This window comes from Pimephales promelas, chromosome 4 (genome assembly GCF_988280905.1).
Source record: "Pimephales promelas chromosome 4, fPimPro1.hap1.1, whole genome shotgun sequence".
In the NCBI taxonomy this organism is placed as follows: domain Eukaryota; kingdom Metazoa; phylum Chordata; class Actinopteri; order Cypriniformes; family Leuciscidae; genus Pimephales; species Pimephales promelas.
Genome location: NC_142772.1, coordinates 24,305,488 through 24,377,576, shown reverse-complemented (window position 1 = coordinate 24,377,576; position 72,089 = coordinate 24,305,488). Strand labels below are relative to the sequence as shown.

General features: G+C 39.9%; 3 long non-coding RNA genes across 6 annotated transcripts; all 3 read left to right on the top strand.

Moving 5' to 3' along the window:
- The first annotated feature begins 13,002 nt into the window (after positions 1–13,002).
- On the top strand, positions 13,003–14,794 carry LOC148981702 (uncharacterized). Of its 2 annotated transcripts, none has more exons than XR_016168184.1 (4): positions 13,003–13,342; positions 13,814–13,887; positions 14,020–14,093; positions 14,175–14,794. It is a non-coding gene; the product is annotated as an uncharacterized LOC148981702 (long non-coding RNA). The 2 variants fall into 2 exon arrangements; XR_016168183.1 differs by having other exon boundaries at positions 13,006–13,342; positions 13,819–13,887.
- Positions 14,795–22,962: 8,168 nt separating this feature from the next.
- Positions 22,963–24,668, top strand: LOC148981701 (uncharacterized). Of its 2 annotated transcripts, none has more exons than XR_016168181.1 (4): positions 22,963–23,216; positions 23,693–23,761; positions 23,894–23,967; positions 24,049–24,668. It is a non-coding gene; the product is annotated as an uncharacterized LOC148981701 (long non-coding RNA). The 2 variants fall into 2 exon arrangements; XR_016168182.1 differs by having other exon boundaries at positions 23,688–23,761.
- A 5,917-nt stretch (positions 24,669–30,585) lies between these two features.
- On the top strand, positions 30,586–32,381 carry LOC148981700 (uncharacterized). Of its 2 annotated transcripts, none has more exons than XR_016168180.1 (4): positions 30,586–30,927; positions 31,401–31,474; positions 31,607–31,680; positions 31,762–32,381. It is a non-coding gene; the product is annotated as an uncharacterized LOC148981700 (long non-coding RNA). The 2 variants fall into 2 exon arrangements; XR_016168179.1 differs by having other exon boundaries at positions 30,590–30,927; positions 31,406–31,474.
- Positions 32,382–72,089: the final 39,708 nt, after the last annotated feature.

Here is a 72,089-nt window from a genome sequence, read left to right as displayed (position 1 = left end):
CTAGACCCTTCCAGAGCTGAGATATCGAAATTAAAAATTTCGACCAGAAAAAAAAAACGACAGTGTTACCCCTTACGTTTTTTTGGGGGGGGCGAAAAATTAAGTATCCCTAATCTTCTCAAAACTCTGGATTCTGATAGAGGGCCACAAGACTTAGACCTGAGTGCAACAATGGAGGCTCTAGACCCTTCCAGAGCTGAGATATCGAAAATCAAAATTTCGACCCGTAAAAAAAAACAACAGTGTTAGCCCTTACGGTTTTTTTTTTGGGGGGCGAAAAATTAAGAATCCCTAATCTTCTCAAAACTCTGGATTCTGATAGAGGGCCATGAGACTTAGACCTGAGTGCAACAATGGAGGCTCTAGACCCTTCCAGAGCTGAGATATCGAAAATCAAAATTTCGACCAGAAAAAAAAAACGACAGTGTTACCCCTTACGTTTTTTTTTTTTTTGGAACGAAAAATTAAGTATCCCCAATCTTCTTAAAACTCAGGATTCTGATAGACGGCCATTAGACATAGACCTGAGTGCAACAATGGAGGCTGTAGACCCTTCCAGAGCTGAGATATCGAAATTTAAAATTTCGACCAGAAAAAAAAAAACGACAGTGTTACCCCTTACGGGTTTTTTTTTGGGCGAAAAATTAAGTATCCCCAAATTTCTCAAAACTCTGGATTCTGATAGAGGGCCGTGAGCCTTAGACCTGAGTGCAAAAATGGAGGCTCTAGACCTTCCCAGAGCTGAGATATCGAAATTAAAAATTTAGACCAGAAAAAAAAAACGACAGTGTTACCCCTTAAGTTTTTTTTTTTTTGGGCGAAAAATTAAGTATCCCCAATCTTCTCAAAACTCTGGATTCTGATAGAAGGCCATGAGACATAGACCTGAGTGCAACAATGGAGGCTCTAGACCCTTCCAGAGCTGAGATATCAAAAATCAAAATTTCGACCAGAAAAAAAAAACGACAGTGTTACCCCTTACGTTTTTTTTTTTTTTGGGCGAAAAATTAAGTATCCCCAATCTTCTCAAAACTCTGGATTCTGATAGACGGCCATGAGACATAGACCTGAGTGCAACAATGGAGGCTCTAGACCCTTCCAGAGCTGAGATATCGAAATTCAAAATTTCGACCAGAAAAAAAAAAAACGACAGTGTTACCCCTTACGTTTTTTTTTTTTTGGGTGAAAAATTAAGTATCCCCAAACTTCTCAAAACTCTGGATTCTGATAGAGGGCCGTGAGCCTTAGACCTGAGTGCAAAAATGGAGGCTCTAGACCCTTCCAGAGCTGAGATATCGAAATTAAAAATTTCGACCAGAAAAAAAAAACGACAGTGTTACCCCTTACGTTTTTTTTTGGGGCGAAAAATTAAGTATCCCCAATCTTCTCAAAACTCTGGATTCTGATAGAGGGCCATGAGACATAGACCTGAGTGCAACAATGGAGGCTCTAGATCCTTCCAGAGCTGATATATCGAAAATCAAAATTTCGACCCGTAAAAAAAACGACAGTGTTACCCCTTACGTTTTTTTTGGGGGGGCGAAAAATTAAGTATCCCTAATCTTCTCAAAACTCTGGATTCTGATAGAGGTCCACAAGACTTAGACCTGAGTGCAACAATGGAGGCTCTAGACCCTTCCAGAGCTGAGATATCGAAAATCAAAATTTCGACCCGAAAGAAAAAACGACAGTGTTACCCCTTACGTTTTTTTTTTTTGGGCGAAAAATTAAGTATCCTCAATCTTCTCAAAACTCTGGATTCTGATAGAGGGCCATGAGACTTAGACCTGAGTGCAACAATGGAGGCTCTAAACCCTTCCAGAGCTGAGATATCGAAAATCAAAATTTCGACCCGTAAAAAAAAACGACAGTGTTACCCCTTACGTTTTTTTGGGGGGGCGAAAAAATAAGTATCCCCAATCTTCTCAAAACTCTGGATTCTGATAGAGGGCCATGAGACTTAGACCTGAGTGCAACAATGGAGGCTCTAGACCCTTCCAGAGCTGAGATATCGAAATTAAAAATTTCGACCAGAAAAAAAAAAACGACAGTGTTACCCCTTACGTTTTTTTGGGGGGGGCGAAAAATTAAGTATCCCTAATCTTCTCAAAACTCTGGATTCTGATAGAGGGCCACAAGACTTAGACCTGAGTGCAACAATGGAGGCTCTAGACCCTTCCAGAGCTGAGATATCGAAAATCAAAATTTCGACCCGTAAAAAAAAACAACAGTGTTAGCCCTTACGGTTTTTTTTTTGGGGGGCGAAAAATTAAGAATCCCTAATCTTCTCAAAACTCTGGATTCTGATAGAGGGCCATGAGACTTAGACCTGAGTTCAACAATGGAGGCTCTAGACCCTTCCAGAGCTGAGATATCGAAAATCAAAATTTCGACCAGAAAAAAAAAACGACAGTGTTACCCCTTACGTTTTTTTTTTTTTGGAACGAAAAATTAAGTATCCCCAATCTTCTTAAAACTCAGGATTCTGATAGACGGCCATTAGACATAGACCTGAGTGCAACAATGGAGGCTCTAGACCCTTCCAGAGCTGAGATATCGAAATTTAAAATTTCGACCAGAAAAAAAAAAACGACAGTGTTACCCCTTACGGGTTTTTTTTTGGGCGAAAAATTAAGTATCCCCAAATTTCTCAAAACTCTGGATTCTGATAGAGGGCCGTGAGCCTTAGACCTGAGTGCAAAAATGGAGGCTCTAGACCTTCCCAGAGCTGAGATATCGAAATTAAAAATTTAGACCAGAAAAAAAAAACGACAGTGTTACCCCTTAAGTTTTTTTTTTTTGGGCGAAAAATTAAGTATCCCCAATCTTCTCAAAACTCTGGATTCTGATAGAAGGCCATGAGACATAGACCTGAGTGCAACAATGGAGGCTCTAGACCCTTCCAGAGCTGAGATATCAAAAATCAAAATTTCGACCAGAAAAAAAAAACGACAGTGTTACCCCTTACGTTTTTTTTTTTTTTGGGCGAAAAATTAAGTATCCCCAATCTTCTCAAAACTCTGGATTCTGATAGACGGCCATGAGACATAGACCTGAGTGCAACAATGGAGGCTCTAGACCCTTCCAGAGCTGAGATATCGAAATTCAAAAAAAACGACAGTGTTACCCCTTACGTTTTTTTTTTTTTGGGTGAAAAATTAAGTATCCCCAAACTTCTCAAAACTCTGGATTCTGATAGAGGGCCGTGAGCCTTAGACCTGAGTGCAAAAATGGAGGCTCTAGACCCTTCCAGAGCTGAGATATCGAAATTAAAAATTTCGACCAGAAAAAAAAAACGACAGTGTTACCCCTTACGTTTTTTTTTGGGGCGAAAAATTAAGTATCCCCAATCTTCTCAAAACTCTGGATTCTGATAGAGGGCCATGAGACATAGACCTGAGTGCAACAATGGAGGCTCTAGATCCTTCCAGAGCTGATATATCGAAAATCAAAATTTCGACCCGTAAAAAAAATCGACAGTGTTACCCCTTACGTTTTTTTTTGGGGGGGCGAAAAATTAAGTATCCCCAATCTTCTCAAAACTCTGGATTCTGATAGAGGGCCATGAGACTTAGACCTGAGTGCAACAATGGAGGCTCTAGACCCTTCCAGAGCTGAGATATCGAAAATCAAAATTTCGACCCGAAAAAAAAACGACAGTGTTACCCCTTACATTTTTTTTTTTGGGCGAAAAATTAAGTATCCCCAATCTTCTCAAAACTCTGGATTCTGATAGACGGCCATGAGACTTAGACCTGAGTGCAACAATGGAGGCTCTAGACCCTTCCAGAGCTGAGATATCGAAAATCAAAATTTCGACCCGAAAAAAAAACGACAGTGTTACCCCTTACATTTTTTTTTTTGGGCGAAAAATTAAGTATCCCCAATCTTCTCAAAACTCTGGATTCTGATAGACGGCCATGAGACTTAGACCTGAGTGCAACAATGGAGGCTCTAGACCCTTCCAGAGCTGAGATATCGAAAATCAAAATTTCGACCAGAAAAAAAAACGACAGTGTTACCCCTTACGTTTTTTTTTTTTGGGGCGAAAAATTAAGTATCCCCAATCTTCTTAAAACTCAGGATTCTGATAGACGGCCATTAGACATAGACCTGAGTGCAACAATGGAGGCTCTAGACCCTTCCAGAGCTGAGATATCGAAATTAAAAATTTCGACCAGAAAAAAAAAAACGACAGTGTTACCCCTTACCTTTTTGTTTTGGGGCGAAAAATTAAGTATCCCCAAACTTCTCAAAACTCTGCATTCTGATAGAGGGCCATGAGACATAGACCTGAGTGCAACAATGGAGGCTCTAGATCCTTCCAGAGCTGATATATCGAAAATCAAAATTTCGACCCGTAAAAAAACCGACAGTGTTACCCCTTACATTTTTTTTGGGGGGGCAAAAAATTAAGTATCCCCAATCTTCTCAAAACTCTGGATTCTGATAGAGGGCCATGAGACTTAGACCTGAGTGCAACAATGGAGGCTCTAGACCCTTCCAGAGCTGAGATATCGAAAATCAAAATTTCGACCCGAAAAAAAAACGACAGTGTTACCCCTTACGGTTTTTTTTTTTTGGGCGAAAAATTAAGTATCCCCAATCTTCTCAAAATTCTGGATTCTGATAGAGGGCCATGAGACTTAGACCTGAGTGCAACAATGGAGGCTCTAGACCCTTCCAGAGCTGAGATACCGAAAATCAAAATTTCGACCCGAAAAAAAAACGACAGTGTTACCCCTTACGTTTTTTTTGGGGGGGCGAAAAATTAAGTATCCCCAATCTTCTCAAAACTCTGGATTCTGATAGAGGGCCATGAGACATAGACCTGAGTGCAACAATGGAGGCTCTAGACCCTTCCAGAGCTGAGATGTCGAAACTCAAAATTTCGACCCAAAAAAAAAATGACAGTGTTACCTCTTACGGTTTTTTTGGGGGCAAAAAATTAAGTATCCCCAATCTTCTCAAAACTCTGGATTCTGATAGAGGGCCACAAGACTTAGACCTGAGTGCAACAATGGAGGCTCTAGACCCTTCTAGAGCTGAGATATCGAAAATCAAAATTTCGACCCGAAAAAAAAAAACGACAGTGTTACCCCTTACGTTTTTTTTGGGGGGGGCGAAAAATTAAGTATCCTCAATCTTCTCAAAACTCTGGATTCTGATAGAGGGCCATGAGACTTAGACCTGAGTGCAACAATGGAGGCTCTAAACCCTTTCTAGAGCTGAGATATCGAAAATCAAAATTTCGACCCGTAAAAAAAAACGACAGTGTTACCCCTTACGTTTTTTTGGGGGGGGGGCGAAAAAATAAGTATCCCCAATCTTCTCAAAACTCTGGATTCTGATAGAGGGCCATGAGACTTAGACCTGAGTGCAAAAATGGAGGCTCTAGACCCTTCTAGAGCTGAGACATCGAAAATCAAAATTTCGACCAGAAAAAAAAACGACAGTGTTACCCCTTACGTTTTTTTTTTTTTGGGGCGAAAAATTAAGTATCCCCAATCTTCTCAAAACTCTGGATTCTGATAGACGGCCATGAGACATAGACCTGAGTGCAACAATGGAGGCTCTAGACCCTTCCAGAGCTGAGATATCGAAATTCAAAATTTCGACCAGAAAAAAAAGGACAGTGTTACCCCTTACGGTTTTTTTTTTTGGGCGAAAAATAAAGTATCCCCAAACTTCTCAAAACTCTGGATTCTGATAGAGGGCCATGAGCCTTCGACCTGAGTGCAAAAATGGAGGCTCTAGACCCTCCCAGAGTTGAGATATCGAAATTAAAAATTTCAACCAGAAAAAAAAAACGACAGTGTTACCCCTTACGTTTTTTTTTTTTGGGCGAAAAATTAAGTATCCCCAATCTTCTTAAAACTCAGGATTCTGATAGACGGCCATTAGACATAGACCTGAGTGCAACAATGGAGGCTCTAGACCCTTCCAGAGCTGAGATATCGAATTTCAAAATTTCGACCAGAAAAAAAAAAACGACAGTGTTACCCCTTACGGTTTTTTTTTTGGGCGAAAAATTAAGTATCCCCAAACTTCTCAAAACTCTGGATTCTGATAGAGGGCCGTGAGCCTTAGACCTAAGTGCAAAAATGGAGGCTCTAGACCCTCCCAGAGCTGAGATATCGAATATAAAAATTTCGACCAGAAAAAAAAACGACAGTGTTACCCCTTACGTTTTTTTTTTGGGCGAAAAATTAAGTATCCCCAATCTTCTCAAAAGTCTGGATTCTGATAGAAGGCCATGAGACATAGACCTGAGTGCAACAATGGAGGCTCTAGACCCTTCCAGAGCTGAGATATCGAAAATCAAAATTTCGACCAGAAAAAAAAAACGACAGTGTTACCCCTTACGTTTTTTTTTTTTTTTTGGGCGAAAAATTAAGTATCCCCAATCTTCTCAAAACTCTGGATTCTGATAGACGGCCATGAGACATAGACCTGAGTGCAACAATGGAGGCTCTAGATCCTTCCAGAGCTGATATATCGAAAATCAAAATTTCGACCCGTAAAAAAAACGACAGTGTTACCCCTTACGTTTTTTTTGGGGGGGCGAAAAATTAAGTATCCCTAATCTTCTCAAAACTCTGGATTCTGATAGAGGGCCACAAGACTTAGACCTGAGTGCAACAATGGAGGCTCTAGACCCTTCCAGAGCTGAGATATCGAAAATCAAAATTTCGACCCGAAAGAAAAAACGACAGTGTTACCCCTTACGTTTTTTTTTTTTGGGCGAAAAATTAAGTATCCTCAATCTTCTCAAAACTCTGGATTCTGATAGAGGGCCATGAGACTTAGACCTGAGTGCAACAATGGAGGCTCTAAACCCTTCCAGAGCTGAGATATCGAAAATCAAAATTTCGACCCGTAAAAAAAAACGACAGTGTTACCCCTTACGTTTTTTTGGGGGGGCGAAAAAATAAGTATCCCCAATCTTCTCAAAACTCTGGATTCTGATAGAGGGCCATGAGACTTAGACCTGAGTGCAACAATGGAGGCTCTAGACCCTTCCAGAGCTGAGATATCGAAATTAAAAATTTCGACCAGAAAAAAAAAAACGACAGTGTTACCCCTTACGTTTTTTTGGGGGGGGGCGAAAAATTAAGTATCCCTAATCTTCTCAAAACTCTGGATTCTGATAGAGGGCCACAAGACTTAGACCTGAGTGCAACAATGGAGGCTCTAGACCCTTCCAGAGCTGAGATATCGAAAATCAAAATTTCGACCCGTAAAAAAAAACAACAGTGTTAGCCCTTACGGTTTTTTTTTTGGGGGCGAAAAATTAAGAATCCCTAATCTTCTCAAAACTCTGGATTCTGATAGAGGGCCATGAGACTTAGACCTGAGTGCAACAATGGAGGCTCTAGACCCTTCCAGAGCTGAGATATCGAAAATCAAAATTTCGACCAGAAAAAAAAAACGACAGTGTTACCCCTTACGTTTTTTTTTTTTTGGAACGAAAAATTAAGTATCCCCAATCTTCTTAAAACTCAGGATTCTGATAGACGGCCATTAGACATAGACCTGAGTGCAACAATGGAGGCTCTAGACCCTTCCAGAGCTGAGATATCGAAATTTAAAATTTCGACCAGAAAAAAAAAAACGACAGTGTTACCCCTTACGGGTTTTTTTTTGGGCGAAAAATTAAGTATCCCCAAATTTCTCAAAACTCTGGATTCTGATAGAGGGCCGTGAGCCTTAGACCTGAGTGCAAAAATGGAGGCTCTAGACCTTCCCAGAGCTGAGATATCGAAATTAAAAATTTAGACCAGAAAAAAAAAACGACAGTGTTACCCCTTAAGTTTTTTTTTTGGGCGAAAAATTAAGTATCCCCAATCTTCTCAAAACTCTGGATTCTGATAGAAGGCCATGAGACATAGACCTGAGTGCAACAATGGAGGCTCTAGACCCTTCCAGAGCTGAGATATCAAAAATCAAAATTTCGACCAGAAAAAAAAAACGACAGTGTTACCCCTTACGTTTTTTTTTTTTTGGGCGAAAAATTAAGTATCCCCAATCTTCTCAAAACTCTGGATTCTGATAGACGGCCATGAGACATAGACCTGAGTGCAACAATGGAGGCTCTAGACCCTTCCAGAGCTGAGATATCGAAATTCAAAATTTCGACCAGAAAAAAAAAAACGACAGTGTTACCCCTTACGTTTTTTTTTTTTGGGTGAAAAATTAAGTATCCCCAAACTTCTCAAAACTCTGGATTCTGATAGAGGGCCGTGAGCCTTAGACCTGAGTGCAAAAATGGAGGCTCTAGACCCTTCCAGAGCTGAGATATCGAAATTAAAAATTTCGACCAGAAAAAAAAAACGACAGTGTTACCCCTTACGTTTTTTTTTGGGGCGAAAAATTAAGTATCCCCAATCTTCTCAAAACTCTGGATTCTGATAGAGGGCCATGAGACTTAGACCTGAGTGCAACAATGGAGGCTCTAAACCCTTCCAGAGCTGAGATATCGAAAATCAAAATTTCGACCCGTAAAAAAAAACGACAGTGTTACCCCTTACGTTTTTTTGGGGGGGCGAAAAAATAAGTATCCCCAATCTTCTCAAAACTCTGGATTCTGATAGAGGGCCATGAGACTTAGACCTGAGTGCAACAATGGAGGCTCTAGACCCTTCCAGAGCTGAGATATCGAAATTAAAAATTTCGACCAGAAAAAAAAAAACGACAGTGTTACCCCTTACGTTTTTTTGGGGGGGGCGAAAAATTAAGTATCCCTAATCTTCTCAAAACTCTGGATTCTGATAGAGGGCCACAAGACTTAGACCTGAGTGCAACAATGGAGGCTCTAGACCCTTCCAGAGCTGAGATATCGAAAATCAAAATTTCGACCCGTAAAAAAAAACAACAGTGTTAGCCCTTACGGTTTTTTTTTTTTGGGGGCGAAAAATTAAGAATCCCTAATCTTCTCAAAACTCTGGATTCTGATAGAGGGCCATGAGACTTAGACCTGAGTGCAACAATGGAGGCTCTAGACCCTTCCAGAGCTGAGATATCGAAAATCAAAATTTCGACCAGAAAAAAAAAACGACAGTGTTACCCCTTACGTTTTTTTTTTTTTGGAACGAAAAATTAAGTATCCCCAATCTTCTTAAAACTCAGGATTCTGATAGACGGCCATTAGACATAGACCTGAGTGCAACAATGGAGGCTCTAGACCCTTCCAGAGCTGAGATATCGAAATTTAAAATTTCGACCAGAAAAAAAAAAACGACAGTGTTACCCCTTACGGGTTTTTTTTTGGGCGAAAAATTAAGTATCCCCAAATTTCTCAAAACTCTGGATTCTGATAGAGGGCCGTGAGCCTTAGACCTGAGTGCAAAAATGGAGGCTCTAGACCTTCCCAGAGCTGAGATATCGAAATTAAAAATTTAGACCAGAAAAAAAAAACGACAGTGTTACCCCTTAAGTTTTTTTTTTGGGCGAAAAATTAAGTATCCCCAATCTTCTCAAAACTCTGGATTCTGATAGAAGGCCATGAGACATAGACCTGAGTGCAACAATGGAGGCTCTAGACCCTTCCAGAGCTGAGATATCAAAAATCAAAATTTCGACCAGAAAAAAAAAACGACAGTGTTACCCCTTACGTTTTTTTTTTTTTTGGGCGAAAAATTAAGTATCCCCAATCTTCTCAAAACTCTGGATTCTGATAGACGGCCATGAGACATAGACCTGAGTGCAACAATGGAGGCTCTAGACCCTTCCAGAGCTGAGATATCGAAATTCAAAATTTCGACCAGAAAAAAAAAAAACGACAGTGTTACCCCTTACGTTTTTTTTTTTTTGGTGAAAAATTAAGTATCCCCAAACTTCTCAAAACTCTGGATTCTGATAGAGGGCCGTGAGCCTTAGACCTGAGTGCAAAAATGGAGGCTCTAGACCCTTCCAGAGCTGAGATATCGAAATTAAAAATTTCGACCAGAAAAAAAAAACGACAGTGTTACCCCTTACGTTTTTTTTTGGGGCGAAAAATTAAGTATCCCCAATCTTCTCAAAACTCTGGATTCTGATAGAGGGCCATGAGACATAGACCTGAGTGCAACAATGGAGGCTCTAGATCCTTCCAGAGCTGATATATCGAAAATCAAAATTTCGACCCGTAAAAAAAATCGACAGTGTTACCCCTTACGTTTTTTTTTGGGGGGGCGAAAAATTAAGTATCCCCAATCTTCTCAAAACTCTGGATTCTGATAGAGGGCCATGAGACTTAGACCTGAGTGCAACAATGGAGGCTCTAGACCCTTCCAGAGCTGAGATATCGAAAATCAAAATTTCGACCCGAAAAAAAAACGACAGTGTTACCCCTTACATTTTTTTTTTGGGCGAAAAATTAAGTATCCCCAATCTTCTCAAAACTCTGGATTCTGATAGACGGCCATGAGACTTAGACCTGAGTGCAACAATGGAGGCTCTAAACCCTTCCAGAGCTGAGATATCGAAAATCAAAATTTCGACCCGAAAAAAAAACGACAGTGTTACCCCTTACGTTTTTTTTGGGGGGGGCGAAAAATTAAGTATCCCCAATCTTCTCAAAACTCTGGATTCTGATAGAGGGCCATGAGACATAGACCTGAGTGCAACAATGGAGGCTCTAGACCCTTCCAGAGCTGAGATGTCGAAACTCAAAATTTCGACCCGAAAAAAAAAATGACAGTGTTACCCCTTACGTTTTTTTTTTGGGGCAAAAAATTAAGTATCCCCAATCTTCTCAAAACTCTGGATTCTGATAGAGGGCCACAAGACTTAGACCTGAGTGCAACAATGAAGGCTCTAGACCCTTCTAGAGCTGAGATATCGAAAATCAAAATTTCGACCCGAAAAAAAAACGACAGTGTTACCCCTTACGTTTTTTTTGGGGGGGGCGAAAAATTAAGTATCCTCAATCTTCTCAAAACTCTGGATTCTGATAGAGGGCCATGAGACTTAGACCTGAGTGCAACAATGGAGGCTCTAAACCCTTTCTAGAGCTGAGATATCGAAAATCAAAATTTCGACCCGTAAAAAAAAACGACAGTGTTACCCCTTACGTTTTTTTGGGGGGGGGCGAAAAAATAAGTATCCCCAATCTTCTCAAAACTCTGGATTCTGATAGAGGGCCATAAAACTTAGACCTGAGTGCAACAATGGAGGCTCTAGACCCTTCCAGAGCTGAGATATCAAAAATCTAAATTTCGACCCGTAAAAAAAACAACAGTGTTAACCCTTACGTTTTTTTTTTTTGGGCGAAAAATTTAAGAATCTCTAATCTTCTCAAAACTCTGGATTCTGATAGAGGGCCATGAGACTTAGACCTGAGTGCAAAAATGGAGGCTCTAGACCCTTCTAGAGCTGAAACATCGAAAATCTAAATTTTGACCAGAAAAAAAAACGACAGTGTTACCCCTTACGTTTTTTTTTTTTTGGGCGAAAAATTAAGTATCCCCAATCTTCTCAAAACTCTGGATTCTGATAGACGGCCATGAGACATAGACCTGAGTGCAACAATGGAGGCTCTAGACCCTTCCAGAGCTGAGATATCGAAATTCAAAATTTCGACCAGAAAAAAAAAACGACAGTGTTACCCCTTACGTTTTTTTTTTTGGGCGAAAAATTAAGTATCCCCAAACTTCTCAAAACTCTGGATTCTGATAGAAGGCCATGAGCCTTAGACCTGAGTGCAAAAATGGAGGCTCTAGACCCTCCCAGAGTTGAGATATCGAAATTAATAATTTCAACCAGAAAAAAAAAATGACAGTGTTACCCCTTACGTTTTTTTTTTTTGGGCGAAAAATTAAGTATCCCCAATCTTCTCAAAACTCTGGATTCTGATAGAAGGCCATGAGACATAGACCTGAGTGCAACAATGGAGGCTCTAGACCCTTCCAGAGCTGAGATATCGAAAATCAAAATTTCGACCCGGAAAAAAAACGACAGTGTTACCCCTTACTTTTTTTTGGGGGGGGGGGGCGAAAAATTAAGTATCCCCAATCTTCTCAAAACTCTGGATTCTGTTAGAGGGCCATGAGACTTAGACCTAAATGCAACAATGGAGGCTCTAGACCCTTCTAGAGCTGAGACATCGAAAATCAAAATTTCGACCAGAAAAATAAACGACAGTGTTACCCCTTACGTTTTTTTTTTTTTGGGGCGAAAAATTAAGTATCCCCAATCTTCTCAAAACTCTGGATTCTGATAGACGGCCATGAGACATAGACCTGAGTGCAACAATGGAGGCTCTAGACCCTTCCAGAGCTGAGATATCGAAATTCAAAATTTCGACCAGAAAAAAAAAGGACAGTGTTACCCCTTACGTTTTTTTTTTTTTGGGGCGAAAAATAAAGTATCCCCAAACTTCTCAAAACTCTGGATTCTGATAGAGGGCCATGAGCCTTAGACCTGAGTGCAAAAATGGAGGCTCTAGACCCTCCCAGAGTTGAGATATCAAAATTAAAAATTTCAACCAGAAAAAAAAAACGACAGTGTTACCCCTTACGTTTTTTTTTTTTGGGCGAAAAATTAAGTATCCCCAATCTTCTCAAAACTCTGGATTCTGATAGAAGGCCATGAGACATAGACCTGAGTGCAACAATGGAGGCTCTAGACCCTTCCAGAGCTGAGATATCGAAAATCAAAATTTCGACCCGGAAAAAAAACGACAGTGTTACCCCTTACTTTTTTTTTTTGGGGGGGCGAAAAATTAAGTATCCCCAATCTTCTCAAAACTCTGGATTCTGTTAGAGGGCCATGAGACTTAGACCAGAGTGCAACAATGGAGGCTCTAGACCCTTCCAGAGCTGAGATATCGAAAATCAAAATTTCGACCCGTAAAAAAAACGACAGTGTTACCCCTTACGTTTTTTTTTGGGGGGGCGAAAAATTAAGTATCCCTAATCTTCTCAAAACTCTGGATTCTGATAGAGGGCCATGAGACATAGGCTGCGTCCGAAACCGCATACTTCCCTACTATATAGTAGGGAAAAGCAGTAGGCGAGCGAATAAGTATGTCCGAATCCTTAGTATCCATAAAAGAGTAGGCGAGAATTACCAGAGTGACGTACTAATTATCGCGAGATTCGGGCATACGTATACTTATAGTACGTCCGAATATTCCTACTTTCGTACTATATAGTAGGGGAAAACAGTATTTGAAAGGAGTAGTATGTCCGAAACCTCAGTACTCATAAAAGAGTAGGCGAGAAGTTCCCGGATGATCTCCTGCTTTCGCCAAGATTTTTGAGTGTTCATCCGATGGATACTCTTCTATCCCAGGAGGCCACGGGAGAGCATTCGTCATTATCAACATCGCGGAGATCAGCGAAGCAGGGGGTTTTCAAATGTGAGTAAACACGGTTCCTTGGGTTTAAATCGTATGTGTTAAATTACTATAGAGTAAACATTTTAACTGTTGAAGGTCTAAAGGACTTAGACAGTATAGTATAGTTGTGATTTTGCTTTAAACACATGTTTTATTAGTTAAACAGGGGAGCTCCAGTAAGTAGGCTACACGTAAGTTTCTAAAATGGATTTACATAACCATATAACGTTACATAAACACGCTTATTTAAAATGTCTATTTACATCTGAAATGAAAATATTGTTTAAGTATTGCAGATGAGCACATCCCAACATGAAATATACATCTGAGTGATCTATAAAGTAACTAAATATGTTATATTTAATTTGTCCCTTATTAGTGTTGAAATATTAAGGAACATTTAAGTTGGATTAAAAGTGAGTTAACACATCAACCTCAGCATGTAAATTCAGTGTTGAGCTCGTAATGTGAATCTTGTCTGTATGTTACAAGGACAGAAGAACACGCGTGTGTTTATCCGGTGGAGAGAGGCTCATGATGCTGAATGCTGTCATCAAAGGCTTTGGGTGAGTATACTACAGAAATGGATAACAAAATCTATTCAATCTTAAATTGTAGTTTATTTGAATTATTGTAAATTCAAGTAGAGAAATTACAACACTTTTCTGATTCTTGATTTCTGTGCATTTGCTGCATAGCTTTTGTGGTGGAGCAGGACCTGCAAGGAAAGATGATGGCAGCATTTGTTTTAGGGATTTTACTCAAATATAAAGTAAGGTTATTTTTAATAGATAAATCAAATGACATTGTGTTAAAATGACTGCTTTTGTATAATGTTTGTGCATTTTTGTAGGATCTGAAATGTCTGCAGACTGGTGTGAGCACTGAGGATGAGGAGCCCAGAGGTGCATCCTGGAAGTGGTGCCATGGATGAGTCCCTCCATCTCTCCACCTGCCCTTATGAGTCCCTCCATCTCTCCACCTGCCTTTACGAGACTCTCGATCTCTCCACCTGCCCTTATTGCCTCAGATTGTGAAGCGCAGCGCAGCAACAAGCTCCGGCACGAAGGCACAGTCCCCTCTGGTGAATTCATCAGAATAAAGCTGCTGAATGGGAACCGCTGTGTTGAGTCGGCATGATGTGGTGTTCAGCGGCTGTAAATACATGTTTGTAGTTTGAATAAAGCTTTGTTTCATGTGTTGTTGACTTGTATAATGCATTTGTTTATTGTGATGGTTACTTTTATTTGTTCTTTTACTCATTTATTCATTTTTATTATTGTTGTCAGTATATAAAATTTAATTATTTAAATAATGTATCCATTAATTCATCGATTGACTGATAATTGAGATGTTTCACTGCATTTATGAATATAAATGTATTCATGCATAACTGTCATATGACAAAACAAATTACATTTTGCTTGTTATATTAAATTATATTTTTAGTATATAAAAAAGTTATATAATTAAGTATTGGTCAGCATTTAATATTATTATTTTGTTTAAGTTTTGGGGTGGGCTAACAATGCAATTCATTCTGAGGTAATATTAATTTTTAAGGAGTGATACTTACATTTTTCGAGTATAAAATCAACAGTTTTCTCCAAAAGAGATCTTCGAGCAGCTGCCCGTCTCCTTTGTGCAGACATTACAAACGCAGAGGAAAACTCTTCTAGGTTGTGCTGTCGAGTCACTGATGTTATGAAGTGTTAGTACACCTGTCGCTCATATAATTTAAACTTATAAACGTATTACATACAAGATCATGGAAAGATACCATAATAGTCATAATGACAAAACATAAAGATCATTGGTTTGTTTACATCATAATACAGGAAAAAGGAACAATAACAAGGCTAAATATCTTTAAATAGTTTTTCATAATACATGAAAAATGTTTTGTTGTTGTTGTTGTTATAGGTCTGAGGGATGAAACGAGGTAAATTCATCAAGAAAAGGAGGAAAACTTAAAGGAAAAACATTTTGGGTATAAAATAAAGAAATTAACAACATATATTCAAGAGGTGACGATTTGGGGGTTTCTTAATAAAAAAAATATCGTTATAAGAATAACACTGTGATCACATTAGGCCTAGGGTTTAAAATATAACAACTTAAATCAACCTTATGTATTCACAAAATGAATGGCCAGCTGTTTCTTCAACAATACCACAACAAAATGAGCAAGTTTCATCAATGTCAAGATATTTATAGATAGAAGAATTAAACGTGTCGTTGTTCATTTCTTTTAAGTTGTTGAGCTTGTGATATGATCATAACGCGTCGTAGTAGGTCACATGATAACGTCAACATGGCAGATGTCCGGTTCTCATTCATACTCAACGAGATTTGGCTATAAAGTACCTACTCTTTTAGCGCTCGTTGAGTAAGTACTTATTAAAAATTAAGTACCTACTCATTGAGTATGCGGTTTTGGACGCAGCCATAGACCTGAGTGCAACAATGGAGGCTCTAGACCCTTCCAGAGCTGAGATATCGAAAATCAAAATTTCGACCAGAAAAAAAAAACGACAGTGTTACCCCTTACGTTTTTGTTTTGGGCGAAAAATTAAGTATCCCCAATCTTCTCAAAACTCTGGATTCTGATAGACGGCCATGAGACATAGACCTGAGTGCAACAATGGAGGCTCTAGACCCTTCCAGAGCTGAGATATCGAAATTCAAAATTTCGACCAGAAAAAAAAAAACGACAGTGTTACCCCTTACGTTTTTTTTTTTGGGCGAAAAATTAAGTATCCCCAAACTTCTCAAAACTCTGGATTCTGATAGAGGGCCATGAGACTTAGACCTGAGTGCAACAATTGAGGCTCTAGACCGTTCCAGAGCTGAGACATCGAAAATCAAAATTTCGACCCGAAAAAAAAAACGACAGTGTTACCCCTTACGTTTTTTTTTTTTGGGCGAAAAATTAAGTATCCCCAATCTTCTCAAAACTCCGGATTCTGATAGAGGGCCATGAGACTTAGACCTGAGTGCAACAATGGAGGCTCTAGACCCTTCCAGAGCTGAGATATCGAAAATCAAAATTTCGACCTGTAAAAAAAACGACAGTGTTACCCCTTACGTTTTTTTTTTTTGGTGAAAAATTAAGTATCCCCAATCTTCTCAAAACTCTGGATTCTGATAGAGGGCCATGAGACATAGTACTGAGTGCAACAATGGAGGTTCTAGACCCTTCCAGTGCTGAGATATCTAAACTCAAAATTTCGACCCGAAAAAAAAAACGACAGCGTTACCCCTTACGTTTTTTTTTTTTTTTGGGCGAAAAATTAAGTATCCCCAATCTTCTCAAAACTCCGGATTCTGATAGAGGGCCATGAGACTTAGACCTGAGTGCAACAATGGAGGCTCTAGACCCTTCCAGAGCTGAGATTTTGAAAATCAAAATTTCGACCTGTAAAAAAAACGACAGTGTTACCCCTTACGTTTTTTTTTTTTGGGCGAAAAATTAAGTATCCCCAATCTTCTCAAAACTCTGGATTCTGATAGAGGGCCATGAGACTTAGACCTGAGTGCAACAATGGAGGCTCTAGACCCTTCCAGAGCTGAGATATCGAAAATCAAAATTTCGACCCGAAAAAAAACGACAGTGTTACCCCTTACGTTTTGTTTTTTTTGGGGGCGAAAAATTAAGTATCCCTAATCTTCTCAAAACTCTGGATTCTGATAGAGGGCCATGAGACTTAGACCTGAGTGCAACAATGGAGGCTCTAGAAGCTTCTGGAGCTGAGACATCGAAAATCAAAATTTCGACCAGAAAAAAAAAACGACAGTGTTACCCCTTACGTTTTTTTTTTTTTGGCGAAAAATTAAGTATCCCCAATCTTCTCAAAACTCTGCATTCTGATAGAGGGTCATGAGACTTAGACCTGAGTGCAACAATGGAGGCTCTAGACCCTTCCAGAGCTGAGATAACGAAAATCAAAATTTCGACCAGAAAAAAAAACGACAGTGTTACCCCTTACGTTTTTTTTTTTTTTTTTTTTTGGCGAAAAATTAAGTATCCCCAATCTTCTCAAAACTCTGGATTCTGATAGAGGGCCATGAGACTTAGACCTGAGTGCAACAATGGAGGCTCTAGACCCTTCCAGAGCTGAGATAACGAAAATCAAAATTTCGACCAGAAAAAAAAACGACAGTGTTACCCCTTTACGTTTTTTGTTTTTTTTTTGGGGCGAAAAATTAAGTATCCCCAATCTTCTTAAAACTCAGGATTCTGATAGACGGCCATTAGACATAGACCTGAGTGCAACAATGGAGGCTCTAGACCCTTCCAGAGCTGAGATATCGAATTTCAAAATTTCGACCAGAAAAAAAAAACGACAGTGTTACCCCTTACGGTTTTTTTTTTGGGCGAAAAATTAAGTATCCCCAAACTTCTCAAAACTCTGGATTCTGATAGAGGGCCGTGAGCCTTAGACCTAAGTGCAAAAATGGAGGCTCTAGACCCTCCCAGAGCTGAGATATCGAAATTAAAAATTTCGACCAGAAAAAAAAACGACAGTGTTACCCCTTACGTTTTTTTTTTGGGCGAAAAATTAAGTATCCCCAATCTTCTCAAAAGTCTGGATTCTGATAGAAGGCCATGAGACATAGACCTGAGTGCAACAATGGAGGCTCTAGACCCTTCCAGAGCTGAGATATCGAAAATCAAAATTTCGACCAGAAAAAAAAACGACAGTGTTACCCCTTACGTTTTTTTTTTTGGGCGAAAAATTAAGTATCCCCAATCTTCTCAAAACTCTGGATTCTGATAGACGGCCATGAGACATAGACCTGAGTGCAACAATGGAGGCTCTAGACCCTTCCAGAGCTGAGATATCGAAATTCAAAATTTAAACCAGAAAAAAAAACGACAGTGTTACCCCTTACGTTTTTTTTTTTTGGGCGAAAAATTAAGTATGCCCAAACTTCTCAAAACTCTGGATTCTGATAGAGGGCCGTGAGCCTTAGACCTGAGTGCAAAAATGGAGGCTCTAGACCCTCCCAGAGCTGAGATATCGAAAATCAAAATTTCGACCCGTAAAAAAAACGACAGTGTTACCCCTTACGTTTTTTTTGGGGGGGGGCGAAAAATTAAGTATCCCTAATCTTCTCAAAACTCTGGATTCTGATAGAGGGCCACAAGACTTAGACCTGAGTGCAACAATGGAGGCTCTAGACCCTTCCAGAGCTGAGATATCGAAAATCAAAATTTCGACCCGAAAGAAAAAACGACAGTGTTACCCCTTACGTTTTTTTTTTTTTTGGGCGAAAAATTAAGTATCCTCAATCTTCTCAAAACTCTGGATTCTGATAGAGGGCCATGAGACTTAGACCTGAGTGCAACAATGGAGGCTCTAGACCCTTCCAGAGCTGAGATATCAAAAATCAAAATTTCGACCCGTAAAAAAAAACAACAGTGTTAGCCCTTACGGTTTTTTTTTTTGGGGGCGAAAAATTAAGAATCCCTAATCTTCTCAAAACTCTGGATTCTGATAGAGGGCCATGAGACTTAGACCTGAGTGCAACAATGGAGGCTCTAGACCCTTCCAGAGCTGAGATATCGAAAATCAAAATTTCGACCAGAAAAAAAAAAACGACAGTGTTACCCCTTACGTTTTTTTTTTTTTGGAACGAAAAATTAAGTATCCCCAATCTTCTTAAAACTCAGGATTCTGATAGACGGCCATTAGACATAGACCTGAGTGCAACAATGGAGGCTCTAGACCCTTCCAGAGCTGAGATATCGAAATTTAAAATTTCGACCAGAAAAAAAAAACGACAGTGTTACCCCTTACGGGTTTTTTTTTGGGCGAAAAATTAAGTATCCCCAAATTTCTCAAAACTCTGGATTCTGATAGAGGGCCGTGAGCCTTAGACCTGAGTGCAAAAATGGAGGCTCTAGACCTTCCCAGAGCTGAGATATCGAAATTAAAAATTTCGACCAGAAAAAAAAAACGACAGTGTTACCCCTTAAGTTTTTTTTTTTGGGCGAAAAATTAAGTATCCCCAATCTTCTCAAAACTCTGGATTCTGATAGAAGGCCATGAGACATAGACCTGAGTGCAACAATGGAGGCTCTAGACCCTTCCAGAGCTGAGATATCAAAAATCAAAATTTCGACCAGAAAAAAAAAACGACAGTGTTACTCCTTACGTTTTTTTTTTTTTTTGGGCGAAAAATTAAGTATCCCCAATCTTCTCAAAACTCTGGATTCTGATAGACGGCCATGAGACATAGACCTGAGTGCAACAATGGAGGCTCTAGACCCTTCCAGAGCTGAGATATCGAAATTCAAAATTTCGACCAGAAAAAAAAAAAACGACAGTGTTACCCCTTACGTTTTTTTTTTTTTGGGTGAAAAATTAAGTATCCCCAAACTTCTCAAAACTCTGGATTCTGATAGAGGGCCGTGAGCCTTAGACCTGAGTGCAAAAATGGAGGCTCTAGACCCTTCCAGAGCTGAGATATCGAAATTAAAAATTTCGACCAGAAAAAAAAAACGACAGTGTTACCCCTTACGTTTTTTTTTGGGGCGAAAAATTAAGTATCCCCAATCTTCTCAAAACTCTGGATTCTGATAGAGGGCCATGAGACATAGACCTGAGTGCAACAATGGAGGCTCTAGATCCTTCCAGAGCTGATATATCGAAAATCAAAATTTCGACCCGTAAAAAAAATCGACAGTGTTACCCCTTACGTTTTTTTTTGGGGGGGCGAAAAATTAAGTATCCCCAATCTTCTCAAAACTCTGGATTCTGATAGAGGGCCATGAGACTTAGACCTGAGTGCAACAATGGAGGCTCTAGACCCTTCCAGAGCTGAGATATCGAAAATCAAAATTTCGACCCGAAAAAAAAACGACAGTGTTACCCCTTACATTTTTTTTTTGGGCGAAAAATTAAGTATCCCCAATCTTCTCAAAACTCTGGATTCTGATAGACGGCCATGAGACTTAGACCTGAGTGCAACAATGGAGGCTCTAAACCCTTCCAGAGCTGAGATATCGAAAATCAAAATTTCGACCCGAAAAAAAAAACGACAGTGTTACCCCTTACGTTTTTTTTTTGGGGGGCGAAAAATTAAGTATCCCCAATCTTCTCAAAACTCTGGATTCTGATAGAGGGCCATGAGACATAGACCTGAGTGCAACAATGGAGGCTCTAGACCCTTCCAGAGCTGAGATGTCGAAACTCAAAATTTCGACCCGAAAAAAAAAATGACAGTGTTACCCCTTACGTTTTTTTTTTGGGGCAAAAAATTAAGTATCCCCAATCTTCTCAAAACTCTGGATTCTGATAGAGGGCCACAAGACTTAGACCTGAGTGCAACAATGAAGGCTCTAGACCCTTCTAGAGCTGAGATATCGAAAATCAAAATTTCGACCCGAAAAAAAAACGACAGTGTTACCCCTTACGTTTTTTTTGGGGGGGGCGAAAAATTAAGTATCCTCAATCTTCTCAAAACTCTGGATTCTGATAGAGGGCCATGAGACTTAGACCTGAGTGCAACAATGGAGGCTCTAAACCCTTTCTAGAGCTGAGATATCGAAAATCAAAATTTCGACCCGTAAAAAAAAACGACAGTGTTACCCCTTACGTTTTTTTGGGGGGGGGCGAAAAAATAAGTATCCCCAATCTTCTCAAAACTCTGGATTCTGATAGAGGGCCATGAGACTTAGACCTGAGTGCAACAATGGAGGCTCTAGACCCTTCCAGAGCTGAGATATCAAAAATCTAAATTTCGACCCGTAAAAAAAACAACAGTGTTAACCCTTACGTTTTTTTTTTTTTGGGCGAAAAATTTAAGAATCTCTAATCTTCTCAAAACTCTGGATTCTGATAGAGGGCCATGAGACTTAGACCTGAGTGCAAAAATGGAGGCTCTAGACCCTTCTAGAGCTGAAACATCGAAAATCTAAATTTTGACCAGAAAAAAAAACGACAGTGTTACCCCTTACGTTTTTTTTTTTTTGGGCGAAAAATTAAGTATCCCCAATCTTCTCAAAACTCTGGATTCTGATAGACGGCCATGAGACATAGACCTGAGTGCAACAATGGAGGCTCTAGACCCTTCCAGAGCTGAGATATCGAAATTCAAAATTTCGACCAGAAAAAAAAACGACAGTGTTACCCCTTACGTTTTTTTTTTTGGGCGAAAAATTAAGTATCCCCAAACTTCTCAAAACTCTGGATTCTGATAGAAGGCCATGAGCCTTAGACCTGAGTGCAAAAATGGAGGCTCTAGACCCTCCCAGAGTTGAGATATCGAAATTAATAATTTCAACCAGAAAAAAAAAATGACAGTGTTACCCCTTACGTTTTTTTTTTTTTGGGCGAAAAATTAAGTATCCCCAATCTTCTCAAAACTCTGGATTCTGATAGAAGGCCATGAGACATAGACCTGAGTGCAACAATGGAGGCTCTAGACCCTTCCAGAGCTGAGATATCGAAAATCAAAATTTCGACCCGGAAAAAAAACGACAGTGTTACCCCTTACTTTTTTTTTGGGGGGGGGGGGGGGCGAAAAATTAAGTATCCCCAATCTTCTCAAAACTCTGGATTCTGTTAGAGGGCCATGAGACTTAGACCTAAATGCAACAATGGAGGCTCTAGACCCTTCTAGAGCTGAGACATCGAAAATCAAAATTTCGACCAGAAAAATAAACGACAGTGTTACCCCTTACGTTTTTTTTTTTTTGGGGCGAAAAATTAAGTATCCCCAATCTTCTCAAAACTCTGGATTCTGATAGACGGCCATGAGACATAGACCTGAGTGCAACAATGGAGGCTCTAGACCCTTCCAGAGCTGAGATATCGAAATTCAAAATTTCGACCAGAAAAAAAAAGGACAGTGTTACCCCTTACGTTTTTTTTTTTTGGGCGAAAAATAAAGTATCCCCAAACTTCTCAAAACTCTGGATTCTGATAGAGGGCCATGAGCCTTAGACCTGAGTGCAAAAATGGAGGCTCTAGACCCTCCCAGAGTTGAGATATCAAAATTAAAAATTTCAACCAGAAAAAAAAAACGACAGTGTTACCCCTTACGTTTTTTTTTTTTGGGCGAAAAATTAAGTATCCCCAATCTTCTCAAAACTCTGGATTCTGATAGAAGGCCATGAGACATAGACCTGAGTGCAACAATGGAGGCTCTAGACCCTTCCAGAGCTGAGATATCGAAAATCAAAATTTCGACCCGGAAAAAAAACGACAGTGTTACCCCTTACTTTTTTTTTTGGGGGGGCGAAAAATTAAGTATCCCCAATCTTCTCAAAACTCTGGATTCTGTTAGAGGGCCATGAGACTTAGACCAGAGTGCAACAATGGAGGCTCTAGACCCTTCCAGAGCTGAGATATCGAAAATCAAAATTTCGACCCGTAAAAAAAACGACAGTGTTACCCCTTACGTTTTTTTTTGGGGGGGCGAAAAATTAAGTATCCCTAATCTTCTCAAAACTCTGGATTCTGATAGAGGGCCATGAGACATAGGCTGCGTCCGAAACCGCATACTTCCCTACTATATAGTAGGGAAAAGCAGTAGGCGAGCGAATAAGTATGTCCGAATCCTTAGTATCCATAAAAGAGTAGGCGAGAATTACCAGAGTGACGTACTAATTATCGCGAGATTCAGGCATACGTATACTTATAGTACGTCCGAATATTCCTACTTTCGTACTATATAGTAGGGGAAAACAGTATTTGAAAGGAGTAGTATGTCCGAAACCTCAGTACTCATAAAAGAGTAGGCGAGAAGTTCCCGGATGATCTCCTGCTTTCGCCAAGATTTTTGAGTGTTCATCCGATGGATACTCTTCTATCCCAGGAGGCCACGGGAGAGCATTCGTCATTATCAACATCGCGGAGATCAGCGAAGCAGGGGGTTTTCAAATGTGAGTAAACACGGTTCCTTGGGTTTAAATCGTATGTGTTAAATTACTATAGAGTAAACATTTTAACTGTTGAAGGTCTAAAGGACTTAGACAGTATAGTATAGTTGTGATTTTGCTTTAAACACATGTTTTATTAGTTAAACAGGGGAGCTCCAGTAAGTAGGCTACACGTAAGTTTCTAAAATGGATTTACATAACCATATAACGTTACATAAACACGCTTATTTAAAATGTCTATTTACATCTGAAATGAAAATATTGTTTAAGTATTGCAGATGAGCACATCCCAACATGAAATATACATCTGAGTGATCTATAAAGTAACTAAATATGTTATATTTAATTTGTCCCTTATTAGTGTTGAAATATTAAGGAACATTTAAGTTGGATTAAAAGTGAGTTAACACATCAACCTCAGCATGTAAATTCAGTGTTGAGCTCGTAATGTGAATCTTGTCTGTATGTTACAAGGACAGAAGAACACGCGTGTGTTTATCCGGTGGAGAGAGGCTCATGATGCTGAATGCTGTCATCAAAGGCTTTGGGTGAGTATACTACAGAAATGGATAACAAAATCTATTCAATCTTAAATTGTAGTTTATTTGAATTATTGTAAATTCAAGTAGAGAAATTACAACACTTTTCTGATTCTTGATTTCTGTGCATTTGCTGCATAGCTTTTGTGGTGGAGCAGGACCTGCAAGGAAAGATGATGGCAGCATTTGTTTTAGGGATTTTACTCAAATATAAAGTAAGGTTATTTTTAATAGATAAATCAAATGACATTGTGTTAAAATGACTGCTTTTGTATAATGTTTGTGCATTTTTGTAGGATCTGAAATGTCTGCAGACTGGTGTGAGCACTGAGGATGAGGAGCCCAGAGGTGCATCCTGGAAGTGGTGCCATGGATGAGTCCCTCCATCTCTCCACCTGCCCTTATGAGTCCCTCCATCTCTCCACCTGCCTTTACGAGACTCTCGATCTCTCCACCTGCCCTTATTGCCTCAGATTGTGAAGCGCAGCGCAGCAACAAGCTCCGGCACGAAGGCACAGTCCCCTCTGGTGAATTCATCAGAATAAAGCTGCTGAATGGGAACCGCTGTGTTGAGTCGGCATGATGTGGTGTTCAGCGGCTGTAAATACATGTTTGTAGTTTGAATAAAGCTTTGTTTCATGTGTTGTTGACTTGTATAATGCATTTGTTTATTGTGATGGTTACTTTTATTTGTTCTTTTACTCATTTATTCATTTTTATTATTGTTGTCAGTATATAAAATTTAATTATTTAAATAATGTATCCATTAATTCATCGATTGACTGATAATTGAGATGTTTCACTGCATTTATGAATATAAATGTATTCATGCATAACTGTCATATGACAAAACAAATTACATTTTGCTTGTTATATTAAATTATATTTTTAGTATATAAAAAAGTTATATAATTAAGTATTGGTCAGCATTTAATATTATTATTTTGTTTAAGTTTTGGGGTGGGCTAACAATGCAATTCATTCTGAGGTAATATTAATTTTTAAGGAGTGATACTTACATTTTTCGAGTATAAAATCAACAGTTTTCTCCAAAAGAGATCTTCGAGCAGCTGCCCGTCTCCTTTGTGCAGACATTACAAACGCAGAGGAAAACTCTTCTAGGTTGTGCTGTCGAGTCACTGATGTTATGAAGTGTTAGTACACCTGTCGCTCATATAATTTAAACTTATAAACGTATTACATACAAGATCATGGAAAGATACCATAATAGTCATAATGACAAAACATAAAGATCATTGGTTTGTTTACATCATAATACAGGAAAAAGGAACAATAACAAGGCTAAATATCTTTAAATAGTTTTTCATAATACATGAAAAATGTTTTGTTGTTGTTGTTGTTATAGGTCTGAGGGATGAAACGAGGTAAATTCATCAAGAAAAGGAGGAAAACTTAAAGGAAAAACATTTTGGGTATAAAATAAAGAAATTAACAACATATATTCAAGAGGTGACGATTTGGGGGTTTCTTAATAAAAAAAATATCGTTATAAGAATAACACTGTGATCACATTAGGCCTAGGGTTTAAAATATAACAACTTAAATCAACCTTATGTATTCACAAAATGAATGGCCAGCTGTTTCTTCAACAATACCACAACAAAATGAGCAAGTTTCATCAATGTCAAGATATTTATAGATAGAAGAATTAAACGTGTCGTTGTTCATTTCTTTTAAGTTGTTGAGCTTGTGATATGATCATAACGCGTCGTAGTAGGTCACATGATAACGTCAACATGGCAGATGTCCGGTTCTCATTCATACTCAACGAGATTTGGCTATAAAGTACCTACTCTTTTAGCGCTCGTTGAGTAAGTACTTATTAAAAATTAAGTACCTACTCATTGAGTATGCGGTTTTGGACGCAGCCATAGACCTGAGTGCAACAATGGAGGCTCTAGACCCTTCCAGAGCTGAGATATCGAAAATCAAAATTTCGACCAGAAAAAAAAAACGACAGTGTTACCCCTTACGTTTTTGTTTTGGGCGAAAAATTAAGTATCCCCAATCTTCTCAAAACTCTGGATTCTGATAGACGGCCATGAGACATAGACCTGAGTGCAACAATGGAGGCTCTAGACCCTTCCAGAGCTGAGATATCGAACTTCAAAATTTCGACCAGAAAAAAAAAACGACAGTGTTACCCCTTACGTTTTTTTTTTTTGGGCGAAAAATTAAGTATCCCCAAACTTCTCAAAACTCTGGATTCTGATAGAGGGCCATGAGACTTAGACCTGAGTGCAACAATTGAGGCTCTAGACCGTTCCAGAGCTGAGACATCGAAAATCAAAATTTCGACCCGAAAAAAAAACGACAGTGTTACCCCTTACGTTTTTTTTTTTTGGGCGAAAAATTAAGTATCCCCAATCTTCTCAAAACTCCGGATTCTGATAGAGGGCCATGAGACTTAGACCTGAGTGCAACAATGGAGGCTCTAGACCCTTCCAGAGCTGAGATATCGAAAATCAAAATTTCGACCTGTAAAAAAAACGACAGTGTTACCCCTTACGTTTTTTTTTTTTGGTGAAAAATTAAGTATCCCCAATCTTCTCAAAACTCTGGATTCTGATAGAGGGCCATGAGACATAGTACTGAGTGCAACAATGGAGGCTCTAGACCCTTCCAGAGCTGAGATATCGAAAATCAAAATTTCGACCAGAAAAAAAAACGACAGTGTTACCCCTTACGTTTTTTTTTTTGGGCGAAAAATTAAGTATCCCCAATCTTCTCAAAACTCTGGATTCTGATAGACGGCCATGAGACATAGACCTGAGTGCAACAATGGAGGCTCTAGACCCTTCCAGAGCTGAGATATCGAAATTCAAAATTTAAACCAGAAAAAAAAACGACAGTGTTACCCCTTACGTTTTTTTTTTTTTGGGCGAAAAATTAAGTATGCCCAAACTTCTCAAAACTCTGGATTCTGATAGAGGGCCGTGAGCCTTAGACCTGAGTGCAAAAATGGAGGCTCTAGACCCTCCCAGAGCTGAGATATCGAAAATCAAAATTTCGACCCGTAAAAAAAACGACAGTGTTACCCCTTACGTTTTTTTTGGGGGGGGGGCGAAAAATTAAGTATCCCTAATCTTCTCAAAACTCTGGATTCTGATAGAGGGCCACAAGACTTAGACCTGAGTGCAACAATGGAGGCTCTAGACCCTTCCAGAGCTGAGATATCGAAAATCAAAATTTCGACCCGAAAGAAAAAACGACAGTGTTACCCCTTACGTTTTTTTTTTTTTTGGGCGAAAAATTAAGTATCCTCAATCTTCTCAAAACTCTGGATTCTGATAGAGGGCCATGAGACTTAGACCTGAGTGCAACAATGGAGGCTCTAGACCCTTCCAGAGCTGAGATATCAAAAATCAAAATTTCGACCAGAAAAAAAAAAACGACAGTGTTACCCCTTACGTTTTTTTTTTTTGGAACGAAAAATTAAGTATCCCCAATCTTCTTAAAACTCAGGATTCTGATAGACGGCCATTAGACATAGACCTGAGTGCAACAATGGAGGCTCTAGACCCTTCCAGAGCTGAGATATCGAAATTTAAAATTTCGACCAGAAAAAAAAAACGACAGTGTTACCCCTTACGGGTTTTTTTTTGGGCGAAAAATTAAGTATCCCCAAATTTCTCAAAACTCTGGATTCTGATAGAGGGCCGTGAGCCTTAGACCTGAGTGCAAAAATGGAGGCTCTAGACCTTCCCAGAGCTGAGATATCGAAATTAAAAATTTCGACCAGAAAAAAAAAACGACAGTGTTACCCCTTAAGTTTTTTTTTTTGGGCGAAAAATTAAGTATCCCCAATCTTCTCAAAACTCTGGATTCTGATAGAAGGCCATGAGACATAGACCTGAGTGCAACAATGGAGGCTCTAGACCCTTCCAGAGCTGAGATATCAAAAATCAAAATTTCGACCAGAAAAAAAAAACGACAGTGTTACTCCTTACGTTTTTTTTTTTTTTTGGGCGAAAAATTAAGCATCCCCAATCTTCTCAAAACTCTGGATTCTGATAGACGGCCATGAGACATAGACCTGAGTGCAACAATGGAGGCTCTAGACCCTTCCAGAGCTGAGATATCGAAATTCAAAATTTCGACCAGAAAAAAAAAACGACAGTGTTACCCCTTACGTTTTTTTTTTTTTGGGTGAAAAATTAAGTATCCCCAAACTTCTCAAAACTCTGGATTCTGATAGAGGGCCGTGAGCCTTAGACCTGAGTGCAAAAATGGAGGCTCTAGACCCTTCCAGAGCTGAGATATCGAAATTAAAAATTTCGACCAGAAAAAAAAAAACGACAGTGTTACCCCTTACGTTTTTTTTTGGGGCGAAAAATTAAGTATCCCCAATCTTCTCAAAACTCTGGATTCTGATAGAGGGCCATGAGACATAGACCTGAGTGCAACAATGGAGGCTCTAGATCCTTCCAGAGCTGATATATCGAAAATCAAAATTTCGACCCGTAAAAAAAATCGACAGTGTTACCCCTTACGTTTTTTTTTTGGGGGGGCGAAAAATTAAGTATCCCCAATCTTCTCAAAACTCTGGATTCTGATAGAGGGCCATGAGACTTAGACCTGAGTGCAACAATGGAGGCTCTAGACCCTTCCAGAGCTGAGATATCGAAAATCAAAATTTCGACCCGAAAAAAAAACGACAGTGTTACCCCTTACATTTTTTTTTTTTGGGCGAAAAATTAAGTATCCCCAATCTTCTCAAAACTCTGGATTCTGATAGACGGCCATGAGACTTAGACCTGAGTGCAACAATGGAGGCTCTAAACCCTTCCAGAGCTGAGATATCGAAAATCAAAATTTCGACCCGAAAAAAAAACGACAGTGTTACCCCTTACGTTTTTTTTGGGGGGGGGGCGAAAAATTAAGTATCCTCAATCTTCTCAAAACTCTGGATTCTGATAGAGGGCCATGAGACTTAGACCTGAGTGCAACAATGGAGGCTCTAAACCCTTTCTAGAGCTGAGATATCGAAAATCAAAATTTCGACCCGTAAAAAAAAACGACAGTGTTACCCCTTACGTTTTTTGGGGGGGGGGGGGGGCGAAAAAATAAGTATCCCCAATCTTCTCAAAACTCTGGATTCTGATAGAGGGCCATGAGACTTAGACCTGAGTGCAACAATGGAGGCTCTAGACCCTTCCAGAGCTGAGATATCAAAAATCTAAATTTCGACCCGTAAAAAAAACAACAGTGTTAACCCTTACGTTTTTTTTTTTTTGGGCGAAAAATTTAAGAATCTCTAATCTTCTCAAAACTCTGGATTCTGATAGAGGGCCATGAGACTTAGACCTGAGTGCAAAAATGGAGGCTCTAGACCCTTCAAGAGCTGAAACATCGAAAATCTAAATTTTGACCAGAAAAAAAAAACGACAGTGTTACCCCTTACGTTTTTTTTTTTTTGGGCGAAAAATTAAGTATCCCCAATCTTCTCAAAACTCTGGATTCTGATAGACGGCCATGAGACATAGACCTGAGTGCAACAATGGAGGCTGTAGACCCTTCCAGAGCTGAGATATCGAAATTCAAAATTTCGACCAGAAAAAAAAACGACAGTGTTACCCCTTACGTTTTTTTTTTTTTGGGCGAAAAATTAAGTATCCCCAAACTTCTCAAAACTCTGGATTCTGATAGAAGGCCATGAGCCTTAGACCTGAGTGCAAAAATGGAGGCTCTAGACCCTCCCAGAGTTGAGATATCGAAATTAATAATTTCAACCAGAAAAAAAAAATGACAGTGTTACCCCTTACGTTTTTTTTTTTTTGGGCGAAAAATTAAGTATCCCCAATCTTCTCAAAACTCTGGATTCTGATAGAAGGCCATGAGACATAGACCTGAGTGCAACAATGGAGGCTCTAGACCCTTCCAGAGCTGAGATATCGAAAATCAAAATTTCGACCCGGAAAAAAAACGACAGTGTTACCCCTTACTTTTTTTTTTTTGGGGGGGCGAAAAATTAAGTATCCCCAATCTTCTCAAAACTCTGGATTCTGTTAGAGGGCCATGAGACTTAGACCTGAGTGCAACAATGGAGGCTCTAGACCCTTCTAGAGCTGAGCCATCGAAAATCAAAATTTCGACCAGAAAAATAAACGACAGTGTTACCCCTTACGTTTTTTTTTTTTTTGGGGCGAAAAATTAAGTATCCCCAATCTTCTCAAAACTCTGGATTCTGATAGACGGCCATGAGACATAGACCTGAGTGCAACAATGGAGGCTCTAGACCCTCCCAGAGTTGAGATATCAAAATTAAAAATTTCAACCAGAAAAAAAAAACGACAGTGTTACCCCTTACGTTTTTTTTTTTTTGGGCGAAAAATTAAGTATCCCCAATCTTCTCAAAACTCTGGATTCTGATAGAAGGCCATGAGACATAGACCTGAGTGCAACAATGGAGGCTCTAGACCCTTCCAGAGCTGAGATATCGAAAATCAAAATTTCGACCCGGAAAAAAAACGACAGTGTTACCCCTTACTTTTTTTTTTTGGGGGGGCGAAAAATTAAGTATCCCCAATCTTCTCAAAACTCTGGATTCTGTTAGAGGGCCATGAGACTTAGACCAGAGTGCAACAATGGAGGCTCTAGACCCTTCCAGAGCTGAGATATCGAAAATCAAAATTTCGACCCGTAAAAAAAACGACAGTGTTACCCCTTACGTTTTTTTTTTGGGGGGCGAAAAATTAAGTATCCCTAATCTTCTCAAAACTCTGGATTCTGATAGAGGGCCATGAGACATAGGCTGCGTCCGAAACCGCATACTTCCCTACTATATAGTAGGGAAAAGCAGTAGGCGAGCGAATAAGTATGTCCGAATCCTTAGTATCCATAAAAGAGTAGGCGAGAATTACCAGAGTGACGTACTAATTATCGCGAGATTCGGGCATACGTATACTTATAGTACGTCCGAATATTCCTACTTTCGTACTATATAGTAGGGGAAAACAGTATTTGAAAGGAGTAGTATGTCCGAAACCTCAGTACTCATAAAAGAGTAGGCGAGAAGTTCCCGGATGATCTCCTGCTTTCGCCAAGATTTTTGAGTGTTCATCCGATGGATACTCTTCTATCCCAGGAGGCCACGGGAGAGCATTCGTCATTATCAACATCGCGGAGATCAGCGAAGCAGGGGGTTTTCAAATGTGAGTAAACACGGTTCCTTGTGTTTAAATCGTATGTGTTAAATTACTATAGAGTAAACATTTTAACTGTTGAAGGTCTAAAGGACTTAGACAGTATAGTATAGTTGTGATTTTGCTGTAAACACGTTTTATTAGTTAGTTAAACAGGGGAGCTCCAGTAAGTAGGCTACACGTAAGTTTCTAAAATGGATTTACATAACCATATAACGTTACATAAACACGCTTATTTAAAATGTCTATTTACATCTGAAATGAAAATATTGTTTAAGTATTGCAGATGAGCACATCCCAACATGAAATATACATCTGAGTGATCTATAAAGTAACTAAATATGTTATATTTAATTTGTCCCTTATTAGTGTTGAAATATTAAGGAACATTTAAGTTGGATTAAAAGTGAGTTAACACATCAACCTCAGCATGTAAATTCCGTGTTGAGCTCGTAATGTGAATCTTGTCTGTATGTTACAAGGACAGAAGAACACGCGTGTGTTTATCCGGTGGAGAGAGGCTCATGATGCTGAATGCTGTCATCAAAGGCTTTGGGTGAGTATACTACAGAAATGGATAACAAAATCTATTCAATCTTAAATTGTAGTTTATTTGAATTATTGTAAATTCAAGTAGAGAAATTACAACACTTTTCTGATTCTTGATTTCTGTGCATTTGCTGCATAGCTTTTGTGGTGGAGCAGGACCTGCAAGGAAAGATGATGGCAGCATTTGTTTTAGGGATTTTACTCAAATATAAAGTAAGGTTATTTTTAATAGATAAATCAAATGACATTGTGTTAAAATGACTGCTTTTGTATAATGTTTGTGCATTTTTGTAGGATCTGAAATGTCTGCAGACTGGTGTGAGCACTGAGGATGAGGAGCCCAGAGGTGCATCCTGGAAGTGGTGCCATGGATGAGTCCCTCCATCTCTCCACCTGCCCTTATGAGTCCCTCCATCTCTCCACCTGCCTTTACGAGACTCTCGATCTCTCCACCTGCCCTTATTGCCTCAGATTGTGAAGCGCAGCGCAGCAACAAGCTCCGGCACGAAGGCACAGTCCCCTCTGGTGAATTCATCAGAATAAAGCTGCTGAATGGGAACCGCTGTGTTGAGTCGGCATGATGTGGTGTTCAGCGGCTGTAAATACATGTTTGTAGTTTGAATAAAGCTTTGTTTCATGTGTTGTTGACTTGTATAATGCATTTGTTTATTGTGATGGTTACTTTTATTTGTTCTTTTACTCATTTATTCATTTTTATTATTGTTGTCAGTATATAAAATTTAATTATTTAAATAATGTATCCATTAATTCATCGATTGACTGATAATTGAGATGTTTCACTGCATTTATGAATATAAATGTATTCATGCATAACTGTCATATGACAAAACAAATTACATTTTGCTTGTTATATTAAATTATATTTTTAGTATATAAAAAAGTTATATAATTAAGTATTGGTCAGCATTTAATATTATTATTTTGTTTAAGTTTTGGGGTGGGCTAACAATGCAATTCATTCTGAGGTAATATTAATTTTTAAGGAGTGATACTTACATTTTTCGAGTATAAAATCAACAGTTTTCTCCAAAAGAGATCTTCGAGCAGCTGCCCGTCTCCTTTGTGCAGACATTACAAACGCAGAGGAAAACTCTTCTAGGTTGTGCTGTCGAGTCACTGATGTTATGAAGTGTTAGTACACCTGTCGCTCATATAATTTAAACTTATAAACGTATTACATACAAGATCATGGAAAGATACCATAATAGTCATAATGACAAAACATAAAGATCATTGGTTTGTTTACATCATAATACAGGAAAAAGGAACAATAACAAGGCTAAATATCTTTAAATAGTTTTTCATAATACATGAAAAATGTTTTGTTGTTGTTGTTGTTATAGGTCTGAGGGATGAAACGAGGTAAATTCATCAAGAAAAGGAGGAAAACTTAAAGGAAAAACATTTTGGGTATAAAATAAAGAAATTAACAACATATATTCAAGAGGTGACGATTTGGGGGTTTCTTAATAAAAAAAATATCGTTATAAGAATAACACTGTGATCACATTAGGCCTAGGGTTTAAAATATAACAACTTAAATCAACCTTATGTATTCACAAAATGAATGGCCAGCTGTTTCTTCAACAATACCACAACAAAATGAGCAAGTTTCATCAATGTCAAGATATTTATAGATAGAAGAATTAAACGTGTCGTTGTTCATTTCTTTTAAGTTGTTGAGCTTGTGATATGATCATAACGCGTCGTAGTAGGTCACATGATAACGTCAACATGGCAGATGTCCGGTTCTCATTCATACTCAACGAGATTTGGCTATAAAGTACCTACACTTTTAGCGCTCGTTGAGTAAGTACTTATTAAAAATTAAGTACCTACTCATTGAGTATGCGGTTTTGGACGCAGCCATAGACCTGAGTGCAACAATGGAGGCTCTAGACCCTTCCAGAGCTGAGATATCGAAAATCAAAATTTCGACCAGAAAAAAAAACGACAGTGTTACCCCTTACGTTTTTTGTTTTGGGCGAAAAATTAAGTATCCCCAATCTTCTCAAAACTCTGGATTCTGATAGACGGCCATGAGACATAGACCTGAGTGCAACAATGGAGGCTCTAGACCCTTCCAGAGCTGAGATATCGAAATTCAAAATTTCGACCAGAAAAAAAAAAAACGACAGTGTTACCCCTTACGTTTTTTTTTTGGGCGAAAAATTAAGTATCCCCAAACTTCTCAAAACTCTGGATTCTGATCGAGGGCCGTGAGCCTTAGACCTGAGTGCAACAATGGAGGCTCTAGACCCTTCCAGAGCTGAGACATCGAAAATCAAAATTTTGACCCGAAAAAAAAACGACAGTGTTACCCCTTACGTTTTTTTTTTGGGGCGAAAAATTAAGTATCCCCAATCTTCTCAAAACTCCGGATTCTGATAGAGGGCCATGAGACTTAGACCTGAGTGCAACAATGGAGGCTCTAGACCCTTCCAGAGCTGAGATATCGAAAATCAAAATTTCGACCTGTAAAAAAAACGACAGTGTTACCCCTTACGTTTTTTTTTTTTGGCGAAAAATTAAGTATCCCCAATCTTCTCAAAACTCTGGATTCTGATAGAGGGCCATGAGACATAGTACTGAGTGCAACAATGGAGGTTCTAGACCCTTCCAGTGCTGAGATATCTAAACTCAAAATTTCGACCCGAAAAAAAACGACAGTGTTACCCCTTACGTTTTTTTTTTTTTTGGGCGAAAAATTAAGTATCCCCAATCTTCTCAAAACTCCGGATTCTGATAGAGGGCCATGAGACTTAGACCTGAGTGCAACAATGGAGGCTCTAGACCCTTCCAGAGCTGAGATTTTAAAAATCAAAATTTCGACCAGTAAAAAAAACGACAGTGTTACCCCTTACGTTTTTTTTTTTTGGGCAAAAAATTAAGTATCCCCAATCTTCTCAAAACTCCGGATTCTGATAGAGGGCCATGAGACTTAGACCTGAGTGCAACAATGGAGGCTCTAGACCCTTCCAGAGCTGAGATATCGAAAATCAAAATTTCGTCCCGAAAAAAAAACGACAGTGTTACCCCTTACGTTTTTTTTTTTGGGGGGGCGAAATATTAAGTATCCCTAATCTTCTCAAAACTCTGGATTCTGATAGAGGGCCATGAGACTTAGACCTGAGTGCAACAATGGAGGCTCTAGACCCTTCTGGAGCTGAGACATCGAAAATCAAAATTTCGACCAGAAAAAAAAACGACAGTGTTACCCCTTACGTTTTTTTTGTTTTTTTTTGGCGAAAAATTAAGTATCCCCAATCTTCTCAAAACTCTGGATTCTGATAGAGGGCCATGAGACTTAGACCTGAGTGCAACAATGGAGGCTCTAGACCCTTCCAGAGCTGAGATATCGAAATTAAAAATTTCGACCAGAAAAAAAAAAACGACAGTGTTACCCCTTACGTTTTTTTTTTGGGCGAAAAATTAAGTATCCCCAAACTTCTCAAAACTCTGGATTCTGATCGAGGGCCGTGAGCCTTAGACCTGAGTGCAACAATGGAGGCTCTAGACCCTTCCAGAGCTGAGATATCGAAATTCAAAATTTCGACCAGAAAAAAAAAACGACAGTGTTACCCCTTACGTTTTTTTTTTTGGGCGAAAAATTAAGTATCCCCAAACTTCTCAAAACTCTGGATTCTGATAGAGGGCCGTGAGCCTTAGACCTAAGTGCAAAAATGGAGGCTCTAGACCCTCCCAGAGCTGAGATATCGAAATTAAAAATTTCGACCAGAAAAAAAAAAACGACAGTGTTACCCCTTACGTTTTTTTTTTTTGGGCGAAAAATTAAGTATCCCCAATCTTCTCAAAACTCTGGATTCTGATAGAAGGCCATGAGACATAGACCTGAGTGCTACAATGGAGGCTCTAGACCCTTCCAGAGCTGAGATATCGAAAATCAAAATTTCGACCTGAAAAAAAAAACGACAGTGTTACCCCTTACGTTTTTTTTTTTTTTTGGGCGAAAAATTAAGTATGCCCAAACTTCTCAAAACTCTGGATTCTGATAGAGGGCCGTGAGCCTTAGACCTGAGTGCAAAAATGGAGACTCTAGACCCTCCCAGAGCTGAGATATCGAAATTAAAAATTTCGACCAGAAAAAAAAAACGACAGTGTTACCCCTTACGTTTTTTTTTTTGGGGCGAAAAATTAAGTATCCCCAATCTTCTCAAAACTCTGGATTCTGATAGAGGGCCATGAGATAGGGCTGTGAATCTTTGGGTAGACAGCGAATCGATTCGATTCACGATTCATAGGTTTTCGATTCGATTCATGAACGATTTGTGCAAATTCAGAACGATTCGATTCGATGCGATTCACATCCAAATTCGATGCGATTCGATTAATTCGATTCGATTCTTAATTTTTTATATGCATTATAGTATTATTTCAATGCTTCACCCATCTTTGTCTGGGTTTGAATTAGCCTACACAGCGGCCTTCGGGGATCAGATAGTGGGGATTTTGTCCATTGTTAATGTTAGTTCATGTTTATTTTTAATTTTAATGAATATATTATTATAAAAAAAAATTCAATGGCCTACAAATTAGCATTTGCAAGTAGCAAATATTTTGAAAAAGGCTTTTAAAGTATTGCATTAAATGACTATGCACAAATTAATGGAGACGTTTTCATTAGTTTCATTTTGCGTCCTCTCAGTGCACTCGTTATCATCTTTTCACTGGATTTTGTGAAAATCCTCGCGCTCGGTCCCATGATCTCTCATGCTTTCATAACGTTAACTACAGATTTTTGAGCAGTCCATGTTTGAGCTCTCCAGCTGAGCTCTCTGTCGAGAAAGCAATAGTTTTGAGGCAAACCGCTCAAGCCATTGATAAAGCTGCCATGCCATTGCGTGGGCACTATGAAATAAAACGATTTCATTCATTTATTACATGGACTATCCGTACACGCAAGGTGGTCTCTCGCTCGCTTTCCCTCTCTGCCGAGTGCGTGCAGCCGTGTGTGAACGCGCGATACGCGGTTTGGAGCACAACCTCTGTCTCGTATGCACGCTCGCTCTAGATTCCGGGAGATTTTAACTAATTTGCGGTAATACAAGCTGATCACGACTCGAGTAGCTCAACAGGTAGAAAGATAAACTCATCTTTCAGGCATTTGACCGACCGGGCTTCAGCTCAGCGTGAGAAATCAGGGGTGTGTGTGAGCGCCTGAAACCAATCAAATGCGGATGTCGTATGACGGCCAATGCGTGAGGCAGCTTGTACCAGGAACACTTTAAGGTTGTGTTTATATATTTTAAACCACTGAATCGCTATAAAATCGTGATTAATTCGATTCTTAGCCTTTTAAATCGATTATTCACGTAAATAAACGATTCACGATTCAAAATACATGTTTCAGGATCGATGCATATGCATCGCCAGGATTTATAATCGATGCATCGAGAAAACGAGTGAATCGTTACACCCCTACCATGAGACATAGACCTGTGTGCAACAATGGAGGCTCTAGATCCTTCCAGAGCTGATATATCGAAAATCAAAATTTCGACCCGTAAAAAAAATGACAGTGTTACCCCTTACGTTTTTTTGGGGGGGGCGAAAAGTTAAGTATCCCTAATCTTCTCAAAACTCTGGATTCTGATAGAGGGCCACAAGACTTAGACCTGAGTGCAACAATGGAGGCTCTAGACCCTTCCAGAGGTGAGATATCGAAAATCAAAATTTCGACCCGAAAGAAAAAACGACAGTGTTACCCCTTACGTTTTTTTTTTTTGGGGCGAAAAATTAAGTATCCTCAATCTTCTCAAAACTCTGGATTCTGATAGAGGGCCATGAGACTTAGAGCTGAGTGCAACAATGGAGGCTCTAGACCCTTCCAGAGCTGAGATATCGAAATTAAAAATTTCGACCAGAAAAAAAAAAAACGACAGTGTTACCCCTTACGTTTTTTTTTTGGGCGAAAAATTAAGTATCCCCAAACTTCTCAAAACTCTGGATTCTGATCGAGGGCCGTGAGCCTTAGACCTGAGTGCAACAATGGAGGCTCTAGACCCTTCCAGAGCTGAGACATCGAAAATCAAAATTTTGACCCGAAAAAAAAACGACAGTGTTACCCCTTACGTTTTTTTTTTTGGGGCGAAAAATTAAGTATCCCCAATCTTCTCAAAACTCCGGATTCTGATAGAGGGCCATGAGACTTAGACCTGAGTGCAACAATGGAGGCTCTAGACCCTTCCAGAGCTGAGATATCGAAAATCAAAATTTTGACCTGTAAAAAAAACGACAGTGTTACCCCTTACGTTTTTTTTTTTTTTTGGCGAAAAATTAAGTATCCCCAATCTTCTCAAAACTCTGGATTCTGATAGAGGGCCATGAGACATAGTACTGAGTGCAACAATGGAGGTTCTAGACCCTTCCAGAGCTGAGATATCGAAAATCAAAATTTCGACCCGAAAAAAAAACGACAGTGTTACCCCTTACGTTTTTTTTTTTTTGGGGGGGCGAAAAATTAAGTATCCCTAATCTTCTCAAAACTCTGGATTCTGATAGAGGGCCATGAGACTTAGACCTGAGTGCAACAATGGAGGCTCTAGACCCTTCTGGAGCTGAGACATCGAAAATCAAAATTTCGACCAGAAAAAAAAACGACAGTGTTACCCCTTACGTTTTTTTTGGTTTTTTTTGGCGAAAAATTAAGTATCCCCAATCTTCTCAAAACTCTGGATTCTGATAGAGGGCCATGAGACTTAGACCTGAGTGCAACAATGGAGGCTCTAGACCCTTCCAGAGCTGAGATAACGAAAATCAAAATTTCGACCAGAAAAAAAAACGACAGTGTTACCCCTTACGTTTTTTTTTTTTTGGGCGAAAAATTAAGTATCCCCAATCTTCTTAAAACTCAGGATTCTGATAGACGGCCATTAGACATAGACCTGAGTGCAACAATGGAGGCTCTAGACCCTTCCAGAGCTGAGATATCGAAATTCAAAATTTCGACCAGAAAAAAAAAACGACAGTGTTACCCCTTACGTTTTTTTTTTTTGGGCGAAAAATTAAGTATCCCCAAACTTCTCAAAACTCTGGATTCTGATAGAGGGCCGTGAGCCTTAGACCTAAGTGCAAAAATGGAGGCTCTAGACCCTCCCAGAGCTGAGATATCGAAATTAAAAATTTCGACCAGAAAAAAAAAACGACAATGTTACCCCTTACGTTTTTTTTTTTTGGGCGAAAAATTAAGTATCCCCAATCTTCTCAAAACTCTGGATTCTGATAGAAGGCCATGAGACATAGACCTGAGTGCTACAATGGAGGCTCTAGACCCTTCCAGAGCTGAGATATCGAAAATCAAAATTTCGACCTGAAAAAAAAAACGACAGTGTTACCCCTTACGTTTTTTTTTTTTTGGGCGAAAAATTAAGTATCCCCAATCTTCTCAAAACTCTGGATTCTGATAGACGGCCATGAGACATAGACCTGATTGCAACAATGGAGGCTCTAGACCCTTCCAGAGCTGAGATATCGAAATTCAAAATTTAAACCAGAAAAAAAAAACGACAGTGTTACCCCTTACGTTTTTTTTTTTTTGGGCGAAAAATTAAGTATGCCCAAACTTCTCAAAACTCTGGATTCTGATAGAGGGCCGTGAGCCTTAGACCTGAGTGCAAAAATGGAGACTCTAGACCCTCCCAGAGCTGAGATATCGAAATTAAAAATTTCGACCAGAAAAAAAAAACGACAGTGTTACCCCTTACGTTTTTTTTTTTGGGGCGAAAAATTAAGTATCCCCAATCTTCTCAAAACTCTGGATTCTGATAGAGGGCCATGAGATAGGGCTGTGAATCTTTGGGTAGACAGCGAATCGATTCGATTCACGATTCATAGGTTTTCGATTCGATTCATGAACGATTTGTGCAAATTCAGAACGATTCGATTCGATGCGATTCACATCCAAATTCGATGCGATTCGATTAATTCGATTCGATTCTTAATTTTTTATATGCATTATAGTATTATTTCAATGCTTCACCCATCTTTGTCTGGGTTTGAATTAGCCTACACAGCGGCCTTCGGGGATCAGATAGTGGGGATTTTGTCCATTGTTAATGTTAGTTCATGTTTATTTTTAATTTTAATGAATATATTATTATAAAAAAAATTCAATGGCCTACAAATTAGCATTTGCAAGTAGCAAATATTTTGAAAAAGGCTTTTAAAGTATTGCATTAAATGACTATGCACAAATTAATGGAGACGTTTTCATTAGTTTCATTTTGCGTCCTCTCAGTGCACTCGTTATCATCTTTTCACTGGATTTTGTGAAAATCCTCGCGCTCGGTCCCATGATCTCTCATGCTTTCATAACGTTAACTACAGATTTTTGAGCAGTCCATGTTTGAGCTCTCCAGCTGAGCTCTCTGTCGAGAAAGCAATAGTTTTGAGGCAAACCGCTCAAGCCATTGATAAAGCTGCCATGCCATTGCGTGGGCACTATGAAATAAAACGATTTCATTCATTTATTACATGGACTATCCGTACACGCAAGGTGGTCTCTCGCTCGCTTTCCCTCTCTGCCGAGTGCGTGCAGCCGTGTGTGAACGCGCGATACGCGGTTTGGAGCACAACCTCTGTCTCGTATGCACGCTCGCTCTAGATTCCGGGAGATTTTAACTAATTTGCGGTAATACAAGCTGATCACGACTCGAGTAGCTCAACAGGTAGAAAGATAAACTCATCTTTCAGGCATTTGACCGACCGGGCTTCAGCTCAGCGTGAGAAATCAGGGGTGTGTGTGAGCGCCTGAAACCAATCAAATGCGGATGTCGTATGACGGCCAATGCGTGAGGCAGCTTGTACCAGGAACACTTTAAGGTTGTGTTTATATATTTTAAACCACTGAATCGCTATAAAATCGTGATTAATTCGATTCTTAGCCTTTTAAATCGATTATTCACGTAAATAAACGATTCACGATTCAAAATACATGTTTCAGGATCGATGCATATGCATCGCCAGGATTTATAATCGATGCATCGAGAAAACGAGTGAATCGTTACACCCCTACCATGAGACATAGACCTGTGTGCAACAATGGAGGCTCTAGATCCATCCAGAGCTGATATATCGAAAATCAAAATTTCGACCCGTAAAAAAAACGACAGTGTTACCCCTTACGTTTTTTTGGGGGGGGCGAAAAATTAAGTATCCCTAATCTTCTCAAAACTCTGGATTCTGATAGAGGGCCACAAGACTTAGACCTGAGTGCAACAATGGAGGCTCTAGACCCTTCCAGAGGTGAGATATCGAAAATCAAAATTTCGACCCGAAAGAAAAAACGACAGTGTTACCCCTTACGTTTTTTTTTTTTGGGGCGAAAAATTAAGTATCCTCAATCTTCTCAAAACTCTGGATTCTGATAGAGGGCCATGAGACTTAGAGCTGAGTGCAACAATGGAGGCTCTAGACCCTTCCAGAGCTGAGATATCGAAATTAAAAATTTCGACCAGAAAAAAAAAAACGACAGTGTTACCCCTTACGTTTTTTTTTTTGGGCGAAAAATTAAGTATCCCCAAACTTCTCAAAACTCTGGATTCTGATCGAGGGCCGTGAGCCTTAGACCTGAGTGCAACAATGGAGGCTCTAGACCCTTCCAGAGCTGAGACATCGAAAATCAAAATTTTGACCCGAAAAAAAAACGACAGTGTTACCCCTTACGTTTTTTTTTTTGGGGCGAAAAATTAAGTATCCCCAATCTTCTCAAAACTCCGGATTCTGATAGAGGGCCATGAGACTTAGACCTGAGTGCAACAATGGAGGCTCTAGACCCTTCCAGAGCTGAGATATCGAAAATCAAAATTTCGACCTGTAAAAAAAACGACAGTGTTACCCCTTACGTTTTTTTTTTTTTTGGCGAAAAATTAAGTATCCCCAATCTTCTCAAAACTCTGGATTCTGATAGAGGGCCATGAGACATAGTACTGAGTGCAACAATGGAGGTTCTAGACCCTTCCAGTGCTGAGATATCTAAACTCAAAATTTCGACCCGAAAAAAAACGACAGTGTTACCCCTTACGTTTTTTTTTTTTTGGGCGAAAAATTAAGTATCCCCAATCTTCTCAAAACTCCGGATTCTGATAGAGGGCCATGAGACTTAGACCTGAGTGCAACAATGGAGGCTCTAGACCCTTCCAGAGCTGAGATTTTGAAAATCAAAATTTCGACCAGTAAAAAAAACGACAGTGTTACCCCTTACGTTTTTTTTTTTTGGGCGAAAAATTAAGTATCCCCAATCTTCTCAAAACTCCGGATTCTGATAGAGGGCCATGAGACTTAGACCTGAGTGCAACAATGGAGGCTCTAGACCCTTCCAGAGCTGAGATTTTGAAAATCAAAATTTCGACCAGTAAAAAAAACGACAGTGTTACCCCTTACGTTTTTTTTTTTTGGGCGAAAAATTAAGTATCCCCAATCTTCTCAAAACTCTGGATTCTGATAGAGGGCCATGAGACATAGACCTGAGTGCAACAATGGAGGCTCTAGATCCTTCCAGAGCTGATATATCGGAAATCAAAATTTCGACCCGTAAAAAAAATCGACAGTGTTACCCCTTACGTTTTTTTGGGGGGGGGGGCGAAAAATTAAGTATCCCCAATCTTCTCAAAACTCTGGATTCTGATAGAGGGCCATGAGACTTAGACCTGAGTGCAACAATGGAGGCTCTAGACCCTTCCAGAGCTGAGATATCGAAAATCAAAATTTCGACCCGAAAGAAAAAACGACAGTGTTACCCCTTACGTTTTTTTTTTTTGGGCGAAAAATTAAGTATCCTCAATCTTCTCAAAACTCTGGATTCTGATAGAGGGCCATGAGACTTAGACCTGAGTGCAACAATGGAGGCTCTAGACCCTTCCAGAGCTGAGATATCGAAAATCAAAATTTCGACCCGAAAGAAAAAACGACAGTGTTACCCCTTACGTTTTTTTTTTTTTTGGGCGAAAAATTAAGTATCCTCAATCTTCTCAAAACTCTGGATTCTGATAGAGGGCCATGAGACTTAGACCTGAGTGCAACAATGGAGGCTCTAAACCCTTCCAGAGCTGAGATATCGAAAATCAAAATTTCGACCCGTAAAAAAAAAACGACAGTGTTACCCCTTACGTTTTTTTTTTGGGGGGGGGGGCGAAAAAATAAGTATCCCCAATCTTATCAAAACTCTGGATTCTGATAGAGGGCCATGAGACATAGACCTGAGTGCAACAACGAAGGCTCTAGACCCTTCCAGAGCTGAGATGTCGAAACTAAAAATTTCGACCCGAAAAAAAAAATGACAGTGTTACCCCTTACGTTTTTTTTTTTGGGGCAAAAAATTAAGTATCCCCAATCTTCTCAAAACTCTGGATTCTGATAGAGGGCCACAAGACTTAGACCTGAGTGCAACAATGGAGGCTCTAGACCCTTCTAGAGCTGAGATATCGAAAATTAAAATTTCGTCCCGAAAAAAAAACGACAGTGTTACCCCTTACGTTTTTTTTTGGGGGGGCGAAAAATTAAGTATTCTCAATCTTCTCAAAACTCTGGATTCTGATAGAGGGCCATGAGACTTAGACCTGAGTGCAACAATGGAGGCTCTAAACCCTTTCTAGAGCTGAGATATCGAAAATCAAAATTTCGACCCGAAAAAAAAAACGACAGTGTTACCCCTTACGTTTTTTTGGGGGGGCGAAAAAATAAGTATCCCCAATCTTCTCAAAACTCTGGATTCTGATAGAGGGCCATGAGACTTAGACCTGAGTGCAACAATGGAGGCTCTAGACCCTTCCAGAGCTGAGATATCAAAAATCTAAATTTCGACCCGTAAAAAAAACAACAGTGTTAACCCTTACGTTTTTTTTTTTGGGCGAAAAATTAAGAATCCCTAATCTTCTCAAAACTCTGGATTCTGACAGAGGGCCATGAGACTTAGACCTGAGTGCAAAAATGGAGGCTCTAGACCCTTCTAGAGCTGAGACATCGAAAATCAAAATTTCGACCAGAAAAAAAAACGACAGTGTTACCCCTTACGTTTTTTTTTTTTTGGGCGAAAAATTAAGTATCCCCAATCTTCTCAAAACTCTGGATTCTGATAGACGGCCATGAGACATAGACCTGAGTGCAACAATGGAGGCTCTAGACCCTTCCAGAGCTGAGATATCGAAATTCAAAATTTCGACCAGAAAAAAAAAAACGACAGTGTTACCCCTTACGGTTTTTTTTTTTGGGCGAAAAATTAAGTATCCCCAAACTTCTCAAAACTCTGGATTCTGATAGAGGGCCATGAGCCTTAGACCTGAGTGCAAAAATGGAGGCTCTAGACCCTCCCAGAGTTGAGATATCGAAATTCAAAATTTCAACCAGAAAAAAAAAACCACAGTGTTACCCCTTACGTTTTTTTTTTTTGGGCGAAAAATTAAGTATCCCCAATCTTCTCAAAACTCTGGATTCTGATAGAAGGCCATGAGACATAGACCTGAGTGCAACAATGGAGGCTCTAGACCCTTCCAAAGCTGAGATATCGAAAATCAAAATTTCGACCCGAAAAAAAAACGACAGTGTTACCCCTTACGTTTTTTTGGGGGGGGGCGAAAAATTAAGTATCCTCAATCTTCTCAAAACTCTGGATTCTGATAGACGGCCATGAGACATAGACCTGAGTGCAACAATGGAGGCTCTAGACCCTTCCAGAGCTGAGATATCGAAATTCAAAATTTCGACCAGAAAAAAAAAACGACAGTTTTACCCCTTACGGGGTTTTTTTTTGGGCGAAAAATTAAGTATCCCCAAACTTCTCAAAACTCTGGATTCTGATAGAGGGCCGTGAGCCTTAGACCTGAGTGCAAAAATGGATGCTCTAGACCCTTCCAGAGCTGAGATATCGAAATTCAAAATTTCGACCAGAAAAAAAAAAACGACAGTGTTACCCCTTACGGTTTTTTTTTTTGGGCGAAAAATTAAGTATCCCCAAACTTCTCAAAACTCTGGATTCTGATAGAGGGCCATGAGCCTTAGACCTGAGTGCAAAAATGGAGGCTCTAGACCCTCCCAGAGTTGAGATATCGAAATTCAAAATTTCAACCAGAAAAAAAAAACGACAGTGTTACCCCTTACGTTTTTTTTTTTTGGGCAAAAAATTAAGTATCCCCAATCTTCTCAAAACTCTGGATTCTGATAGAAGGCCATGAGACATAGACCTGAGTGCAACAATGGAGGCTCTAGACCCTTCCAGAGCTGAGATATCGAAAATCAAAATTTCGACCAAAAAAAAAAAACGACAGTGTTACCCCTTACGTTTTTTTTTTTTGGGCGAAAAATTAAGTATCCCCAATCTTCTCAAAACTCTGGATTCTGATAGACGGCCATGAGCCTTAGACCTGAGTGCAAAAATGGAGGCTCTAGACCCTCCCAGAGTTGAGATATCGAAATTCAAAATTTCAACCAGAAAAAAAAAACCACAGTGTTACCCCTTACGTTTTTTTTTTTTGGGCGAAAAATTAAGTATCCCCAATCTTCTCAAAACTCTGGATTCTGATAGAAGGCCATGAGACATAGACCTGAGTGCAACAATGGAGGCTCTAGACCCTTCCAAAGCTGAGATATCGAAAATCAAAATTTCGACCCGAAAAAAAAACGACAGTGTTACCCCTTACGTTTTTTTGGGGGGGGGCGAAAAATTAAGTATCCTCAATCTTCTCAAAACTCTGGATTCTGATAGACGGCCATGAGACATAGACCTGAGTGCAACAATGGAGGCTCTAGACCCTTCCAGAGCTGAGATATCGAAATTCAAAATTTCGACCAGAAAAAAAAAACGACAGTTTTACCCCTTACGGGGGTTTTTTTTGGGCGAAAAATTAAGTATCCCCAAACTTCTCAAAACTCTGGATTCTGATAGAGGGCCGTGAGCCTTAGACCTGAGTGCAAAAATGGATGCTCTAGACCCTTCCAGAGCTGAGATATCGAAATTCAAAATTTCGACCAGAAAAAAAAAAACGACAGTGTTACCCCTTACGGTTTTTTTTTTTGGGCGAAAAATTAAGTATCCCCAAACTTCTCAAAACTCTGGATTCTGATAGAGGGCCATGAGCCTTAGACCTGAGTGCAAAAATGGAGGCTCTAGACCCTCCCAGAGTTGAGATATCGAAATTCAAAATTTCAACCAGAAAAAAAAAACGACAGTGTTACCCCTTACGTTTTTTTTTTTTGGGCAAAAAATTAAGTATCCCCAATCTTCTCAAAACTCTGGATTCTGATAGAAGGCCATGAGACATAGACCTGAGTGCAACAATGGAGGCTCTAGACCCTTCCAGAGCTGAGATATCGAAAATCAAAATTTCGACCCGAAAAAAAAACGACAGTGTTACCCCTTACGTTTTTTTTGGGGGGGGGGGCGAAAAGATTTAGTATCCTCAATCTTCTCAAAACTCTGGATTCTGATAGACGGCCATGAGACATAGACCTGAGTGCAACAATGGAGGCTCTAGACCCTTCCAGAGCTGAGATATCGAAATTCAAAATTTCGACCAGAAAAAAAAAACGACAGTGTTACCCCTTACGGGGTTTTTTTTTGGGCGAAAAATTAAGTATCCCCAAACTTCTCAAAACTCTGGATTCTGATAGAGGGCCGTGAGCCTTAGACCTGAGTGCAAAAATGGATGCTCTAGACCCTCCCAGAGCTGAGATATCGAAAATCAAAATTTCGACCAGAAAAAAAAAACGACAGTGTAACCCCTTACCTTTTTTTGGGGGGGCGAAAAATTACGTATCCCCAATCTTCTCAAAACTCTGGATTCTGATAGAGGGCCATGAGACTTAGACCAGAGTGCAACAATGGAGGCTCTAGATCCTTCCAGAGCTGATATATCGAAAATCAAAATTTCGACCCGTAAAAAAAACGACAGTGTTACCCCTTACGTTTTTTTTTAGGGCGAAAAATGAAGTATCCCTAATCTTCTCAAAACTCTGGATTCTGATAGAGGGCCATGAGACATAGGCCTGAGTGCAACAATGGAGGCTCTAGACCCTTCCAGAGCTGAGATATCGAAACTCAAAATTTCGACCTGAAAAAAAAACGACAGTGTTACCCCTTACGTTTTGTTTTTTGGGGGGCGAAAAATTAAGTATCCCCAATCTTCTCAAAACTCTGGATTCTGATAGAGGGCCATGAGACTTAGGCCTGAGTGCAACAATGGAGGCTCTAGACCCTTCCAGAGCTGAGATATCGAAAATCAAAATTTCGACCCGAAAAAAAAACGACAGTGTTACCCCTTACGTTTTTTTTTTGGGGGCGAAAAATTAAGTATCCCCAATCTTCTCAAAACTCTGGATTCTGATAGACGGCCATGAGACTTAGACCTGAGTGCAACAATGGAGGCTCTAGACCCTTTTAGAGCTGAGATATCGAAAATCAAAATTTCGACCCGAAAAAAAAAATGACAGTGTTACCCCTTACGTTTTTTTTTGGGGCAAAAAATTAAGTATCCCCAATCTTCTCAAAACTCTGGATTCTGATAGAGGGCCACAAGACTTAGACCTGAGTGCAACAATGGAGGCTCTAGACCCTTCCAGAGCTGAGATATCGAAAATCAAAATTTCGACCCGAAAAAAAAACGACAGTGTTACCCCTTACGTTTTTTTTTTTTGGGCGAAAAATTAAGTATCCTCAATCTTCTCAAAACTCTGGATTCTGATAGAGGGACATGAGACTTAGACCTGAGTGCAACAATGGAGGCTCTAGACACTTCCAGAGCTGAGACATCGAAAATCAAAATTTCGACCCGAAAAAAAAAACGACAGTGTTACCCCTTACGTTTTTTTTTTTTTTTGGACGAAAAATTAAGTATCCCCAATCTTCTCAAAACTCCGGATTCTGATAGAGGGCCATGAGACTTAGACCTGAGTGCAACAATGGAGGCTCTAGACCCTTCCAGAGCTGAGATATCGAAAATCAAAATTTCGACCTGTAAAAAAAACGACAGTGTTACCCCTTACTTTTTTTTTTTTGGGGCGAAAAATTAAGTATCCCCAATCTTCTCAAAACTCCGGATTCTGATAGAGGGCCATGAGACTTAGACCTGAGTGCAACAATGGAGGCTCTAGACCCTTCCAGAGCTGAGATATCGAAAATCAAAATTTCGACCTGTAAAAAAAACGACAGTGTTACCCCTTACGTTTTTTTTTTTTTTGGCGAAAAATTAAGTATCCCCAATCTTCTCAAAACTCTGGATTCTGATAGAGGGCCATGAGACATAGTACTGAGTGCAACAATGGAGGTTCTAGACCCTTCCAGTGCTGAGATATCTAAACTCAAAATTTCGACCCGAAAAAAAACGACAGTGTTACCCCTTACGTTTTTTTTTTTTGGGCGAAAAATTAAGTATCCCCAATCTTCTCAAAACTCCGGATTCTGATAGAGGGCCATGAGACTTAGACCTGAGTGCAACAATGGAGGCTCTAGACCCTTCCAGAGCTGAGATTTTGAAAATCAAAATTTCGACCAGTAAAAAAAACGACAGTGTTACCCCTTACGTTTTTTTTTTTTGGGCGAAAAATTAAGTATCCCCAATCTTCTCAAAACTCCGGATTCTGATAGAGGGCCATGAGACTTAGACCTGAGTGCAACAATGGAGGCTCTAGACCCTTCCAGAGCTGAGATTTTGAAAATCAAAATTTCGACCAGTAAAAAAAACGACAGTGTTACCCCTTACGTTTTTTTTTTTTGGGCGAAAAATTAAGTATCCCCAATCTTCTCAAAACTCTGGATTCTGATAGAGGGCCATGAGACATAGACCTGAGTGCAACAATGGAGGCTCTAGATCCTTCCAGAGCTGATATATCGGAAATCAAAATTTCGACCCGTAAAAAAAATCGACAGTGTTACCCCTTACGTTTTTTTTGGGGGGGGGGGCGAAAAATTAAGTATCCCCAATCTTCTCAAAACTCTGGATTCTGATAGAGGGCCATGAGACTTAGACCTGAGTGCAACAATGGAGGCTCTAGACCCTTCCAGAGCTGAGATATCGAAAATCAAAATTTCGACCCGAAAGAAAAAACGACAGTGTTACCCCTTACGTTTTTTTTTTTGGGCGAAAAATTAAGTATCCTCAATCTTCTCAAAACTCTGGATTCTGATAGAGGGCCATGAGACTTAGACCTGAGTGCAACAATGGAGGCTCTAGACCCTTCCAGAGCTGAGATATCGAAAATCAAAATTTCAACCCGAAAGAAAAAACGACAGTGTTACCCCTTACGTTTTTTTTTTTTGGGCGAAAAATTAAGTATCCTCAATCTTCTCAAAACTCTGGATTCTGATAGAGGGCCATGAGACTTAGACCTGAGTGCAACAATGGAGGCTCTAAACCCTTCCAGAGCTGAGATATCGAAAATCAAAATTTCGACCCGTAAAAAAAAAACGACAGTGTTACCCCTTACGTTTTTTTTTTTGGGGGGGGGGGCGAAAAAATAAGTATCCCCAATCTTATCAAAATTCTGGATTCTGATAGAGGGCCATGAGACATAGACCTGAGTGCAACAACGAAGGCTCTAGACCCTTCCAGAGCTGAGATGTCGAAACTCAAAATTTCGACCCGAAAAAAAAAAATGACAGTGTTACCCCTTACGTTTTTTTTTTGGGGCAAAAAATTAAGTATCCCCAATCTTCTCAAAACTCTGGATTCTGATAGAGGGCCACAAGACTTAGACCTGAGTGCAACAATGGAGGCTCTAGACCCTTCTAGAGCTGAGATATCGAAAATTAAAATTTCGTCCCGAAAAAAAAACGACAGTGTTACCCCTTACGTTTTTTTTGGGGGGGGCGAAAAATTAAGTATTCTCAATCTTCTCAAAACTCTGGATTCTGATAGAGGGCCATGAGACTTAGACCTGAGTGCAACAATGGAGGCTCTAAACCCTTTCTAGAGCTGAGATATCGAAAATCAAAATTTCGACCCGTAAAAAAAAACGACAGTGTTACCCCTTACGTTTTTTTGGGGGGGGCGAAAAAATAAGTATCCCCAATCTTCTCAAAACTCTGGATTCTGATAGAGGGCCATGAGACTTAGACCTGAGTGCAACAATGGAGGCTCTAGACCCTTCCAGAGCTGAGATATCAAAAATCTAAATTTCGACCCGTAAAAAAAACAACAGTGTTAACCCTTACGTTTTTTTTTTTGGGCGAAAAATTAAGAATCCCTAATCTTCTCAAAACTCTGGATTCTGATAGAGGGCCATGAGACTTAGACCTGAGTGCAAAAATGGAGGCTCTAGACCCTTCTAGAGCTGAGACATCGAAAATCAAAATTTCGACCAGAAAAAAAAACGACAGTGTTACCCCTTACGTTTTTTTTTTTTTGGGCGAAAAATTAAGTATCCCCAATCTTCTCAAAACTCTGGATTCTGATAGACGGCCATGAGACATAGACCTGAGTGCAACAATGGAGGCTCTAGACCCTTCCAGAGCTGAGATATCTAAATTCAAAATTTCGACCAGAAAAAAAAAAACGACAGTGTTACCCCTTACGGTTTTTTTTTTTGGGCGAAAAATTAAGTATCCCCAAACTTCTCAAAACTCTGGATTCTGATAGAGGGCCATGAGCCTTAGACCTGAGTGCAAAAATGGAGGCTCTAGACCCTCCCAGAGTTGAGATATCGAAATTCAAAATTTCAACCAGAAAAAAAAAACGACAGTGTTACCCCTTACGTTTTTTTTTTTTGGGCGAAAAATTAAGTATCCCCAATCTTCTCAAAACTCTGGATTATGATAGAAGGCCATGAGACATAGACCTGAGTGCAACAATGGAGGCTCTAGACCCTTCCAAAGCTGAGATATCGAAAATCAAAATTTCGACCCGAAAAAAAAACGACAGTGTTACCCCTTACGTTTTTTTGGGGGGGGGGCGAAAAATTAAGTATCCTCAATCTTCTCAAAACTCTGGATTCTGATAGACGGCCATGAGACATAGACCTGAGTGCAACAATGGAGGCTCTAGACCCTTCCAGAGCTGAGATATCGAAATTCAAAATTTCGACCAGAAAAAAAAAACGACAGTTTTACCCCTTACGGGGTTTTTTTTTGGGGGGGCGAAAAATTAAGTATTCTCAATCTTCTCAAAACTCTGGATTCTGATAGAGGGCCATGAGACTTAGACCTGAGTGCAACAATGGAGGCTCTAAACCCTTTCTAGAGCTGAGATATCGAAAATCAAAATTTCGACCCGTAAAAAAAAACGACAGTGTTACCCCTTACGTTTTTTTGGGGGGGGCGAAAAAATAAGTATCCCCAATCTTCTCAAAACTCTGGATTCTGATAGAGGGCCATGAGACTTAGACCTGAGTGCAACAATGGAGGCTCTAGACCCTTCCAGAGCTGAGATATCAAAAATCTAAATTTCGACCCGTAAAAAAAACAACAGTGTTAACCCTTACGTTTTTTTTTTTGGGCGAAAAATTAAGAATCCCTAATCTTCTCAAAACTCTGGATTCTGATAGAGGGCCATGAGACTTAGACCTGAGTGCAAAAATGGAGGCTCTAGACCCTTCTAGAGCTGAGACATCGAAAATCAAAATTTCGACCAGAAAAAAAAACGACAGTGTTACCCCTTACGTTTTTTTTTTTTTTGGGCGAAAAATTAAGTATCCCCAATCTTCTCAAAACTCTGGATTCTGATAGACGGCCATGAGACATAGACCTGAGTGCAACAATGGAGGCTCTAGACCCTTCCAGAGCTGAGATATCGAAATTCAAAATTTCGACCAGAAAAAAAAAAACGACAGTGTTACCCCTTACGGTTTTTTTTTTTGGGCGAAAAATTAAGTATCCCCAAACTTCTCAAAACTCTGGATTCTGATAGAGGGCCATGAGCCTTAGACCTGAGTGCAAAAATGGAGGCTCTAGACCCTCCCAGAGTTGAGATATCGAAATTCAAAATTTCAACCAGAAAAAAAAAACGACAGTGTTACCCCTTACGTTTTTTTTTTTTGGGCGAAAAATTAAGTATCCCCAATCTTCTCAAAACTCTGGATTCTGATAGAAGGCCATGAGACATAGACCTGAGTGCAACAATGGAGGCTCTAGACCCTTCCAAAGCTGAGATATCGAAAATCAAAATTTCGACCCGAAAAAAAAACGACAGTGTTACCCCTTACGTTTTTTTGGGGGGGGGGCGAAAAATTAAGTATCCTCAATCTTCTCAAAACTCTGGATTCTGATAGACGGCCATGAGACATAGACCTGAGTGCAACAATGGAGGCTCTAGACCCTTCCAGAGCTGAGATATCGAAATTCAAAATTTCGACCAGAAAAAAAAAACGACAGTTTTACCCCTTACGGGGTTTTTTTTTGGGCGAAAAATTAAGTATCCCCAAACTTCTCAAAACTCTGGATTCTGATAGAGGGCCGTGAGCCTTAGACCTGAGTGCAAAAATGGATGCTCTAGACCCTTCCAGAGCTGAGATATCGAAATTCAAAATTTCGACCAGAAAAAAAAAACGACAGTGTTACCCCTTACGTTTTTTTTTTTTCGGCGAAAAATTAAGTATCCCCAAACTTCTCAAAACTCTGGATTCTGATAGAGGGCCATGAGCCTTAGACCTGAGTGCAAAAATGGAGGCTCTAGACCCTCCCAGAGTTGAGATATCGAAATTCAAAATTTCAACCAGAAAAAAAAAACGACAGTGTTACCCCTTACGTTTTTTTTTTTTGGGCAAAAAATTAAGTATCCCCAATCTTCTCAAAACTCTGGATTCTGATAGAAGGCCATGAGACATAGACCTGAGTGCAACAATGGAGGCTCTAGACCCTTCCAGAGCTGAGATATCGAAAATCAAAATTTCGACCCGAAAAAAAAACGACAGTGTTACCCCTTACGTTTTTTTTGGGGGGGGGCGAAAAGATTTAGTATCCTCAATCTTCTCAAAACTCTGGATTCTGATAGACGGCCATGAGACATAGACCTGAGTGCAACAATGGAGGCTCTAGACCCTTCCAGAGCTGAGATATCGAAATTCAAAATTTCGACCAGAAAAAAAAAACGACAGTGTTACCCCTTACGGGGTTTTTTTTTGGGCGAAAAATTAAGTATCCCCAAACTTCTCAAAACTCTGGATTCTGATAGAGGGCCGTGAGCCTTAGACCTGAGTGCAAAAATGGATGCTCTAGACCCTCCCAGAGCTGAGATATCGAAAATCAAAATTTCGACCAGAAAAAAAAAACGACAGTGTAACCCCTTACGTTTTTTTTGGGGGGCGAAAAATTACGTATCCCCAATCTTCTCAAAACTCTGGATTCTGATAGAGGGCCATGAGACTTAGACCAGAGTGCAACAATGGAGGCTCTAGATCCTTCCAGAGCTGATATATCGAAAATCAAAATTTCGACCCGTAAAAAAAACGACAGTGTTACCCCTTACGTTTTTTTTTAGGGCGAAAAATGAAGTATCCCTAATCTTCTCAAAACTCTGGATTCTGATAGAGGGCCATGAGACATAGGCCTGAGTGCAACAATGGAGGCTCTAGACCCTTCCAGAGCTGAGATATCGAAACTCAAAATTTCGACCTGAAAAAAAAACGACAGTGTTACCCCTTACGTTTTGTTTTTTGGGGGGCGAAAAATTAAGTATCCCCAATCTTCTCAAAACTCTGGATTCTGATAGAGGGCCATGAGACTTAGGCCTGAGTGCAACAATGGAGGCTCTAGACCCTTCCAGAGCTGAGATATCGAAAATCAAAATTTCGACCCGAAAAAAAAACGACAGTGTTACCCCTTACGTTTTTTTTTTGGGGCGAAAAATTAAGTATCCCCAATCTTCTCAAAACTCTGGATTCTGATAGACGGCCATGAGACTTAGACCTGAGTGCAACAATGGAGGCTCTAGACCCTTTTAGAGCTGAGATATCGAAAATCAAAATTTCGACCCGAAAAAAAAAATGACAGTGTTACCCCTTACGTTTTTTTTTGGGGCAAAAAATTAAGTATCCCCAATCTTCTCAAAACTCTGGATTCTGATAGAGGGCCACAAGACTTAGACCTGAGTGCAACAATGGAGGCTCTAGACCCTTCCAGAGCTGAGATATCGAAAATCAAAATTTCGACCCGAAAAAAAAACGACAGTGTTACCCCTTACGTTTTTTTTTTTTGGGCGAAAAATTAAGTATCCTCAATCTTCTCAAAACTCTGGATTCTGATAGAGGGACATGAGACTTAGACCTGAGTGCAACAATGGAGGCTCTAGACACTTCCAGAGCTGAGACATCGAAAATCAAAATTTCGACCCGAAAAAAAAAACGACAGTGTTACCCCTTACGTTTTTTTTTTTTTTTTGGACGAAAAATTAAGTATCCCCAATCTTCTCAAAACTCCGGATTCTGATAGAGGGCCATGAGACTTAGACCTGAGTGCAACAATGGAGGCTCTAGACCCTTCCAGAGCTGAGATATCGAAAATCAAAATTTCGACCTGTAAAAAAAACGACAGTGTTACACCTTACGTTTTTTTTTTGGGGGGCGAAAAATTAAGTATCCCCAGTCTTCTCAAAACTCTGGATTCTGATAGAGGGCCATGAGACATAGACCTGAGTGCAACAATGGAGGCTCTAGACCCTTCCAGTGCTGAGATATCTAAACTCAAAATTTCGACCCGAAAAAAAAACGACAGTGTTACCCCTTACGTTTTTTTTTTTGGGCGAAAAATTAAGTATCCCCAATCTTCTCAAAACTCTGGATTCTGTTAGAGGGCCATGAGACTTAGACCTGAGTGCAACAATGGAGGCTGTAGACCCTTCCAAAGCTGAGATATCGAAAATCAAAATTTCGACCTGTAAAAAAAACGACAGTGTTACACCTTACGTTTTTTTTTTTTTTGGGCGAAAAATTAAGTATCCCTAATCTTCTCAAAACTCTGGATTCTGATAGAGGGCCATGAGACTTAGACCTGAGTGCAACAATGGAGGCTCTAGACCCTGCCAGAGCTGAGATGTCGAAACTCAAAATTTCGACCAGAAAAAAAAACGACAGTGTTACCCCTTACGTTTTTTTTTTGGGGCGAAAAATTAAGTATCCCCAATCTTCTCAAAACTCTGGATTCTGATAGAGGGCCATGAGACATAGACCTGAGTGCAACAATGGAGGCTCTAGACCCTTCCAGAGCTGAGATGTCGAAACTCAAAATTTCGACCAGAAAAAAAAAACGACAGTGTTACCCCTTACGTTTTTTTTTTTTGGGCGAAAAATTAAATATCCCCAATCTTGTCAAAACTCTGGATTCTGATAGAGGGCCATGAGACATAGACCTGAGTGCAACAATGGAGGCTCTAGACCCTTCCAGAGCTGAGATATCGAAATTTCGACCCGAAAAAAAAAACGACAGTGTTACCCCTTACGTTTTTTTGGGGGGGCGAAAAATTAAGTATCCCCAATCTTCTCAAAACTCTGGATTCTGATAGAGGGCCATGAGACTTAGACCTGAGTGCAACAATGGAGGCTCTAGACCCTTCCAGATCTGAGATATCGAAAATCAAAATTTCGACCAGAAAAAAAAAACGACAGTTTTACCCCTTACGGTTTTTTTTGGGGTGAAAAATTAAGTATCCCCAATCTTCTCAAAACTCTGGATTCTGATAGAGGGCCATGAGACATAGACCTGAGTGCAACAATGGAGGCTCTAGACCCTTCCAGAGCTGAGATATCGAAAATCAAAATTTCGACCAGAAAAAAAAAACGACAGTTTTACCCCTTACGGGGGTTTTTTTTGGGCGAAAAATTAAGTATCCCCAAACTTCTCAAAACTCTGGATTCTGATAGAGGGCCGTGAGCCTTAGACCTGAGTGCAAAAATGGATGCTCTAGACCCTTCCAGAGCTGAGATATCGAAATTCAAAATTTCGACCAGAAAAAAAAAAACGACAGTGTTACCCCTTACGGTTTTTTTTTTTGGGCGAAAAATTAAGTATCCCCAAACTTCTCAAAACTCTGGATTCTGATAGAGGGCCATGAGCCTTAGACCTGAGTGCAAAAATGGAGGCTCTAGACCCTCCCAGAGTTGAGATATCGAAATTCAAAATTTCAACCAGAAAAAAAAAACGACAGTGTTACCCCTTACGTTTTTTTTTTTTGGGCAAAAAATTAAGTATCCCCAATCTTCTCAAAACTCTGGATTCTGATAGAAGGCCATGAGACATAGACCTGAGTGCAACAATGGAGGCTCTAGACCCTTCCAGAGCTGAGATATCGAAAATCAAAATTTCGACCCGAAAAAAAAACGACAGTGTTACCCCTTACGTTTTTTTTGGGGGGGGGGGCGAAAAGATTTAGTATCCTCAATCTTCTCAAAACTCTGGATTCTGATAGACGGCCATGAGACATAGACCTGAGTGCAACAATGGAGGCTCTAGACCCTTCCAGAGCTGAGATATCGAAATTCAAAATTTCGACCAGAAAAAAAAAACGACAGTGTTACCCCTTACGGGGTTTTTTTTTGGGCGAAAAATTAAGTATCCCCAAACTTCTCAAAACTCTGGATTCTGATAGAGGGCCGTGAGCCTTAGACCTGAGTGCAAAAATGGATGCTCTAGACCCTCCCAGAGCTGAGATATCGAAAATCAAAATTTCGACCAGAAAAAAAAAACGACAGTGTAACCCCTTACGTTTTTTTGGGGGGGCGAAAAATTACGTATCCCCAATCTTCTCAAAACTCTGGATTCTGATAGAGGGCCATGAGACTTAGACCAGAGTGCAACAATGGAGGCTCTAGATCCTTCCAGAGCTGATATATCGAAAATCAAAATTTCGACCCGTAAAAAAAACGACAGTGTTACCCCTTACGTTTTTTTTTAGGGCGAAAAATGAAGTATCCCTAATCTTCTCAAAACTCTGGATTCTGATAGAGGGCCATGAGACATAGGCCTGAGTGCAACAATGGAGGCTCTAGACCCTTCCAGAGCTGAGATATCGAAACTCAAAATTTCGACCTGAAAAAAAAACGACAGTGTTACCCCTTACGTTTTGTTTTTTGGGGGGCGAAAAATTAAGTATCCCCAATCTTCTCAAAACTCTGGATTCTGATAGAGGGCCATGAGACTTAGGCCTGAGTGCAACAATGGAGGCTCTAGACCCTTCCAGAGCTGAGATATCGAAAATCAAAATTTCGACCCGAAAAAAAAACGACAGTGTTACCCCTTACGTTTTTTTTTTGGGGGCGAAAAATTAAGTATCCCCAATCTTCTCAAAACTCTGGATTCTGATAGACGGCCATGAGACTTAGACCTGAGTGCAACAATGGAGGCTCTAGACCCTTTTAGAGCTGAGATATCGAAAATCAAAATTTCGACCCGAAAAAAAAAATGACAGTGTTACCCCTTACGTTTTTTTTTGGGGCAAAAAATTAAGTATCCCCAATCTTCTCAAAACTCTGGATTCTGATAGAGGGCCACAAGACTTAGACCTGAGTGCAACAATGGAGGCTCTAGACCCTTCCAGAGCTGAGATATCGAAAATCAAAATTTCGACCCGAAAAAAAAACGACAGTGTTACCCCTTACGTTTTTTTTTTTTGGGCGAAAAATTAAGTATCCTCAATCTTCTCAAAACTCTGGATTCTGATAGAGGGACATGAGACTTAGACCTGAGTGCAACAATGGAGGCTCTAGACACTTCCAGAGCTGAGACATCGAAAATCAAAATTTCGACCCGAAAAAAAAAACGACAGTGTTACCCCTTACGTTTTTTTTTTTTTTTGGACGAAAAATTAAGTATCCCCAATCTTCTCAAAACTCCGGATTCTGATAGAGGGCCATGAGACTTAGACCTGAGTGCAACAATGGAGGCTCTAGACCCTTCCAGAGCTGAGATATCGAAAATCAAAATTTCGACCTGTAAAAAAAACGACAGTGTTACCCCTTACTTTTTTTTTTTTGGGGCGAAAAATTAAGTATCCCCAATCTTCTCAAAACTCCGGATTCTGATAGAGGGCCATGAGACTTAGACCTGAGTGCAACAATGGAGGCTCTAGACCCTTCCAGAGCTGAGATATCGAAAATCAAAATTTCGACCTGTAAAAAAAACGACAGTGTTACCCCTTACGTTTTTTTTTTTTTGGCGAAAAATTAAGTATCCCCAATCTTCTCAAAACTCTGGATTCTGATAGAGGGCCATGAGACATAGTACTGAGTGCAACAATGGAGGTTCTAGACCCTTCCAGTGCTGAGATATCTAAACTCAAAATTTCGACCCGAAAAAAAACGACAGTGTTACCCCTTACGTTTTTTTTTTTTGGGCGAAAAATTAAGTATCCCCAATCTTCTCAAAACTCCGGATTCTGATAGAGGGCCATGAGACTTAGACCTGAGTGCAACAATGGAGGCTCTAGACCCTTCCAGAGCTGAGATTTTGAAAATCAAAATTTCGACCAGTAAAAAAAACGACAGTGTTACCCCTTACGTTTTTTTTTTTTGGGCGAAAAATTAAGTATCCCCAATCTTCTCAAAACTCCGGATTCTGATAGAGGGCCATGAGACTTAGACCTGAGTGCAACAATGGAGGCTCTAGACCCTTCCAGAGCTGAGATTTTGAAAATCAAAATTTCGACCAGTAAAAAAAACGACAGTGTTACCCCTTACGTTTTTTTTTTTTGGGCGAAAAATTAAGTATCCCCAATCTTCTCAAAACTCTGGATTCTGATAGAGGGCCATGAGACATAGACCTGAGTGCAACAATGGAGGCTCTAGATCCTTCCAGAGCTGATATATCGGAAATCAAAATTTCGACCCGTAAAAAAAATCGACAGTGTTACCCCTTACGTTTTTTTTGGGGGGGGGGGCGAAAAATTAAGTATCCCCAATCTTCTCAAAACTCTGGATTCTGATAGAGGGCCATGAGACTTAGACCTGAGTGCAACAATGGAGGCTCTAGACCCTTCCAGAGCTGAGATATCGAAAATCAAAATTTCGACCCGAAAGAAAAAACGACAGTGTTACCCCTTACGTTTTTTTTTTTGGGCGAAAAATTAAGTATCCTCAATCTTCTCAAAACTCTGGATTCTGATAGAGGGCCATGAGACTTAGACCTGAGTGCAACAATGGAGGCTCTAGACCCTTCCAGAGCTGAGATATCGAAAATCAAAATTTCAACCCGAAAGAAAAAACGACAGTGTTACCCCTTACGTTTTTTTTTTTTGGGCGAAAAATTAAGTATCCTCAATCTTCTCAAAACTCTGGATTCTGATAGAGGGCCATGAGACTTAGACCTGAGTGCAACAATGGAGGCTCTAAACCCTTCCAGAGCTGAGATATCGAAAATCAAAATTTCGACCCGTAAAAAAAAAACGACAGTGTTACCCCTTACGTTTTTTTTTTTGGGGGGGGGGGCGAAAAAATAAGTATCCCCAATCTTATCAAAATTCTGGATTCTGATAGAGGGCCATGAGACATAGACCTGAGTGCAACAACGAAGGCTCTAGACCCTTCCAGAGCTGAGATGTCGAAACTCAAAATTTCGACCCGAAAAAAAAAAATGACAGTGTTACCCCTTACGTTTTTTTTTTGGGGCAAAAAATTAAGTATCCCCAATCTTCTCAAAACTCTGGATTCTGATAGAGGGCCACAAGACTTAGACCTGAGTGCAACAATGGAGGCTCTAGACCCTTCTAGAGCTGAGATATCGAAAATTAAAATTTCGTCCCGAAAAAAAAACGACAGTGTTACCCCTTACGTTTTTTTTGGGGGGGGCGAAAAATTAAGTATTCTCAATCTTCTCAAAACTCTGGATTCTGATAGAGGGCCATGAGACTTAGACCTGAGTGCAACAATGGAGGCTCTAAACCCTTTCTAGAGCTGAGATATCGAAAATCAAAATTTCGACCCGTAAAAAAAAACGACAGTGTTACCCCTTACGTTTTTTTGGGGGGGGCGAAAAAATAAGTATCCCCAATCTTCTCAAAACTCTGGATTCTGATAGAGGGCCATGAGACTTAGACCTGAGTGCAACAATGGAGGCTCTAGACCCTTCCAGAGCTGAGATATCAAAAATCTAAATTTCGACCCGTAAAAAAAACAACAGTGTTAACCCTTACGTTTTTTTTTTTGGGCGAAAAATTAAGAATCCCTAATCTTCTCAAAACTCTGGATTCTGATAGAGGGCCATGAGACTTAGACCTGAGTGCAAAAATGGAGGCTCTAGACCCTTCTAGAGCTGAGACATCGAAAATCAAAATTTCGACCAGAAAAAAAAACGACAGTGTTACCCCTTACGTTTTTTTTTTTTTGGGCGAAAAATTAAGTATCCCCAATCTTCTCAAAACTCTGGATTCTGATAGACGGCCATGAGACATAGACCTGAGTGCAACAATGGAGGCTCTAGACCCTTCCAGAGCTGAGATATCTAAATTCAAAATTTCGACCAGAAAAAAAAAAACGACAGTGTTACCCCTTACGGTTTTTTTTTTTGGGCGAAAAATTAAGTATCCCCAAACTTCTCAAAACTCTGGATTCTGATAGAGGGCCATGAGCCTTAGACCTGAGTGCAAAAATGGAGGCTCTAGACCCTCCCAGAGTTGAGATATCGAAATTCAAAATTTCAACCAGAAAAAAAAAACGACAGTGTTACCCCTTACGTTTTTTTTTTTTGGGCGAAAAATTAAGTATCCCCAATCTTCTCAAAACTCTGGATTATGATAGAAGGCCATGAGACATAGACCTGAGTGCAACAATGGAGGCTCTAGACCCTTCCAAAGCTGAGATATCGAAAATCAAAATTTCGACCCGAAAAAAAAACGACAGTGTTACCCCTTACGTTTTTTTGGGGGGGGGGCGAAAAATTAAGTATCCTCAATCTTCTCAAAACTCTGGATTCTGATAGACGGCCATGAGACATAGACCTGAGTGCAACAATGGAGGCTCTAGACCCTTCCAGAGCTGAGATATCGAAATTCAAAATTTCGACCAGAAAAAAAAAACGACAGTTTTACCCCTTACGGGGTTTTTTTTTGGGGGGGCGAAAAATTAAGTATTCTCAATCTTCTCAAAACTCTGGATTCTGATAGAGGGCCATGAGACTTAGACCTGAGTGCAACAATGGAGGCTCTAAACCCTTTCTAGAGCTGAGATATCGAAAATCAAAATTTCGACCCGTAAAAAAAAACGACAGTGTTACCCCTTACGTTTTTTTGGGGGGGGCGAAAAAATAAGTATCCCCAATCTTCTCAAAACTCTGGATTCTGATAGAGGGCCATGAGACTTAGACCTGAGTGCAACAATGGAGGCTCTAGACCCTTCCAGAGCTGAGATATCAAAAATCTAAATTTCGACCCGTAAAAAAAACAACAGTGTTAACCCTTACGTTTTTTTTTTTGGGCGAAAAATTAAGAATCCCTAATCTTCTCAAAACTCTGGATTCTGATAGAGGGCCATGAGACTTAGACCTGAGTGCAAAAATGGAGGCTCTAGACCCTTCTAGAGCTGAGACATCGAAAATCAAAATTTCGACCAGAAAAAAAAACGACAGTGTTACCCCTTACGTTTTTTTTTTTTTGGGCGAAAAATTAAGTATCCCCAATCTTCTCAAAACTCTGGATTCTGATAGACGGCCATGAGACATAGACCTGAGTGCAACAATGGAGGCTCTAGACCCTTCCAGAGCTGAGATATCGAAATTCAAAATTTCGACCAGAAAAAAAAAAACGACAGTGTTACCCCTTACGGTTTTTTTTTTTGGGCGAAAAATTAAGTATCCCCAAACTTCTCAAAACTCTGGATTCTGATAGAGGGCCATGAGCCTTAGACCTGAGTGCAAAAATGGAGGCTCTAGACCCTCCCAGAGTTGAGATATCGAAATTCAAAATTTCAACCAGAAAAAAAAAACGACAGTGTTACCCCTTACGTTTTTTTTTTTTGGGCGAAAAATTAAGTATCCCCAATCTTCTCAAAACTCTGGATTCTGATAGAAGGCCATGAGACATAGACCTGAGTGCAACAATGGAGGCTCTAGACCCTTCCAAAGCTGAGATATCGAAAATCAAAATTTCGACCCGAAAAAAAAACGACAGTGTTACCCCTTACGTTTTTTTGGGGGGGGGGCGAAAAATTAAGTATCCTCAATCTTCTCAAAACTCTGGATTCTGATAGACGGCCATGAGACATAGACCTGAGTGCAACAATGGAGGCTCTAGACCCTTCCAGAGCTGAGATATCGAAATTCAAAATTTCGACCAGAAAAAAAAAACGACAGTTTTACCCCTTACGGGGTTTTTTTTTGGGCGAAAAATTAAGTATCCCCAAACTTCTCAAAACTCTGGATTCTGATAGAGGGCCGTGAGCCTTAGACCTGAGTGCAAAAATGGATGCTCTAGACCCTTCCAGAGCTGAGATATCGAAATTCAAAATTTCGACCAGAAAAAAAAAACGACAGTGTTACCCCTTACGTTTTTTTTTTTTCGGCGAAAAATTAAGTATCCCCAAACTTCTCAAAACTCTGGATTCTGATAGAGGGCCATGAGCCTTAGACCTGAGTGCAAAAATGGAGGCTCTAGACCCTCCCAGAGTTGAGATATCGAAATTCAAAATTTCAACCAGAAAAAAAAAACGACAGTGTTACCCCTTACGTTTTTTTTTTTTGGGCAAAAAATTAAGTATCCCCAATCTTCTCAAAACTCTGGATTCTGATAGAAGGCCATGAGACATAGACCTGAGTGCAACAATGGAGGCTCTAGACCCTTCCAGAGCTGAGATATCGAAAATCAAAATTTCGACCCGAAAAAAAAACGACAGTGTTACCCCTTACGTTTTTTTTGGGGGGGGGCGAAAAGATTTAGTATCCTCAATCTTCTCAAAACTCTGGATTCTGATAGACGGCCATGAGACATAGACCTGAGTGCAACAATGGAGGCTCTAGACCCTTCCAGAGCTGAGATATCGAAATTCAAAATTTCGACCAGAAAAAAAAAACGACAGTGTTACCCCTTACGGGGTTTTTTTTTGGGCGAAAAATTAAGTATCCCCAAACTTCTCAAAACTCTGGATTCTGATAGAGGGCCGTGAGCCTTAGACCTGAGTGCAAAAATGGATGCTCTAGACCCTCCCAGAGCTGAGATATCGAAAATCAAAATTTCGACCAGAAAAAAAAAACGACAGTGTAACCCCTTACGTTTTTTTTGGGGGGCGAAAAATTACGTATCCCCAATCTTCTCAAAACTCTGGATTCTGATAGAGGGCCATGAGACTTAGACCAGAGTGCAACAATGGAGGCTCTAGATCCTTCCAGAGCTGATATATCGAAAATCAAAATTTCGACCCGTAAAAAAAACGACAGTGTTACCCCTTACGTTTTTTTTTAGGGCGAAAAATGAAGTATCCCTAATCTTCTCAAAACTCTGGATTCTGATAGAGGGCCATGAGACATAGGCCTGAGTGCAACAATGGAGGCTCTAGACCCTTCCAGAGCTGAGATATCGAAACTCAAAATTTCGACCTGAAAAAAAAACGACAGTGTTACCCCTTACGTTTTGTTTTTTGGGGGGCGAAAAATTAAGTATCCCCAATCTTCTCAAAACTCTGGATTCTGATAGAGGGCCATGAGACTTAGGCCTGAGTGCAACAATGGAGGCTCTAGACCCTTCCAGAGCTGAGATATCGAAAATCAAAATTTCGACCCGAAAAAAAAACGACAGTGTTACCCCTTACGTTTTTTTTTTGGGGCGAAAAATTAAGTATCCCCAATCTTCTCAAAACTCTGGATTCTGATAGACGGCCATGAGACTTAGACCTGAGTGCAACAATGGAGGCTCTAGACCCTTTTAGAGCTGAGATATCGAAAATCAAAATTTCGACCCGAAAAAAAAAATGACAGTGTTACCCCTTACGTTTTTTTTTGGGGCAAAAAATTAAGTATCCCCAATCTTCTCAAAACTCTGGATTCTGATAGAGGGCCACAAGACTTAGACCTGAGTGCAACAATGGAGGCTCTAGACCCTTCCAGAGCTGAGATATCGAAAATCAAAATTTCGACCCGAAAAAAAAACGACAGTGTTACCCCTTACGTTTTTTTTTTTTGGGCGAAAAATTAAGTATCCTCAATCTTCTCAAAACTCTGGATTCTGATAGAGGGACATGAGACTTAGACCTGAGTGCAACAATGGAGGCTCTAGACACTTCCAGAGCTGAGACATCGAAAATCAAAATTTCGACCCGAAAAAAAAAACGACAGTGTTACCCCTTACGTTTTTTTTTTTTTTTTGGACGAAAAATTAAGTATCCCCAATCTTCTCAAAACTCCGGATTCTGATAGAGGGCCATGAGACTTAGACCTGAGTGCAACAATGGAGGCTCTAGACCCTTCCAGAGCTGAGATATCGAAAATCAAAATTTCGACCTGTAAAAAAAACGACAGTGTTACACCTTACGTTTTTTTTTTGGGGGGCGAAAAATTAAGTATCCCCAGTCTTCTCAAAACTCTGGATTCTGATAGAGGGCCATGAGACATAGACCTGAGTGCAACAATGGAGGCTCTAGACCCTTCCAGTGCTGAGATATCTAAACTCAAAATTTCGACCCGAAAAAAAAACGACAGTGTTACCCCTTACGTTTTTTTTTTTGGGCGAAAAATTAAGTATCCCCAATCTTCTCAAAACTCTGGATTCTGTTAGAGGGCCATGAGACTTAGACCTGAGTGCAACAATGGAGGCTGTAGACCCTTCCAAAGCTGAGATATCGAAAATCAAAATTTCGACCTGTAAAAAAAACGACAGTGTTACACCTTACGTTTTTTTTTTTTTGGGCGAAAAATTAAGTATCCCTAATCTTCTCAAAACTCTGGATTCTGATAGAGGGCCATGAGACTTAGACCTGAGTGCAACAATGGAGGCTCTAGACCCTGCCAGAGCTGAGATGTCGAAACTCAAAATTTCGACCAGAAAAAAAAACGACAGTGTTACCCCTTACGTTTTTTTTTTGGGGCGAAAAATTAAGTATCCCCAATCTTCTCAAAACTCTGGATTCTGATAGAGGGCCATGAGACATAGACCTGAGTGCAACAATGGAGGCTCTAGACCCTTCCAGAGCTGAGATGTCGAAACTCAAAATTTCGACCAGAAAAAAAAAACGACAGTGTTACCCCTTACGTTTTTTTTTTTTGGGCGAAAAATTAAATATCCCCAATCTTGTCAAAACTCTGGATTCTGATAGAGGGCCATGAGACATAGACCTGAGTGCAACAATGGAGGCTCTAGACCCTTCCAGAGCTGAGATATCGAAATTTCGACCCGAAAAAAAAAACGACAGTGTTACCCCTTACGTTTTTTTGGGGGGGCGAAAAATTAAGTATCCCCAATCTTCTCAAAACTCTGGATTCTGATAGAGGGCCATGAGACTTAGACCTGAGTGCAACAATGGAGGCTCTAGACCCTTCCAGATCTGAGATATCGAAAATCAAAATTTCGACCAGAAAAAAAAAACGACAGTTTTACCCCTTACGGTTTTTTTTGGGGTGAAAAATTAAGTATCCCCAATCTTCTCAAAACTCTGGATTCTGATAGAGGGCCATGAGACATAGACCTGAGTGCAACAATGGAGGCTCTAGACCCTTCCAGAGCTGAGATATCGAAAATCAAAATTTCGACCCGAAAAAAAAACGACAGTGTTACCCCTTACGTTTTTTTTTTTTGGGCAAAAAAAAAATTAAGTATCCCCAATCATCTCAAAACTCTGGATTCTGTTAGAGGGTCATGAGACTTAGACCTGAGTACAACGATGGAGGCTCTAGACCCTTCCAGAGCTGAGATATCGAAAATCAAAATTTCGACCAGAAAAAAAAACGACAGTGTTACCCCTTACGTTTTTTTTTTTGGGCGAAAAATTAAATATCCCCAATCTTGTCAAAACTCTGGATTCTGATAGAGGGCCATGAGACATAGACCTGAGTGCAACAATGGAGGCTCTAGACCCTTCCAGAGCTGAGATGTCGAAACTCAAAATTTCGACCAGAAAAAAAAACGACAGTGTTACCCCTTACGTTTTTTTTTGGGGGGGCAAAAAATTAAGTATCCCCAATCTTTTCAAAACTCTGGATTCTGATAGAGGGCCACAAGACTTAGACCTGAGTGCAACAATGGAGGCTCTAGACCCTTCCAGAGCTGAGATATCGAAAATCAAAATTTCGACCCGAAAAAAAAAACGACAGTGTTACCCCTTACGTTCTTTTTTTTTTTGGGGCGAAAAATTAAGTATCCCCAATCTTCTCAAAACTCTGGATTCTCATAGAGGGCCATGAGACATAGACCTGAGTGCAACAATGGAGGCTCTAGACCCTTCCAGAGCTGAGATGTCGAAACTCAAAATTTCGACCAGAAAAAAAACGACAGTGTTACCCCTTACGTTTTTTTTTTTTGGGCGAAAAATTAAGTATCCCCAATCTTCTCAAAACTCTGGATTCTGTTAGAGGGCCATGAGACTTAGACCAGAGTGCAACAATGGAGGCTCTAGACCCTTCCAGAGCTGAGATATCGAAAATCAAAATTTCGAACCGTAAAAAAAACGACAGTGTTACCCCTTACGTTTTTTTTGGGTGGGGGCGAAAAATTAAGTGTCCCTAATCTTCTCAAAACTCTGGATTCTGATAGAGGGCCATGAGACTTAGACCTGAGTGCAACAATGGAGGCTCTAGACCCTGCCAGAGCTGAAATAAAAGAAACTCAAAATTTCGACCCGAAAAAAAAAACGACAGTGTTACCCCTCACGTTTTTTTTTTTTGGGGCGAAAAATTAAGTATCCCCAATCTTCTCAAAACTCTGGATTCTGATAGAGGGCGATGAGACATAGACCTGAGTGCAACAATGGAGTCTCTAGACCCTTCCAGAGCTGAAATGTCGAAACTCAAAATTTCGACCAGAAAAAAAAAACGACAATGTTACCCCTTACGTTTTTTTTTTTTTGGGCGAAAAATTAAGTATCCCTAATCTTCTCAAAACTCTAGATTCTAATAGAGGGCCATGAGACTTAGACCTGAGTGCAACAATGGAGGCTCTAGACCCTTCCAGAGCTGAGATATTGAAATTCAAAATTTCGACCAGAAAAAAAAACGACAGTGTTACCCCTTACGTTTTTTTTTTTGGGCGAAAAATTAAGTATCCCCAATCTTCTCAAAACTCTGGATTCTGTTAGAGGGCCATGAGACTTAGACCAGAGTGCAACAATGGAGGCTCTAGATCCTTCCAGAGCTGATATATCGAAATTTCGACCCGAAAAAAAAACGACAGTGTTACCCCTTACGTTTTTTTTTAGGGCGAAAAATGAAGTATCCCTAATCTTCTCAAAACTCTGGATTCTGATAGAGGGCCATGAGACATAGACCTGAGTGCAACAATGGAGGCTCTAGACCCTTCCAGAGTTGAGATATCGAAACTCAAAATTTCGACCTGAAAAAAAAAACGACAGTGTTACCCCTTACGTTTTTTTTGGGGGGGGGCGAAAAATTAAGTATCCCCAATCTTCTCAAAACTCTGGATTCTGATAGAGGGCCATGAGACTTAGACCTGAGTGCAACAATGGAGGCTCTAGACCCTTCCAGAGCTGAGATATCGAAAATCAAAATTTCGACCAGAAAAAAAATGACAGTGTTACCCCTTACGTTTTTTGTTTTGGGCGAAAAATTAAGTATCCCCAAACTTCTCAAAACTCTGGATTCTGATCGAGGGCCTTGAGCCTTAGACCTGAGTGCAACAATGGAGGCTCTAGACCCTTCCAGAGCTGAGATATCAAAAATCAAAATTTCGACCTGTAAAAAAACGACAGTGTTACCCCTTACGTTTTTTTTTTTTGGGCGAAAAATTAAGTATCCCCAATCTTCTCAAAACTCTGGATTCTGATAGAGGGCCATGAGACATAGACCTGAGTGCAACAATGGAGGCTCTAGACCCTTCCAGTGCTGAGATATCTAAACTCAAAATTTCGACCCGAAAAAAAAAACGACAGTGTTACACCTTATGTTTTTTTTTTTTGGGCGAAAAATTAAGTATCCCCAATCTTCTCAAAACTCTGGATTCTGATAGAGGGCCATGAGACTTAGACCTGAGTGCAACAATGGAGGCTCTAGACCCTTCCAGAGCTGAGATATCGAAATTCAAAATTTCGACCAGAAAAAAAAAAACGACAGTGTTACCCCTTACATTTTTTTTTTGGGCGAAAAATTTAGTATCCCCAATCTTCTCAAAACTCTGGATTCTGATAGAGGGCCATGAGACATAGACCTGAGTGCAACGATGGAGGCTCTAGACCCTTCCAAAGCTGAGAAATCTAAACTCAAAATTTCGACCCGAAAAAAAAAACGACAGTGTTACCCCTTACGTTTTTTTTTTTTGGGCGAAAAATTAAGTATCCCCAATCTTCTCAAAACTCTGGATTCTGATAGAGGGCCATGAGACATAGACCTGAGTGCAACAATGGAGGCTCTAGACCCTTCCAGAGCTGAGATATCGAAAATCAAAATTTCGACCCGAAAAAAAAACGACAGTGTTACCCCTTACGTTTTTTTTTTTGGGCGAAAAATTAAGTATCCCCCATTCTTCTCAAAACTCGGGATTCTGATAGACGGCCATGAGACATAGACCTGAGTGCAACAATGGAGGCTCTAGACCCTTCCAGAGCTGAGATATCGAAATTCAAAATTTCGACCAGAAAAAAAAAACGACAGTGTTACCCCTTACGTTTTTTTTTTTTGGCGAAAAATTAAGTATCCCCAAACTTCTCAAAACTCTGGATTCTGATAGAGGGCCGTGAGCCTTAGACCTGAGTGCAAAAATGGAGGCTCTAGACCCTCCCAGAGCTGAGATATCGAAATTAAAAATTTCGACCAGAAAAAAAAAACGACAGTGTTACCCCTTACGGTTTTTTTTGGGGCGAAAAATTAAGTATCCCCAATCTTCTCAAAACTCTGGATTCTGATAGAGGGCCATGAGACATAGACCTGAGTGCAACAATGGAGGCTCTAGACCCTTCCAGAGCTGATATATCGAAAATCAAAATTTCGACCCGTAAAAAAAACGACAGTGTTACCCCTTACGTTTTTTTTTTGGGGCGAAAAATTAAGTATCCCTAATCTTCTCAAAACTCTGGATTCTGATAGAGGGCCATGAGACTTAGACCTGAGTGCAACAATGGAGGCTCTAGACCCTTCCAGAGCTGAGATATTGAAATTCAAAATTTCGACCAGAAAAAAAAACGACAGTGTTACCCCTTACGTTTTTTTTTTTGGGCGAAAAATTAAGTATCCCCAATCTTCTCAAAACTCTGGATTCTGTTAGAGGGCCATGAGACTTAGACCAGAGTGCAACAATGGAGGCTCTAGATCCTTCCAGAGCTGATATATCGAAATTTCGACCCGAAAAAAAAACGACAGTGTTACCCCTTACGTTTTTTTTTAGGGCGAAAAATGAAGTATCCCTAATCTTCTCAAAACTCTGGATTCTGATAGAGGGCCATGAGACATAGACCTGAGTGCAACAATGGAGGCTCTAGACCCTTCCAGAGTTGAGATATCGAAACTCAAAATTTCGACCTGAAAAAAAAACGACAGTGTTACCCCTTACGTTTTTTTTGGGGGGGGGGGCGAAAAATTAAGTATCCCCAATCTTCTCAAAACTCTGGATTCTGATAGAGGGCCATGAGACTTAGACCTGAGTGCAACAATGGAGGCTCTAGACCCTTCCAGAGCTGAGATATCGAAAATCAAAATTTCGACCAGAAAAAAAAATGACAGTGTTACCCCTTACGTTTTTTGTTTTGGGCGAAAAATTAAGTATCCCCAAACTTCTCAAAACTCTGGATTCTGATCGAGGGCCTTGAGCCTTAGACCTGAGTGCAACAATGGAGGCTCTAGACCCTTCCAGAGCTGAGATATCAAAAATCTAAATTTCGACCTGTAAAAAAACGACAGTGTTACCCCTTACGTTTTTTTTTTTTGGGCGAAAAATTAAGTATCCCCAATCTTCTCAAAACTCTGGATTCTGATAGAGGGCCATGAGACATAGACCTGAGTGCAACAATGGAGGCTCTAGACCCTTCCAGTGCTGAGATATCTAAACTCAAAATTTCGACCCGAAAAAAAAAACGACAGTGTTACACCTTATGTTTTTTTTTTTTGGGCGAAAAATTAAGTATCCCCAATCTTCTCAAAACTCTGGATTCTGATAGAGGGCCATGAGACTTAGACCTGAGTGCAACAATGGAGGCTCTAGACCCTTCCAGAGCTGAGATATCGAAATTCAAAATTTCGACCAGAAAAAAAAAAACGACAGTGTTACCCCTTACATTTTTTTTTTGGGCGAAAAATTTAGTATCCCCAATCTTCTCAAAACTCTGGATTCTGATAGAGGGCCATGAGACATAGACCTGAGTGCAACGATGGAGGCTCTAGACCCTTCCAAAGCTGAGAAATCTAAACTCAAAATTTCGACCCGAAAAAAAAAACGACAGTGTTACCCCTTACGTTTTTTTTTTTTGGGCGAAAAATTAAGTATCCCCAATCTTCTCAAAACTCTGGATTCTGATAGAGGGCCATGAGACATAGACCTGAGTGCAACAATGGAGGCTCTAGACCCTTCCAGAGCTGAGATATCGAAAATCAAAATTTCGACCCGAAAAAAAAAACGACAGTGTTACCCCTTACGTTTTTTTTTTTGGGCGAAAAATTAAGTATCCCCCATTCTTCTCAAAACTCGGGATTCTGATAGACGGCCATGAGACATAGACCTGAGTGCAACAATGGAGGCTCTAGACCCTTCCAGAGCTGAGATATCGAAATTCAAAATTTCGACCAGAAAAAAAAAACGACAGTGTTACCCCTTACGTTTTTTTTTTTTGGCGAAAAATTAAGTATCCCCAAACTTCTCAAAACTCTGGATTCTGATAGAGGGCCGTGAGCCTTAGACCTGAGTGCAAAAATGGAGGCTCTAGACCCTCCCAGAGCTGAGATATCGAAATTAAAAATTTCGACCAGAAAAAAAAAACGACAGTGTTACCCCTTACGGTTTTTTTTGGGGCGAAAAATTAAGTATCCCCAATCTTCTCAAAACTCTGGATTCTGATAGAGGGCCATGAGACATAGACCTGAGTGCAACAATGGAGGCTCTAGACCCTTCCAGAGCTGATATATCGAAAATCAAAATTTCGACCCGTAAAAAAAACGACAGTGTTACCCCTTACGTTTTTTTTTTGGGGCGAAAAATTAAGTATCCCTAATCTTCTCAAAACTCTGGATTCTGATAGAGGGCCATGAGACTTAGACCTGAGTGCAACAATGGAGGCTCTAGACCCTTCCAGAGCTGAGATATTGAAATTCAAAATTTCGACCAGAAAAAAAAACGACAGTGTTACCCCTTACGTTTTTTTTTTTGGGCGAAAAATTAAGTATCCCCAATCTTCTCAAAACTCTGGATTCTGTTAGAGGGCCATGAGACTTAGACCAGAGTGCAACAATGGAGGCTCTAGATCCTTCCAGAGCTGATATATCGAAATTTCGACCCGAAAAAAAAACGACAGTGTTACCCCTTACGTTTTTTTTTAGGGCGAAAAATGAAGTATCCCTAATCTTCTCAAAACTCTGGATTCTGATAGAGGGCCATGAGACATAGACCTGAGTGCAACAATGGAGGCTCTAGACCCTTCCAGAGTTGAGATATCGAAACTCAAAATTTCGACCTGAAAAAAAAACGACAGTGTTACCCCTTACGTTTTTTTTTGGGGGGGGGGGCGAAAAATTAAGTATCCCCAATCTTCTCAAAACTCTGGATTCTGATAGAGGGCCATGAGACTTAGACCTGAGTGCAAAAATGGAGGCTTTAGACCCTCCCAGAGCTGAGATATCGAAATTAAAAATTTCGACCCGAAAAAAAAACGACAGTGTTACCCCTTACGTTTTTTTTTTTTGGGCGAAAAATTAAGTATCCCCAATCTTCTCAAAACTCTGGATTCTGATAGACGGCCATGAGACTTAGACCTGAGTGCAACAATGGAGGCTCTAGACCCTTCCAGAGCTGAGATATCGAAAATCAAAATTTCGACCAGAAAAAAAAATGACAGTGTTACCCCTTACGTTTTTTGTTTTGGGCGAAAAATTAAGTATCCCCAAACTTCTCAAAACTCTGGATTCTGATCGAGGGCCGTGAGCCTTAGACCTGAGTGCAACAATGGAGGCTCTAGACCCTTCCAGAGCTGAGATATCAAAAATCAAAATTTCGACCTGTAAAAAAACGACAGTGTTACCCCTTACGTTTTTTTTTTTTGGGCGAAAAATTAAGTATCCCCAATCTTCTCAAAACTCTGGATTCTGATAGAGGGCCATGAGACATAGACCTGAGTGCAACAATGGAGGCTCTAGACCCTTCCAGTGCTAAGATATCTAAACTCAAAATTTCGACCCGAAAAAAAAAACGACAGTGTTACACCTTATGTTTTTTTTTTTTTGGGCGAAAAATTAAGTATCCCCAATCTTCTCAAAACTCTGGATTCTGATAGAGGGCCATGAGACTTAGACCTGAGTGCAACAATGGAGGCTCTAGACCCTTCCAGAGCTGAGATATCGAAATTCAAAATTTCGACCAGAAAAAAAAAAACGACAGTGTTACCCCTTA